Source organism: Puntigrus tetrazona, chromosome 6 (assembly GCF_018831695.1).
Source record: "Puntigrus tetrazona isolate hp1 chromosome 6, ASM1883169v1, whole genome shotgun sequence".
Taxonomy (NCBI): domain Eukaryota; kingdom Metazoa; phylum Chordata; class Actinopteri; order Cypriniformes; family Cyprinidae; genus Puntigrus; species Puntigrus tetrazona.
In genome coordinates, this window is record NC_056704.1 from 27046869 (window position 1) to 27118957 (window position 72089).

The following is a 72089-nucleotide window of genomic DNA, read 5'->3' on the forward strand; positions in this document are numbered from 1 at the left end:
AGGGAAATATATTTTGTTAAGGTTCAATCAAAAATAAATTATTTTCACAACTTTTTTACAGTATATATATATATATATATATATATATATATATATATATATATATATATATATATATATATATATATATATATATATATATATATATACTGTAAAAAATGACTGTGATTTTAACAGTGCTACAATAAAAACCTGTTAAATGGTTAACAGTAAATTCCTGTAAAATGAATTATTTAAAGCTGCTTTGTGATGAGCTTTGGTTCATTACATGACTTTCTTATCAGTGTACACCAAAGATACAAAACAGATTTCGGTACTTTATTTGTCGGTATATTAACATTATATCAGTTAATGAAATTACGATATTTAACCGTAAATTTAAGTTAAACCCATAAACCTAAAATGTTGTTACCGCTTTTTTTACGGTACAATTCCAACAACCACAGCTGTTTTTCATCGTAAAGATTGCCATTTTTTTTACAGTGTATATATTTTTACATACAAATAATAATAATAATGCAAACACATGGATAGAGAGAGACTACAAACATTATGACCGACCAACCAACGATTAAAGAGGTGCTCAGATGGATCACACAAACGTTTATGCGAGCGCCCTCTTAAGGCAGCAAGGCAGCTTACTAGGTTTTGGAACAAAACCACGGTTTCATTTGTCCAAGATACCACAGTAAACACAGCAAAGCGTGAGCGCGACACACGACATCTAATCCACACGGACGTTCTCGACGCCCTCCATGTTCATCCGTCTGGCAAACAGTGCGGAGACTTTCCCTCTCTGTCTGAGAGCTGAATGTGGAAAAGCTCATTGATATGCAGGAGCACGCGGCTCAGACAGGGAGTGCTGTTATTATTGGGGTGCGTGGAGAGGAGGCCTGGCACGGTCTTCTACACACCAGAGGCTCTGCGCATGTCCACGACCCTCACACACACACACACACACACACACACACGCCTCGGCCGCAGGTATGTCCCCGGCCCGGTGGGTAACCCCTGCCCGGCCAAAGAGCTGTCAGAAGCCCTCTGCTCTCCCGTCAGACTAACTAGAGTGGAAAAGGCCTGAGCGGCCGTCGAGGCGCGGGGGGTTGAACGGCTCTGCGTTTCAGGCTTCAGGCGGCCTTTATTAGCCGATTACAGATACGCCACTGCAGTGGAAAGAGCGCTTTTGAATTACGATTTCGTCTTGATGAGGGAAAATTGGTGCGGGCGTGCATCATCCGCTCGGGTATCGTATTTGATGGAAATGTCTGCTGTTGGTTTTCCCGTTTTGGGGATACAAAATGGTCTGGAAAGCTTTAGCGACTGGACTACGTTACCCACAATGCACCGAGATCCAGAGGACGGCGATGCTTCGCAAGCGCGCATTTCTAGTTGAGATGACGTACGTTTTGACTAATGAGGATTTAGAGAAAGCAGGAACTAAGAAAGAGGGCAAAATGATGTTTGACGTCTCTTTTCCAACCCTCTGTTTCAAATTTTGGAAACTTAGAGAAATGTGCGCTAATGTGCTGTCGAATGATTAACAGCAATCAATCGCGTCCAAAACAAAAGATTTTGTTTTACTCAATACAAAAAAAACAACAACTATCAAATGTGTGTGTATTGTGTATATTTATTATGTATATATAAGTACACAGTCATACAGTATATATTTAGGAAAGATTTACACGCATATATTTAAGATTTATATAATTTATATTACATATAAATAGATTTAACATACAGATATAATATTTTCAAAAGTGTATACAAGCATGTGTATGTATTTATATATATGCAATAAATATGAACAGTACATACACATATATTATGCAAATTAAAACTTTTATGTAGGATATGATTTTTCTTTTGAGAGCACTACTATATTATACACTGAATAAAAAAAAATTAAAAAAAAAAAAAAAAAAAAATATATATATATATATATATATATATATATATATATATATATATATATAAACTAAATATATAAAACTAAATATTTCAACAAAATAAGTCAACAACATGAAACATGAACTTTATTCAATTTACAGCTTTCTGTTCTGGAAATGTTTGCCTATTAAATTATGTAGAGGCTCATTTGCATATACCGCAGTTAAACTAAAATATGTAGGAAACGCAATATTGGAAAAGGAAGAATAATTAAAGAATACGTTTCCACATGAAGAAACTACAGCTGATATATTTCTAAAATATATTTATACGCACAGTACTATATTTTATCACACGTGAATATAACATTTAAAGGCATTGTGATGTAAAAGTAAATATACTGTCACATGTCAATTTCTTTTGTGCAGTATTATTCAATTTATTGCAATATAATAAAGCAGTATATTATAATGTATATTTTCAATATCTAATATACTGATCGTTGACATACACCAGTGACGTTCTGGTCAAATATGATACATATGTCTTTTTAGTAGTCTGTGGGGGTTTTGTCTATTATTATGTCGTAAACATTAGTAAGAATTAAGTATTAATTGCAAATGAGAAATGGAAACTGAGTCTGTAGTAATGAGTGCATTCTGGAGCAAATAACTGTGGTTTAATGACCACAAATATGTTAAAATTTGCCATAATAACGGACAAATTGGCTCTGCACTTGAGTGATCCAGGTGCATTCAGAGGAAATAAGGCGCAGAAAGCCTCTGGTTTTCAAAGCGTCTGCTGTGAAATGCACATGGCCCTCTATATTTTGATGGACTGCTTCTTGAAACCTAATCAAGATATGCTTTCCCCTCCCCGAACGCACTACGAGGCTTATTATTTTAACCCCGAATGCGCTGTATGATGTCTGTACCGTATCTGCCGGCCAAGATTTCTCAGCTTCCTGCTTAAGCTTTGAAAAAAAAAATCGACATTCCTCTGGGCTCCCGATTTTGGGCTGAAGAGTCAGGATGGGACACGGCCAGTACAAACACCACGATGCCTGGCCAATTAGACATGCTAAATGCGTTTGATTCAGCGTCCTGTGAACCCTGATGTGTTCAGTTAAACACGCCTCATCTCAGCCAGCCCGTTCGAGCTGATTAAGCCCAACGCTTCGATGGGTTCTCCTGAAAGTCGTTTTCGCTTGATGATATGGCGTTTTAGGCTCACTCACATGAGGTTTTCTTGTATAATTTGACACATATGAGAGTGAAACAGGACGATCATCGAGCCCGAACTCCATTTTATCTGCTTAGCTTTTAACTTGTAGCCGCTGCTGATGAATACAATCATTTAGTGCTAAAAATTATTTCTATATTTGCAGCTACATTCACCCAAAGCCCTGAATTTTGATTAAATAACTTCTTTTTTTTTTTGCATGCAACATGTAAGTCACGTCAATGTTGTTATATTGCAGTAGTTGTTTCAAAGCCGTTTTTGCACGGTGATAGCAATTAAAGTCTTCAATTAAAGTCAATCAATGCTTTTGAAAGAAGTTCCTTGTGTTCAACAAAAAAAAACACAGTAAAAACAGTAACATTGGGAAACTTTCAAATGCTTTCTGTTTGAATGTATTGCAACTTCTTTGATGCAAAGCTGGATTTTCAGCATCATTGCTTCAGTCTTCAGTGTCAAGCGAGCTATAATTTACTACCTACTTACTTTTAGCCTGCTTGGCGTCTTTATATTATAGATGTTTCATGTTTTGCAAATAGGTCTGATATCGTGGTGCATTACATTTCAGGTAATTGTGTAAAAAAAATGCCATTGAGATTAACTGGGAAGTTCTTTAAAGGTATATTAAACTTCAATAGAAAAGTGAAATCATAAAAGGTGTTTTATCTCTGGAACAACACGCGCGGCAGGACCAGGAACATGCCTGAGAAAGCGCACGAGGTCAGTTTCGGTTTCGTGTTGACTTCGAGCTAAACTCGATTTGAAGGGCAAATGTAGTGGCGATTAAATTGAGATAAATGGCTGTACTTTTTCTGAGCGTGTGCTCAGACGCGGGTCTAAGAGAGTGAAATTGTTTATTACGGCTTGAGAGCGCGAGAGGACGCGTATGGATCCGCGCCACTGTGTTGAAAGACACTTTAAAGTATTTGAAAGAGTGTACTAACAGATTAGAGCACTCCTTGATCTAATGAAAATCCATATTGCAAAACATTTAGCCATGAGAGAGGCATGCGTAATCTAATAAGACACGTAACGCGATTTCTGAATTACTGGTAGAGCAAATAGATAATGGAGATGAACTATGTGGGCCTTATTTGATAATGTCAAATATAATGAAAAATTCACCCATGCATATTCGCATATATATTATCGTATTAGAAATATAAACACGCACTGGCGTTGGCACTGACTTGGGTTTTAGAGCGTGGCATGCACTGTAATAAATTACACAGCCACAGTCGTACTTTACATACCGCTGCACAAACTAATGGTCGCTCAGATGTGCACGTCAATGTTAAACCAATCAGTCGTTCCTGAAGGCACAGGAAATAGACTTTATTAGCACTCACCTCCTCTCCTAAGACAACTTTTAGCTCTCATCCACACAATTAGACTAAGTGGCCTGTCACTGACCATTTCGATTCATATTCATTGTCCGAAAACGCCTGCGTTTGGCTCTGCGTTTATCATTAACCGCTCCTAAAAGATGGCAGTCAGACGAAACACACAACTTAACGCGCATGAAACGTATTTTTAAGCTGGCCCTTTTGAAGAATACAGCACATGGCGAGGCATGTTTTGACGCTGGGATGCTGGTTTGAGCTGGTCTACGCTGGTTCTTGTTGAACCAGACCAGCTTAAACCAGCTCAAGCCAGTTTCAAAACCTACCTAGACAGCATACGCTGGCTTTAGCACAGGTCTCTTACAAAAGGTACTGTGGTAGCGATGGGCCTATATCGAAAGCTGCTCATTTTATTAGCCTGCATGCTCATTAAACATGGTATCGCCACCATACCTAGGTGCACAATGCAGAAAAAGTAAGATTTTGTGAATTTTTTTGTGTGCAAAAAACGTTCTGCTAAAGCATTCAAAATTGAGGGAACGTTCAAACATGATGGGAATTGCTTTTGAATTCTCTAAAACATCTTTGAGGACAGTCTTACTAAAGCATTTCTATAAAAAGCTTCCATGAACAATATATAAATACAGCTTTAGCGCTAACGTTGTGAGGCTATTATTAAAGTCCAGATGGACGTTCTGCGTTATCTAGGCTGGTAGCGTGCTCTTCTTGGTATATTTGGTATTCCTTTCAAATAACCATGCATTTTATTTTATCGTTTTTCTTAGTGTGTCGGGATGTATAACTAAAGCACTAAAAATGCTGTTTGTCTAATTTAAGTTTAGCTCCAAATGTGGTCGTTTAACCGTTTGTTAAAACGCAGTATGAGTCGCCATCTAGTGGTCACTGTCCGGAACAGCATCTCACCGAGGTGTAATGTTTAAGCCTCCCTCTAGGCGGCGGTATATAAAAAACAAACGCTAACTTCCCGCTGACGCTCTTCGCTCAAGCTCCTCGATTGTTTATAGTGTCGCGATTTAGCTTCAGCTCAAGTTCTGTCAGTAAAACCGTTTGAATCGTATTTTCAGTATGGGATGCGACGGGGGAACCATTCCTAAAAGACACGAGCTGGTTAAAGGACCGAAAAAGGTTGAAAAGGTGAAGGCATTGCGCTAAAAACGCGGTTTTTGTCATACATTTGTATGGAATTAGCATGTAGCGTCTTAGCATGTAAACGGCTAGCGAGTTTCTGTTTTGTTGAACGTGTCTTAAATACAACTTTATTTTCTGGACATAAACATGCTGTAGTACTGAAACTCACGAACCATAGTAGATTACTACAGTGGTGTTTAAATCATGGCACACGGATTTCAGAGTATCACAGTATTACCAACTTTACGCTTTAGTACTATGGTGTTTCTCGAAGTTACGTTATATTTATTACAGTATTAGCGTGAGAGATAACGAAACAGCACCACCCTAAATATCAAACTGCTACTAGGATTTCTCTATTTTCGCATTTTATGGATATACAAATAGTAAACACGATATAAATGTTACGAGCTTACACGCAAAAAGAATAATGCACGCCACTACATTAGTGTTGAATATTTTAACGATCAATTACAATATTTAAAGTGTTCAATTTTAACCTAGTATCTTTAACATAGGGAATTGAATTCTGTAAACTTTCGAGCTTTTTTTTTTTTTTTAGCTCACGAGCTTCAGGACAGTCCTTATCGATGGCTTTTTGTAAAAGGAGCTGATGTTTTTCTCAGCAGCAATTATTTGAACGCATTCAGTATTTTACGTAGGTCCCTCGTGAACCAGACATTCATCGTTAAGGTTCATAATTCTTAACTTTATTGTTCTGCAGGTCGATAAAATCGCGGAACTTGCTGCCAAATGGAAGCACTGTGCGTTGAGTCAGGAGAAGCTGAAGAGACCCATAGTCGCCTGTGAGCTGGGCAGGTACTTCGCTAAATAATGTTTATGTTTTTGCTTAGAAACGTGATGTATAGCGAGCTAAAGCAGTTGTTGTTCATTTATTTAATAGGTGAGCATATGATAAGCAGGATCGGTGCAATATAAATACAGTCAGGTGGTCATTATCACAGAATCAAAGCCTTCGGGCTGAAATGGGACGATAATGACTTTCTGTCTCACGTAACCTCTATTCGTAACAACCAACCATAACTGAAATGGTGGTGTGACAAAGTGTTGACCCCCATGTTTGTCACACTTTAATCATCAAGCAAATTTAAATATTAATCAAAGGTAACGCAAGTAAACACAACATGCGGTTTTATTATTATTAAGGGCAAACTAAATCCTTAAATAAGACCTGCCTGATCCTCAAAAGCCGAACGTTATGCTGAGATCCAGTGAAAGTCAAAGACGAATTAGAAAGAAAGCAATTGAGATCTGTAAGCCGTTTCCCGGCGAACCACAGCGAGAGCCGTTATCGACAAACGGCGAAAACATGGACACACTTTCCCAGGTGTGGCCGACTGAGCGAAATCAACCCAAGCAGCGACGACTCATCCAAGAGGTCTTAAAAGACCCCTCAACAGCATCCAAAGAGCTACAAGCCTCACCTGCCTCAGTTAAGGACAGTGTTCATGACCCCACTAATAAGAGACCGGGCAGAAATGGCCTGAGTTTAAGATGAAAACCGCTGCAAAATAAAACAAAAACAAAAGCTCGTCTTCCAAGAATCTTTGACGATCACCAAGACTTTCGGGAAAATACTCTGTGGACTGATGAGACAAAAGTTGATGTTTTGGAAGGTGTGTGTCTTATTACATCCGGCGTAAAAGTAACATAAAAAGAACATTATACCGACATAAAAATATGGTGGAGGTGGTAGTGTGATGGTCTGGGGCTGTTTTGCTGCTTTAGGACCTGGAAGACTTGCTGTGATAAATGGAGCCACGAATTCTGCCAAAAAATCCTGAAGGACAATGTCCAGCCGTCTTGTCTTGACCTCAAGCTAAAGCAAACTTGGACAGTGATTCGAAACACACCAGCAAGTGGCCTGACCTGAATCCTGTTGAGATGCTGGGACATGACCTTTAAAGGCGGTTCATGCAAAAAAAAACCTCTAATGTGGTTGAATCGCACCGATTTGTTGCTGCTAAGGGCAGACTAAGCAGTTATTAGGTTTAGGGAGCAGGCACTTCTTCACACAGGGCCATGTGGGTTTCAATGTAGTTCTCCTTCATAATACAAATTCAATAACTGCGTGTTTAATGTTTAAATTTGTTTGATGATAACGTTAGTGTGGACCGACACTTTTTCACACCACTGTAAGATCAGACTAAGCACCATGCATGGAAAAAGCTCAAGGTTTTAATACAATATTAATATCAATGACCATATTTAGTATGTGTCTGCAATATTTCTGCCAAAGCGATGATACTATAGGGTTAATATTTAGTGAAGCTGTGGTGAATTTTGCAGCATCTGCTCAATTGTCTTTTTTCTTCCACCAGACTGTATAATAAAGATGCGATCATTGAGTACTTGTTGGATAAATCAGCAGAGAGGCCGAATACCGAGGTTGTTGCACACATCCGTAGCATCAAGGTCAGTAGACACTGACAGCATCTGGTTATATGCTTGCATATGATGTTTAAACTGTATCACTATTTAATTATTGACTACGTTTACATGCGATGCAGGTTTATGTGATTTTTGGCAAAATTGCAATTAAGCTTTATTTTTTTATTTTTTTAATCTTTAGATGTCATTTTTGTCATTTTAAATGTGCAGTGTTTAATATTTTCTGGTCAACAAATAATGACAATCATATATAGTTACAGTAATTATGGAAGGAACACGCTAAAATGTAATGCAATGTAACAGTATTTTCTGTTCAATATATTCTATTAAGGATCTCCATGAAGCCCATAAAGCTAATTAATTGTAATTTTAATCATCACAGATCTTTGCCACTATCATTCAGAACACATTTGTCAGCAAAAAGTCAACAAATATTGAATAATTATATTTTTATTAACTTTAATTTTTTACCTATGTGTATATATACTAGTTAAATATAATACTAAATGATATATGTATGTATGTAGATATATATATATATATATATATATATATATATATATATATATATATATATATATATATATATATATATATATATAATATTTTGTCAGCAAAAAGTCATTAAAATGTAATAATGCAAAGTGATTATTTATATGATAGAATTTTATTTTACCCATATTTTGAAACATTAAAGTACACATTTTACTTGCATTTAATATGGTTTATTTGCATATTTAATAACGCAGAAGATCTTGTCTTTGACCCACATGTAGTTTTTATTAGTTTGTTTCAGTTTTAGCTATTGCAGTACACCCCAAATGTTGCCTTGACAACTAGATAAATATTGATTTTGCATAATTTTTTACCAAAAATATTTTTTGAGCAAGTGCATAAGCGGCCAGTGTTTGCAACTGTGTCTTTAGTTTATCCCAGTTCACATGGTTGAAATAATGTTTAAGAAGCATAATTAGCTCTTCAGGTTAAAATAATTTCTTAGTATGAAATTCTAATGGCGTAAGAATTTGCAGGGTTTGATGTCATATGAGTTAACCATTGCTAGCACGATTTATTGTAATGCTTTTTCCCCTCAGTTGGTCAGAACAAAAATGGCAGACTCGTTACTTTTTGGTCAGATGACAGTGTATGCAAGCAAGTCTTAGTTTTTTAGTTAAATCTGAAGCCTGGTGTGTTTGACAGGACGTGAAGGAGCTTCACCTGACGGATAACCCAGCGTGGGAGGGTGAGAGGCGCAACATTAAAGGGGACTGCTATGAAGATGTGCACTGCGCCATGTTCATCTGTCCTGTGGTTGGACTGGAGATGAACGGAAAACACAAGTAAGACCACATGTCGTTCAGCTCATGCAGCACCTTCAACCACAGCACAAATGAATCATACAAGCAAAGGTCGTGGGTAAAGAAAAAGCATGTCTTCTTGCCATGCATTCCTCCATCTCAATGTAATGAATCAGCTTCAAGAAAGCTAATCGTTGGTGGATTCTTCTTCTTCTTCTAAAAAAAAAAAAGAGTACTCTATACTATGTCACTATACATTTCAGTGATGTAGAAATATCACCCAACCAGGATAAACATATCATAACACACTTCTACTACTTCTGTTTTTACTTTTAGTTCTACTAGTTTTCTTTTATTTTTCTCTATTTTCATTTTTCCTCACGTTTTTCTTTCAAATCAAGCCAGTTTGCTTGCTCTTCCAATTAGTATTTGGACTGCTAGAATAATAATTGCAGTAAAAATATTGTTTATTGTCATAAAAAAAATGCTGTTCTACTGGAGCTTTTCCTCTAAACCTACTTGATGACATTTTGCACAGTTTGTTCAAGGCATAGTTCAACCAAAAATGAACATTGTGTCTTCATGTACTCCGCCCCGAATAGTTCCAAACCTGTATGAATTTCTTTGTTCTGACGAATATGTGGAAAGATATTTTGAAAAACGTCTGTTTTGGTCACCGCTGACTTCCATAGAAGGGGAAAAAAATATATATTCTATAGAAGGGATTGGTGACCCAAATCTGCCTGATTACAAACTTTATTCAAAATATCTTCTTTTGTGTTTGGTGGACAAAGAAATTCATACAGGTCTGGAACAGCTTGATGGCAATTTTCATTTTTGAGTAACTATTCCTTTAATAGTAGTTGACTAATTTATGCTAAATCATAAATTAACAAATGTGAATGCGTGTGTGTGTGTGTATATATATATATATATATATATATATATATATATATATATATATATATATATATATATATATATATATATATATATATATATATATATATATATATATAATACTAAATGTTTTATAAATATATGTATATGTGTGTATTTGTGTGTATATGTATGTACATATGTGTGTGTGTGTAATTGTTTATCTAATCTAAAAATTTATCTAATAACTTTTTAAGATGTGATTAACATAGCTGCTGTATTTTGCTGGAAATGGATTTTCCCTTCATACTACCAAGTGGAAAATATGCATTAATTTTTCCACAAAGTTGCTCTTGATTATTTTTGCTCTTTGCATGAGGTTCCTGTGGTTGTAATCACGGCTCTTTTCTCCTAAGGTTTCTGTACCTGCAAACCTGTGGCTGCGTTTTCTCCGAACGAGCTCTCCGAGAGGTGAAGACTGAAATCTGCCACAAGGTAGGGGAAACCTGAATCATTCACGTTTCTGTGGTCTGTTATCAATCACTTCACTTTTAGTCTTTGCACAGGTGTTTATTATAGCAGGTGTATGTTAATAATGTTCCTGAAACCTTAGACCATAAATGAACAAAGGCATAATGTAGTTCATTGTTTACTTTATGAAAATCCTAGTTAAATGTCGATCAAAGGTCAGAGATAAAGGTTTTCAATAGCTCTTAATGTGTCTTAATTTAACCTTCAGTTTTGCATAAATCATTTTTGATATATATCTGTCCTGCTATGCAGTGTTCATTTTTTGGTAGAGTTTTTGTCTGTAATATGTTTATGCCAATGCACATTTACAGCCTAAACAAACCTTAAAAAATATATAATATTTCTAATTTGCAGCACAGAAATAAGTTACATTGTAGAATAATTTACAGTACAAAGCAGCTATTTTAGCAGTTTTACTGTATATGTGATTTAAATTACAATAAAACAAGTAAACAAATGTAAAAGCCTAATTGAGTGGTATATTAATGGATCAAAAGTTTAACAAACGATCAGATTTCTATATTCAAGTTACAGTTTCTGTTTGGGAGTGTTATCAAAATACAGTATACACACTTTCAGGTGCTTTATTAGTAACACTTAATACAATAAGGTTTATTGGTTAACATAAGTTGAACTAATGAATACTTCTTCAGCATTTATTAATGTAAATGCATTTAATGCATTATTTTGTGGTTGTTAACATTAGTTAAATGCACCATGATCTAACATGAACTAACCAGGAGCGATTGTATTTGTATTAACTAACCTAAGTACTGCAATAAATGTATTCTTCGTTGTTTATGTTAGATAATACCTTAACTAATGTTAACAAATGACAGCTTATTATAAAGTGTTACCTCTTTATTTCTGAAAGGTTGGTGTTGTAGTCTGGCACATATCTGGTTTGACTAAAGTGCAGGTGTAGATGAGAAGTCATTATCGCGGGTGAAGTTAAGTGCTGAGTTGAGCAGTCAGCTGCTCTGGTTGTGTTTTTCTTTGTCCAGGTGATTTGTCACCTTTCTCGTAATGCGTGCTCTTTCTGCTGTGTTTACGCTTGTGATTGGACGGAGTTGGGCCGTGGCTAATGAGCTCGACTTGTCTTTCACTCTCAGTAGTGAATCATTAACCTCCCGGTCCCTTGCCTCGGTCTAATTGGTTTCAGGCTCTGCTAGCTGCTGTTTCTCTGTGGCATTTGTCTCAATTAATCCGAGCATTAAGGTGGAAATAGGCTAACTGCATCCCTGCAGTCCGTCTTCTCTAAACAGGCATACACGTCGGTGGTCGGTGCATGGCGTGCTGTGCCTCGACAAGCGTTCAGCTGGATTTGAATATAGAATATAAACCTCCGAGGGTTATCCATTTGCAAGCAAATTTTTAACTATTCTCGGTGCAGTTAATCATAACCTGTGGTTATGTATTGCGTTACATGTGTCTGGTTTTGAATAGGCATTTGTCATCGTCTTTAACAAGGCTTCAACCTTTTATTATTTATTTTAGTTTTTAGCAGAGCTCATTTGAGGATCGAGGTCAAAAAAAAAAAAGTTAAAATGCATGTATCTTTCACATGCATTCATATTAAGTTAAATTAGAATTACTAGTGGCATGTTTTTTCACCAAAATTTTATTTCTGATTTCACATGCTTTTATGAATATGACTTACAACCTTTTAATGTATATAATAGCGTTTATGCAAGTACAGACTTTTACGTTTGAGTAGTTGAGTACTTGGTCACCTGCTTTCTGTGAAAATGATCATAAAGTCAGAATGTTTAATAAAATATTAGCACATCTCTTCTGAAGAAACACAAACTGAGACATCATTTATAAATAATGCATGGTAGTATATACCATCAGCTGTAGTACCACTTTGTGGCGATTATGCGTCTATTAGTGGTCATGATGTAAGTGTTTATGGCTATATGTTCTTTTGTCAGCATCCAAAAAAAAAAAAGACATTGTTAGAAGATAATTTTTTTTCTTATCCAAATTGCTAAATAGGCACATTTGTGAAGGACAATGGAAATGAAAGCGCTTGATTTGTTTGGGTGGGGTTTTTATCAGTTCAATGCAGTATTAAAAACAAAAATGACTAGCAGATGTTCATGTGTACATAATTTGCATGAACATTTACATATTGAAAATATATGGCTTACATTATGAAAGCATTACAGTGGCATGCCATAATGATGCTCGCTAAATTAAACTAATGATGGGCTCGGTGACAATATCTGTCAATTACGGTGTACATCACAGTACAGTGCCTGTAGTATAGTGTAGTATTTGTTGTATCTCAGATTTCGCCGAGGATTTCAATGCCTTTATTCTTTAGGTATTCACTTCATACAGTGCATTATGCAGCAGTTAATAAATAAAAATAAATATAAATTACGATTACTATTAAAAGCACAACGGTTATTACTCATTACATAACAATGAGTGTTCACAGGTTTTCAACGATTATACATCACGAGCTGCATTTGAATATTGACACACAAAAATTGCACCGTAAAGCAGAAAATATTCCAGCGAGATTTCTTCCTTCATGTCTACTGTGTCCTTGTGAGATGGTACTTTGACGTCAAGAGAAAACGGTGTTTTCTCCAATATATATATATATATATATATATATATATATATATGTCTTGAGTGCATGCAGAAGTTGAAAAGCCCGTACATGGTGTGAATTTCACTTCCTTTGTGGCTTTTCGTGGAAGCTTGTTTAGAAACATTCCCCTGGTTTTAAAACGAGCGTGCTGTTGATGATTTCGATCTCTGTGGTTAGACGCCACGATGCTTGTATAGGAACCATAGCGTGCTGGAGAACTTTATGCCGGTGCCACAGTTCTAGACAATCCAGGGCTTCCGGGAAGTTTGCAGTCTCAAATTTATTCGCAAACATGCTCTCTTTTTCGATGAGCCACGGTAAGTCGCCAATGCCGTAAACGCAGATATCCCTGATGTATTGTCCTGTACAAACAAACAAACAATGCTTTTGGTATCCATAGACACAAGACTGTAGTGCTATGTTTACATGAAAACACAGATTGTCTCTGGGAAGATCTAATGACTGTGTAAAGGCTTTAATTGGCTCAGACTTAAATAAATGCAATATCAAGCTTTCTAATAACAGGGTCTCTTGGGACTTTAAAAAACCCTAATTCTCCCTCTTAATCAGAGCAGAAAAATGTAAATGCAAAGTCGTTCTATTAAATTTTACATGCACAGTATTTTTGTTTTATTTTCCAGAACGAACATGTCAAGTCTTTAAATCAAGATACATTCACTTTGAGATGTAAACTGAACATATTCGGTCTTGTTTTCTGAGAAATTGAGAGTTTATACTTAAAACAAGGAGAGACACCCACACAGCCCTGTCAGTGGGGTATGAAACTTTTCTTATGTCATTAGCAGATTGTTATTCTTGTTTTGTTTTATATTGGTCATTTTCTATAAATAAATTTTATATATATATATATATACACTAAGCAATGCTAATTCAAGACATTTACCTTTGTAGAATATATAAATGTATAAGAATATATAAATTGTTCCATTCAATTTTCTTTACTTGTGTGTGTATATGTATATTAGGGATGCACCGATACCACTTTTTTGGAATCGAATAGTACTTGCATTTCAGTACTCGCCGATACCGATGCAGTACTTAATAAAAACATGATTTAAATTTACAGGTAACAGCTTTAGTCATATAATTTAACAAAAAAACAAGGGACTAGTTTGAAATTAAGAACATTTATTTAAAATGAAAAGCATGTTGTATGCAACATATTACAGAATAAATAATTGTCAAAATGTAAACAGTGACAGTGCAACTCAAGTATTTTTTCAGTTTGTTGTAAACTCTGCCGCTTTGGACAACACAAGGGCATTAATAAACATCTTTGCTATTTAGTGCACAATATTTGAATAAACTAACAACATCCACCAACATAGAACTGTGGCAGTCAGTGCAACTGAGGTAGGAATTAATATATGTACATGTACAACATGTACTGATGTTTTAGGTATACCCCATGTCTGGAGCATTTCCTCAAACACATGAGCTATAGCCTGGCTGGTGTGCGAGCAGCATGAATTGTTTCGCATGTAATATGGCTCGTTATGGCGTGAAACTCTCGTCTATCCACTGAGAGGTTAGGCTAATTAGCGACACGGGCTAACACTGCTTGTCCAAATATCCGTGGTGAAACTAAACGCAGAGGAGGTTTGCAGTAGGCTGTGGATATGTTTTTTTTCACGGAGTCGTGTAGTTTAGGCAGCTCCGTGTCAGTCATGTAGCGGCGGCTCCAGAACATGAAGGAGACGCAGGAATCCCACATTTTCTACCTCCGAGAGTGGCTGGTCACTCAGTGCAATGTACTCGATAATTGTTATATGCGCTACCTTTTGAGCCTCCTCTGGACAATTTCGCTGAGCACAATTTGCAGTCCGCCTTTGTTTTGTCGCCTTCATTCACTTTGAAATAGTTCCACACGGCTGACATGTTTCGCCGCTTCTACCCGCTCTGAGCTGGGGCGGGGCACTCGGCGCTCTGATTAACATACACGCCGCTCAAACATAGACAATTCTCAGACTGCGTGTATCGGTCCCGGTATCGGGGACTTTTAACGAGTGAGTACTTTAGAAAATGTGGTATCGAGGGCGATACCAGATGTATCGGTATCGGTGCATCCCTTTAATGTATATATATATATATATATATATATATATATATATGTGTATATATTCATGCATATCAATATATTAACAATATAAAAGATTGATGATGATAATCATACAAAAATAAAGTTGTATCTATTTGTGAAATAAATGCTGAATTTAAATGTTTTTGTATATACATTATAGATAAACCTATTTAAACCCCACATTTTTTTTTAATGTGATTAGTCATTTGCCATTTAATGATTAGTCATTTAATCTACAGGCACCATGGATAAACATGGCATTTTATATTATAAATATTGCTGATTCTGTGGCAAATAGCTTTGGAAGAAACCGTACCTTTACAGCCCTGATGTGCTGTTCCTTCTTGGTCCCTCCATTTGATTGCACGAACGTTACCTTCCCATTCGCCTTCTATGTGACTTCCAGGTGCTTCTGAGTACACATGCAAGAGCATTTTCAGGATTAGGCGATCGCATGTTTCCGAGCAGTTTTATATCATCAATATTTCTGTTATCGACATTCTGAGTCAACATTGCATTTTAAAGCAAACATAGACTTGATCATTGTGTTCTGACTTACCCTCCATGCGGTTCAGCGTCACCCAGTAGTGCTCATCTGGGCTGAAGGTGTCTCTAGACCACTCCAGCAAGTCTTTGGCCACCTTGTCATTGAGGATGAACTCCACAAACGGTCTCGTTAAGGAGTAATAAGCAGTCCCGAAGTAAATTGTCAAGTTGTGAGGAGGTGGTCCTTTCTTTTGGCTCCTGCCTTTTGGTGCCACGTGTGTGCCCTTTACCTCCTCGTACTGAAACTCAGTCCTGTGTTTCATAGTGGGCGGCTGCTTGATTCCCGGCGTCATGTTCCTGTCTTTCCATTCGGGTCCTTGCATGTACCGGACCAGCTCCAGGTTGGTCTGGATTGGAAAATCCTGGCCGCACAGATTTATAACTCTCTTCCATTTTGTTGGAGACTTCACCAGGTCCTTCATGCAGTTGATGTCAGCCTGCAGACGGGAAAAGCCGGCGTACGTGACTTTTTCATTAACGGACGCCACAAAGATGTTCGGGAAGCACTCGACAAGGTTTCGGACGCTCGACTTGTATTCCTCCGGCGCTTTAGCGTCTATGTGAATGCAGTACACGTTCTGTGGTGCATAAACGGCTCTCAGAAGCCGCACAAACGTCTCCAACTCTTTGTGTATGGTGATTATAAAAGCCAAAGGAAAGTCGTTTTCTTCTTTGCTCAGCGGCGTCGTAATAAAGTGCAGATCAGACTTCAACACAGTGCAGTTTGCGTTCGATTTGGTCTCGTAGCTGATTTTCTTACAGGCTTTTCGCTGCCATGTAAACCCAGGAGTTGCGGATGGAAGAATGTCGCATGATTTGAGTGCCGGCGTGGATTGGCTGCTCAAGCCACTTCGTTCAACTGACGTGTTGGGTATTTTGGCTTTCAGGTAGATGGCAGAACATATTAGGATGCAGATTCCAAGGCAGAAGAGAAAACTGCACTTGGTGTTCTCAAGCTGGACCATAATAGTCCAGCATCTGAAAAGCAGCTACAGACCTCCTGAAACAGAGCAGGAGAGGAAAATAGTAAGAGAGGAAATAGTCACAACATGGGGAAGTGCTCGTTTACACACCCCTTTCTGTTAATCATTAAAATAAACACAGAACCAAGCTTCTTAGTCATTAATCATTGTTATTTAAAAAAAAAAAAAAAAAAAAAAAAAGAAAAAGTGAAAGTGTCTTCTCATTCAGTCTGCATTTATTTGATTAAAAATACTGTGAAAAAGACAGTTTTGCTCAATATTATCATTCGAAACCAACGTTTCCTTTGTGTGTTAAATGTAATTTATTTCTGTAGTAAAAGCATCATTACTCCAGTCTTCGCCATAGAGAGTCTAGTCATAGAGAGCAGCTTTTTTTAACAGCACTTATTCATCTAGGGTGACATTTATGCTTATTCATTATTGTATCGTGTTCATTCAAAATGCATTGTATAAGTATATGTATATGTGTGTGTATATATATATGCATTTCTTTTTTTTGATTAGTGACATTAGGGTGACTCGCTACTAATCTCACTACAGAGGAGTTTGAGAGCACATGTTTTGGGTGGCTTCATCTCAGCCGTGTTGTGAGGTCATGGACAGAATTGATCATATCATTACATACAGCGACAAACATATTTTTGAATGGGTGGCTCCATTATTCAAGAGCGTTTGTTGACTCTCATAATGACGCATAATGGTGTGGTCCCAATCATTCCCTTTGACAGTGACTCCGGTTGCCTTCACGTCTCTATGAGGGTACAAGTCTTTTCCCACCTGGATGTAACACTGTTTTGTCAATCTTTTCTAAGCGCAGCGACCCTTGGGTTTCCTTTTAATAGCACCCCAGAGAGCCGCGTTCACTGCTGGAGGTCCCAGTTGCTGGACGCACATGAGTTTTGGATATCGGTTTTGTCAAGTTGTTTAATGAACCCTCGGGGGTTTATAAAACACACTGACATTGTCTATTGTCACCTTAAACAATGAAGTGCACAGCGTTCAATCAACATCACGTAGGGCGTGCAGTCAGAGACCTGTTACACTTGAGCTTGAGTTTAAGAAATGACTGTCAAACCGATTCTAGTTTAAAGGCTTTCAGAAGATTGTAAAAAAAAAAAAACAGCTTAAAAAGTTTAAACATTACCTAATAGATGACAGTACTGTGTGACAATGTTTTTTAGAAGGCGTGACATAAGTGTTAACTAATGGTAACGGTTAGTGTTTCACTAAAGATCTAGTCATTTGGGATTTTAATGTGGTTGGCTTAAAGTTCTGTTTCAAAAAGAATAAATAATAAGTGTATTTAATATATTAGTGAAATGTATTGAGAAAACGGTTCAAAACTTATTTTGCTAAGTATGTTTATGCTTTTAAGAGCATTATACAGCATCACCCCAGTATTATTTTGCCGTTTTAATAAAATTTGTTATTTTTTTTATTTTAGTGTGTTTTTGGCATTTATTTTCTCCGTTGGTCTAACAGATATTTCGTACTGGATGAAGGACCATCCAGTTAGGCACAAAACCAGCGCTGGCTCTGCACCGCTTTACATAAACGCATTACTTCATACTTATGTGCCCTCTAGGCACTTGTGCTCTGAAAGTGAACGTAATGTCTATTGTGGCATCGCAAAGAGGCACAAAATCATTTTCAAACCTTTTAAATGAAAGCCCCGTTTACACCAGTGCGTTTTAGTTTTAAACCGCGTCTTAGAATGAAACCGTCCCGCGTTTCCGCTGCGCTTCAGAAACGATCTCCTTTTACACTGCACGACCTAAAATGCTTGTCACGTGACCATTTGTAGATACGTGTATGTAGGCGCCCCGTTATTTAAATCGCGTTGGAACGATTGAAAGGGGAATCTACCAACGCACATCTACGGGTACAACAAGAAAGCGGCAGGGTTTTGTAAACGATAGGCTTAACCGTAGCAGTTTTAAACCTGAAATGCTACAGTATGAACGGGCCGCAGAGTGCCCTCCTGAAGGAATGACACATGCCCTCAGTCCGAGGAGCATCCTCAAGAATGCTAAAAACACATCTCTTCCATCTTCGTCTGACCCTCGAACTCTAGCGCTGTTTATTCGAAATCTGTTCTTAAAAAAACCTTCTTGCACTCATTTACTACTCGTTTTCTTATATACGATTATTTTTATGCATCTATTCTTTCTCGTTTTCTTTATTATACTATTTTTAAAAAACGCGTTACGCTAACTGAGAACCGTTATATCACTTGCATATCACTTCTATCTTGTTGATTTTAAATGCTTCCGTTGTCCTCATTTGTAAGTCACTTTGGATAAAAGCGTTAGCTAAATGACTAAACGTCATGTAATGTTTTTTTCCCATCAGTTCTTTGGTTACATGCGATAGGGGCATTGCACGTTCTGCAGAAAATAGATCAATACGGCAGGATGTTGCGGTTTTGCTTAATGCTTCGAGGTTGGAAAGAAAATGTATTTCTGCTGAAACGAAACCGCAGCGTTCTACTTAAGACATATAATTGTTAAAACGAGAACACCACGAGTTGTAATCATTTTGCATTATTAAAGTCCTCTACAATTCTCTTCCTGAACAAATAGTTTTTGGGGTAACACGGCGGTGAGCGGTGACTGTATTGCTATATTGTATTATACTGACTGTCATTGTTCTTTCGTACAGAGCGGTGAAGCGAAATAATCCAACCTGACGCCTTGTGTGCTCACCGTTTAGTGAACATGGTTAGGGTGAATTGTAAGAAAAGAGAAATTGCGCAGCTTCTACTTCAGTTGAAACTTACACCAAGCGAAAACTGAACGGTCAGTTGAAATTAAGTGTAGAGCAAGTAAAGTCATGACCATTCGTTGATTAAGGAAGTTCTTAAAGAGCACATAAACTTGAACTTTAAACTCATTCCAGTGACGTTAAGTATTAATCGCAATGCTATATATTAATCCCTCCTGAACTTTAGTATATATGCTTTTATACGATCTCCGTTACGTTTTGCTTTTAAACTACAAATAGCAAAAGATGATTGTTTTCTCTGTACTTATTAGATAAAGCAGACGCTAAGTGTACCATCAGACCTCATTTAAACCTCTTTAGAGTCTCTCTCCTACACGTGTTTTGGTTTTTCTAAAGCATAAACATCAAGTGCATTAGACATGGGCCGATAAATCCATGAGTCAAAGCGTGCTTACCTTTCAGCTCAAGACGTTTCCACTCCTTTCGACAGGAAACGGGATTAAACATTCACAAACGCGCTAACGTCGGCACGAGCTCTGTCTAAAAGGCTCCTCCGTGAGCTGAAATCCCTGCGAGTAAAACAGCCGGTTGTTGCTGTTGTGGTGTCCTCCCGTGACTGTGGGGTTTGGCTGCTCAGTAACACTCCCCATGAGAGGGCTGGAGGAGGAGCGTGAGCAGGTGAAAAACGGTTGGCCTAGCCCTCGCTTTAATTTGCACCTCTTTTGCTTTTTGACACTCTTATCTCGTGAGAGTCGTGTTGTCGTCAAGCGCGGCGCTTTATCTCTAACGCAGCGACTAACCAGTTCCGTAACCTGTTGTGTTCAGCAGAACTGGTTCGAGGTTTTACGTAGTTTCAGGTTTACCATCAACTAAAGTGGTTTTATTGGTCCCTTAAATAGATTCAAATTTATTTGAACTTTTACTGTCGGCAATTTGCAGTTGTGAAAAAGGTCAAAAAAACTACTTTAGCAGTCCTTATTTAGTAGCTTTGTGTATCATTTACGTGGTTTTTCAGACATTTTTATGGCGGAAATGCTTTTTAAATTAAGAATAATATGCACTGAGGAAATTGTGCATGCTAAGATAATTCAGTTTTAAACTAATTGTTGTTGTCAATATTCTGTTGTCATCATTTATTCATGTTTTTAATTTGAATAAGTTAATAACTTTTCTAAAAAAAAATGTATTGCATAAACGCTTGTGAAAAATTATGCACTTTATTTTGATCACTTTTTGCGCTTTGAATGTGAACAAAGATGGTAAAGCTTCAAATATAACAAACTCATATGTTAGCATATGTATATTTTTATAGCAAAAACGCTTTTTATATTTGCAGTAATGTGCTTTGAGGATGTTGGGCACAATCTGATCAGAAAGTGAATCGAAAGTCAGTTTTGATTTTCATAATGACTTGATAACATTTTTAAACAAATATTTGCTGTCGTTCGTCAAAATGTACTTTTTGTCGCCATTTGTGAAAAGGGAAATTTAGAATAATTTGCATTGAGGAAATTGTGCACAATAAGATCATGAATGTGAATTAAAAAAAATATTTTAATTACAATCATGCATAAAAATAACATTCTGTCATTTTGATTATTTCGATTATTCACGTAAAAACAAAAATAATTCTATACTGAATTTTCTAGCAAAAATAATGAAATGGAATTGTGCACAATAAAATTAAGAATGTGCATTAAGAAAATACCCGAGTTGGTTTTAATTACTGTCATGCATAAAAATAAATGTCTGTCATCATTTAGACGTTTATTTTGATCACTTCTATTTTAAGTGTGAGCAGGGACTATCAATATTCAAAAATAATACAAGGGAATTGTGCACAATAAGATCTGTGATATGAATGGTTACAGTTAGTGATTTTGTATGGTTTCAGCTTCATTGTTGACAAAAGCAGTTATGATGATCTAAATAAAAGACTGGCTTTCATACACAGAAGTAAGGCGCAGTGGAGAATTAGTTTGACTTCAATTAATTTTTTATGAATTCTTGAAATAGAAATTCTGTAATCATTTAATTTAGTCATTTGCATTTTAAATGTAAAGCTTCAAAAAGAGCTACTTTAGAAAAAAAGTTTCGTTTGTATTGCAAATATGTTTTTTGTTTAATCTGCAATAATGCGCGTTGAGGAAACTCTGCACGGGAAAATCAGGAATGTGTATTAGGGAAGTAAATGTTGTCTGTTTAGATTTTCATGTAGACACTTTCAAGCATCGACCTGATTTAGTTTAGTTTGTTTAGTAGATTTGTTTCTCTCTCCAGCTTTACCTTCATAATCTTCATCTCTGTTTGCTCTCTCCACCTCTCGTTCTTTTCTTCAGACGCTTGCTTTGCAGATACGTATGATTCCAGATACATTAGCTCCTCGTTTTTTTTCCCCGAGCGGAGTGCTGCTGACCTGTAGCGAGCCCGAGGGCTGGTGGCCCAGGCGTTTGCTGATGAGTGAGAGAGATTAGTGCTCTTGTGTGTTTCAGCGCTGCTCGTGTGCAAGACAAAGGCCCCTGCTGAATGCCTGTGTCATTGTGTGTGCGTTTGGCTTTCGGTTAACTCGGTGTAACATTTTTCTGCTTTTCAGGCAAAGCCGTCATACCTGCTTTATGACCTGTTTAGTGACATATTAGCAGTTCTCCGGTTTTTGCGCTTTGCTTTCAGAGAGTTTTCAATCATAGACTTCACTACACTTAATAATTTTTTTTTTTTTTTTTTAAAGTTGCGAATAATGACTATAGGAGTGTGTTTTAAGAAAATGCTGTTTTCAGATATTATTCATAAAAATTTTACATTCAGTTTGTAATTTTTTTTGTTTGTTTTTATTGCCTATTCCTTTTTTTATTTTACATTTTTTAATTCATTTTTATTTAATTAGATTTTTTTGGTGCCAAAGTCTGTTGTTTTTCCGGAATTAACATTTTTGCGCAATTTTAATATTCCCTTTTTTTTGTTTGTTTTTTAATAGTGCGGTGATCCTTTCCAAGAAGACGATCTCGTGATGCTGAATGGGTCTAAAGAAGAGGTGGAGAAGCTGCAGAAGGCTATGGAGGAGCGCCGGCTGAAGGCTAAAACCGCGAAAGTAAATTGATTGAGCCTTGCTGACATAGACTCGCCGTCTTTGGGATGTTCTTCCCGGAAGATACGATTAAAAAAATTGCCATTTAAAAGAAAATTTGTAAGAGATGAGACGATGAAAACGCACCCTGAATGTACCGAATAAGCAAAAAACATTTTTGCTTCCTTTCTTTTCACTTCCATATTTTTTAATAAGCTAACACTTATGTCAGGCGTTCTTTATCTTTTTTCTATCCAGAAATCAAAGAAGAGCAAGGATGCTAAAGCCTCCAAGTCGTCGGATTCAACAGGTACAGTAGCGCATGACGAATCGGATGAAACTCTCTGATCAGTGTGAAGAATTTCTTCTACAGGTGATCAGCAAGGCAGTAGCTGACCCAGAAATGAAAATCATTTACTCACCCTGATGATGTCAAACCCTTTTTCAATTCTCTCTTTACAAACGAAATGGCAGTTTTGAGGTTGCGTTTCCTGTGAAAAAAAACACGTCATGAACACACTTCATCGTCGGCTGATAATCATCAGTGCTTCACCAAAGCTGTCAAACTGTTTTTTTATGCTGCATGTCACAATCAGTCATATGATGATGATTCAGTGCCGCTGTCTTTCATGTAAAATGTTGAGCAATGCAATATTGAGCAATGCAGCGTTGCATTTAAACGTTTTACTGCTATTATAGCTTTTATGTACAATGTATCAGATTTTACATTTTTGAGCTGCGTTTATGTGATTCATTTGTTTGTCATATGAGCTACTTTTAAGCTACTAGTTTCCATCCGCTTCAGTTCTGCTTTAAATCATAGTTTGAGCCGCTGAGTTTTTGAGATTAGGAGTGAGATTAAGAGACCTTTCTAGGTAGAAGAATGTTCCCGTGTAATAATTCCTGTGGGTGGATTTTTCTGAATGTAAACAGTCCTCGTCCTTCTACGCACATTGTGTGAGAGTTGTACCTGGTTTACTGGCTTTACCGGCGTTGCGTCATCGAGAGAGCTTTGTTGAAAGATTGAGAGTTTAAAAGAATGAGCTCAGTAAGAAATTCATTCACACTAGTCTCATGTTAACACCTGCAATGGCACAGTAGGGCTTTCTCAGTGCTCTCCCTCTAAGGGCATTGATTTTTATACCCAACAGCGTTAGATTATAATTAACCCAAAGTAACTGCAAATGCGCGCTGAACCGATATCAAGCTTTTGGTGAAAGTCTGATGGCTAAACGCAATGACACGCATGCAAAAATGGGAAATGAACTGCAATCGTAACATTTTATAGATGCATTCAGCGACCTTTAGTCATATGTAAATTTCTTACATCAGCAGCGTTCGTTCGTTTTCAGTTGTCGGCTACATTATGGATTTTTCCGGTGTTTGATGCGGCGACGTGTTCCTCTAAACGCAGCCAGACGTCAAAACTCAAAGCCTCTTTGTTTGCTCCGCTGAAATGGGGAAGTCACACTGACTGCATTTATTGCACTTCATAAATGCACCGAGCCACGGTTCATGTTTGCAATGTGATTGTACATTAACTTATGAGCTGTTACACTTTACGAGATATGATCTGGGCTGTCAGTAAGGTTTCCTTAATTCGTTTGAGATGAGACCGTCCTTTGCTTTCAGGGATGAAGAGAGATGTTGTATGTTGTTTTCTCTGCTGGGATGACTGTATGAGGGTAGATTGAGCATAACATACCTGTGAGGTTTTTTTATTAACATCAAGATGCTAGAGTAAACAAATTTAGTTGGAAATGGTTGTGCGTTGTGGCAAATAATTTTTTTTTTTTTTTTTTTTTTTTTTTTTTTTTTTTTTTTTTTAGTTTTAGAGTGTAACTTCATATTGGGACTTCACACTATTTATTTTTATTTATTATTAATATATAATATATTTATTTTAATATTTTTGCTGTAATGTTAGTGATCAGCTTAACCTCTTATCTCATGTTCTCAGAGAGAATAATATATATATATATATATATATATATATATATATTGTGTGTGTGTGTGTGTGTATACATATGAAAGTAAATATTGTAAAAAAATAGATATAAATTAAAATCAAATTTTCAACAAATTTTATAGACATTAAAAACTTGAAATTGAAAAATTAAAGGAAAAATGCAATGTATGAATACATAATAAAAAGGCTAATATCTCAGTGATACTTAAATATGCTTCAAAATATATAAATGAAAGTACTCCCCAATAGTGTTTAAACAACTAATTATTTATTAAATTGGTACATCCACTAAATCTTGTTCTTCTCTCTTGTAATGGCAGGAAGCTGTGACGCCTCAGAGACCAAATCTTCATCCCTGAGTGGAGAAGGCAGCAGTGACTCAGGTATCCCAGCATGCCCGGGCACAGAAGGGATAGATTTGCACGTACATTACAATAGAAATATGTGTTGGTTTGACAAACGCGGAGTCTGTAGACGTATTTTATCACTTTAAAACCTGATGCGATTTCAGGCTTTAATGTTAGCAGTGAATGAAAGGTTTTTAGTTCAGTTAATAGACCTTTTTGTTGGAGTATATAAAAAAAAATAATTCTGAAGTCTTGTACGATTACCAAAATCAAAAATACAGGTGAAATCAGTAACCTTTCTTAAACATGATGATTCGCTGCTCAAGAAACATTCATATTTTCTTTCAGGATTCTTAAAAAACTTGATCCTATTTTTGTAACGCATACGTACCGTCTATTTTGATCTAAATGTTCCTGCATCCTGCTGGTAGTACGCCACGCTTTTAAGTACGCGTCAAACACATGTGAACGTATAAGACTCTCTAGATTTCAAAGCTAATGGAAAATATAACAACACAAAACATCTTACTAGCCATCATTTTCTCAAAGAGTGGTGTCCTCACACGGGTTAATCACAAACAAATGAATTACCCCTTCCATGCAAATAAAGCGGTCGTGTCATTTAGGGACAGGCTTCTCTTCTCAAAAAGACTTCACTATTTGCTGAAAAAACGTTTCGGAGAAATGCAGCGTTCCGTCTTTTGCTAACCAGCGGCGAATGGGTGCCGTCCGAGCGGCTGATGATCCACATGGAGGAGCCAGAAGAGTCCATAATGACATTTCCTCCAGTGATGAAATCAACTTCATCGACATGCTTTTTTTTTTTTTTGATTCTTTCGTCTAGTAAACGGATTTTGAGTTTTCAGCAAAAAGCATTATCATTGCAATAATGTTATTAGCGTTGGATTGGTCATTGAGTAACATGCAGCTTTGCGCTTCTCGAGACGTTTGGTTGGGGATCATTGTGATGTTTTTTGATCATCTCTCGTTCGCCGCAGAGCTGAGAAAGTGACGAAATGCTGCGATTCTTCCAATAAAGAAGCAAAGCAGGGTTTTTTTTGGGTTGAGCTAGAATCGCTTCGTCCCGCCAGAAGTCGTGCACTCACTGAAGCTGTGGCGTGTCTTGTCTTTTTCTCAGCTCCGGGGCCGTCCGCGTCCGGCGAGTGCTCCAAGACGATAAAGGCCCCCGCGGGCCCCGTCGCTGGCAGTAAGAGATCGATCCAGGACATGAAGGACAAGTCGGAGGCCTACAAGTCGCTCTTCACCTCCCACAGCTCTGCCAAGCGTACCAAAGACCAGATCTCTAACTGGGTCACACACACGCCTTACCACTTCTGAGTGTTCTTCTTCTTCTTAGCCAAGCTCGCTCTCTAGTGGTCAGGCTTCGTAGGAGCGCACCGACGCTTCGTTTTTAATCTTTATTTACCTTTTATAAGATTATCTTAATTCAGTTGCATGCTTAAGCGTTTATTAATGTCTTTTCGTGATTTATTTTATGACTGGATTGTGCTTTGCAGCAGCAGCATCTTGCTTTAAGCCGCTTTCTTCGGGTTTCAACATGGACTGCATTGCATTTAAGAAAACATAAGCAAAAAGGCAAAGGAAGATAACATTGTTTTCCTCTTCGGGAGCAGACACGTGGTCCTGTTTAATGTCACGGTGTCACAGAAACAACCTACTCGTTACAGTAGATACGTAGTGTACTTTTAAACATGCATCACTTGTGAACACAATAAAGGTCCTCTCTCGGAGAAGTCTCGCGCTGTTGCTTTCTATATTTCTGACTGAAGTCCCTCAGCGTTTCTTTTGGCCACTGGGTGGCAGCAGACGTCCAGAAAGAAGCGCAGCCGTCTGCTTCTCGGCTTTTTGCAGTTCCCCAAAATGCAATCGTTTATGTTCATCTGACAGGTGCGTGAATAAAATCCGAGCTCTCATTTTTTTTTTTTTTTCTTCAGGTATGCGTCTTGGTTCCCGTGTGCGTGAGAAAGCTCGAGAAGCGGCTAGCCTGCGTGCTTGAAATGTCAGACTAAAAAATGAAACGTGTTACCCACCCTTGCAGAATTGCATGCGACGTGAAATGCCAGCCGAGGAAGCCGTCCCTTTTAAAGCCTGATTATTTTGCTCGGAAGCGTTAAAATGCACGAGAAAGTCTTGCAGGCGAAATGAAACCTCCAGGCTTTTTTTCGTGTAGAATTTTCACTCAATGCAGGCCTATTCCCACAGTCATCGAAAATATTACAATATTTGGTAACACAATTTCAAATATAGGTTATACATTCACACAGATTTGTCGGCTCTAAAATATTTTAATTGGTTAAAACGCACCAGTGCGTGTGAATTCTTTAGGTCGTCTTGACTTGTCTCGATGTTTAATTGCCGTTTCTTTAATTAAAGCGCCGTTGTGCAATAGCGCGCGAAGCGGTGACTAATCATCCTCATCGATCGGAATGCCGCGGCCGTCGCTCAGGTGTTCCGCGCATGCGCGCCGCGCGCCCAGGTGTATGAGCGGCGCGAGCGCGGCTGATGAGGGCATTCGCTGCTTCACAGCGGGACCGAACAGCTGAAGCAGATGTCGCTGCTGGAGAGGCTGGACTGGCGGGTACGTTTCCATTGCAGCCTTCTTGCTATTAATGCCAATTGGGGAAAAAAATTGTTTTCGGTAATATCGACGTATTTTTTTGCTGCTGCGTTTATTCGTATTTCGTGCAAACCGGCGCCTGGGCTTTTGCACGCGTTTGTAGAACGCGCAGCTTAAAGGAGGCGTATCATTAAAAGGACGGCAGCTTATTAATAATAATGCTAATAATAAAGCGATAGGAAATAATTGGCAAATTGCGGTGCCTTTTGTTTTTTTCGGGTGTGAAACCTAACACCTGTCTGAACGTTTTAGAATTAGCAGATTTATTAGGTTTTACGAATTTAGCGGACGCCTTTTTGAATAAAAAAACGCTTTATCGCTGAAATGTACAGCAATAGGAGAGAATCATTGGGAGTATTGTAACACCCAGCTATTTAACCAATTAAAACGAGCTGCTGTAATACGTGAGCATCACGTGTCTGTAAAATCATACAGCATTTTCAGGATCAATTAATAAATACGTTGAAAAAAGCATTTTTTTGTTTTGCGCGTCTCATTCAGCAGATTCTCTTTAATTTAATTTATTCAACTTCCACCTAAAATAAGAAAATGTAATGTTTGATCAAACGATGGTTCCAGTGTTTTTGTGTTGGTTACACCTTTGTTTAGTAATTTTTTTAGTGTGTGTGTGTGTGTGTGTGTTCGCAAACACATTTTTTGCTCGTTGGCCTGTTTCTGTGTTATGCAACTGATCTTTTCTTTATAATATTTCCCGTGCATTTTTATTAATTGCGTTGCTTTGCAAACGGTCCGGGTTAAGATGCTCGTTAAGAAATAATTCTGATGTCAGTTTAATGCAATAATTCATGCACAAAATTAAAAAACACTCTTTTTTTTTTCCCTCAGTGTTACAAACGGCATTGTTACTATTAGGCTGTAACAACAGCGCTCAATTAATGACATTAATTTACAGTTTTAGAGTCGTATGTTTTTAAAATTACTTATATTGTGCATTCATTTTATATAAATGTGATGATATATATATATATATACACACACACAAGATATGACGGGGAAAAACATTTAGATAGAATCCTCAAAGCGAAGACTTAAAATAGACTCCGGTTTTCAGTAACAATGATAATATAATAATAAAAATAATAATAAAAAACATAACAAGCACACTATTGTTAACCTGTTTATTAAAGAAATTATTAAACACAGCATTTTATCTTTAAAATGTCTTTTTCTGTGCTTTAGGCCGTGTGGTGTCCGCGTGATCACGGACTGCTCCTCAGACTATTTATATTTATTTACTTCTTTATTTTTAACGAAACTAAATAATCCGTCTAACTGTTACGATTTTTACTAACCTGTTTATTATTATTATTATTATTATTATTCTTAAGACTAAATCAATGAGTTATCGCGTCCCGTCGCGCTATACTCTCTCTGATCCCGTTCACTCGTTTCAGAAAGACGAGTTCGAGTTGAAATAAAACTCGGTGAATGATTACAATTAATATCTCGCGCTGATGGGTTATCGTTTCTGATTCCGTTTTGCACAATCGACGCGAAACGAGAGTACGGTGTCTTTCGGTTGGGCCTATAGGTGGGCTAGATGATGATGATGATAATAATAATAATAATTATTATTATTATTATTATTATTATTGCCTTGTGCGACGATCGGAATCCTTGCATCATCTTCTCGCCCGGGTGGGTGTTTTGCTCGGGATCTGAGCAGGTTACATAAGCAGATGTTTCTCCCTCGGGCTTACAGTAGAGTCCGCGCGACAGTAACTTCATTCAGACTTCCTTTCTCTCAGTCCAGCTCTGACCCACGACGCGTTTCATTCACCTGCATTAAGAGACGGACCAGTCTAAGCCGGGATTAAGCCTTGCTTTCCTTGTTTTTCTTCTCTTGCTATCTTTTTGTTTACGGATTCCCAAATCTCTAATGCCGACATTATCCCCTTTTTAGAATAATTTGCATTTTATCGTGCCTACCATTATTATTGCAGTTGTTGTTATTATTATTATTTTATTGTTATTGTATTCCATTTTTAATGCGTTTTATATTCTAACTCGAGCGAAAAAAGTAAAATCTTGAAAATACACAATTATATAAAACATACAGTCGATCTGTGAAGTATCATCAGTGAAAAACTTATTTCGCTGTTATTATTATATTTATTAATTCATTTTTGATTTAATCTATTATTTTGCTGTTGTTGCTTTTTCACCTTGATTTACTGTTTTTTTTCTTTGTATATAATCAGCGTTAAAATTAAAACCAAAATATAACATATCTTTTTCTTTGTTCAATTTTTGCACTCCAATTAACATCCATCTATCCATCTATCTATCCATCTGTCTTGTTCCTTCTAGTTACTGTAATCGCCTAAGTGCCATTTAAAGTTAATTAAAACTGTACATATCCCACGCTTCGTTTAAAGACCCTTTTTTTCCCAGTAAATAGCAAAGCTTCGCAACTTTCGGTCCGGGATTAATTTGCCCTCTGAACAGACGGACAGTTTCGCGATTGGTCCGCCGTGCCGACAGCAGCCAATCAGCGGCAGGCCCTTCTCTGTGACGTACCCAGCGCGCAGCGTGTCTCCGCCCACCGCCGGCTCGCGCGAATATAGTAGTGAGAGTCCGAAGCGAGTCAGTGAGTCGAGCCCGAGCCGCTCAGTTGTATCCGTCAGAGGGAGTCGAGTGCTTTCTGTTCAGCGCGTTTGTTTGGACCGGAACTCTCCGATTCGTTTCTCGCGAAGAAGTTTCTCTCCCTTCGTCCTCCTCCTCCGACGCTGAGTTGATGCTTCACTCCTGCGCGGCGCGCGCCGGACTCTCTGGATTATATTCTAGACCGCGATCGAGCATCAGCGCAGACGCACGCTTCTGAGATCCCGCGCGACAGAGACAAAAATGTTGTGGAAATTAGCAGATAACGTCAAGTATGAAGACGACTGCGAGGTAAGGCGAGCGCGGGAGTCTGTCCGAGGCGCAGGTTTTATTGCATAATTATCTGTTTGTGATTTTAAAATATCGAAATTCGGCGTTGATCTGTTTCCAAAGAGTGCGCGAAGTTGACTGGACGCGCGAGCTTTCATTCTCACCGTGCAAAATATGCCTTTAAGCTGTTTTCAGTTTTTTTATGACATATTTTACATTTGATCTTTTCGCAAATAAATAAAACCACACGCGACGACCGAATTGCGTTCGTTTAAATTATAGACGTGATTTTTTTTCCTTAATTAAATTCTCGAATTTACTATATTTTTTAAACCGTAGCCTATAATAACAATTATGTTACAAATGACACATTACGCTAATAAAATAATTAGTGGGCCAGTGGCGATAATAATAAAAGCATGAACGCAGTTTTAATTCAAGACGCAATTATTGCGCGTTTTACGCAGAGCTCATTTTCACGCGGAGTGAATCTTTAAAATGTGATTTAAAAAAATAATAATAATAAATTAGGCGCAGTAGCCTATTCTTCGATAGCGTTTCAAATATCGGTTTTCAGTATGAATATGAGAGAAAACTCCGAAGTGCGCTCTCAATTAAGCTGTCTAGAAATGGCCCGTCGCTCATTGTCATTCATGCGTCTCTGGTGACAGTAACTATCCAAGCAACTTCTAGGACAATAGGAGTCATGAATGCACACTATACAGTCCACTAAGAGCCGAAAAAGACAAGCAGTTGATGCTGAATTAGAAAGAGAACAAATGGCTTGTAAAAATGTTTGGTTTGGTAACCTTACACATGCGATGAAGTCTAAACCGAACAGGCCGAAAGCGACCGACATGAGCACAAAGGTCTATTTCTGCCCGATTAAACTGCATTTTAGGGATGCGTTTAATTTGGCACGATAAGCTAAAGAACACGCAAAGCTCACTTTTTTTGATTTGCGTGAGAATGCTTGCCATCTGTGGGAATTGCAGAGTGATTTTTTTTTAAAAAATGATGATTTAACTCTAATCTAAAGCATTTCCCCGGGTTTTGAGCATTTGCGCCCATGCACGTTTTCTCCAGATGTGGCGGGACCCAAATGCACGTTGTCAATGTGACGCACTCTCTGTTGCAGCAGGAAAGGCACGATGTCAGCAGCAACGGAAACCCCCGTTTACCTCACATCCCCGCGGTGAGCCAGCACCTCTACAGCCCGCCGCCGTCCCTCTCGCATTCGGCCAGCTCGGACTTCCAGCCGCCGTATTTCCCTCCCCCCTACCAGCCCCTGCCGTACACCCAACCCAACGACCATTACGGCCACCTGGGCGACCCGTTCACCATCAACTCCATACACCAGTCCGCGGCGTCCAATCAGCAGCAGTCATGGCCCGGGCGGCAAGGTCAAGAGGCCATCGGCTCCCACGGCCGCGGAGGACTCGGCAGCCCCATCCTGGGCCTGGAAGGGGGCTCGTCCGGGATGCAGCGGGACAGGTTTAGGAGACCCGAGCTTCTGCCTCCGCACATTCATGGAATCGATTCCCTAGGAGACGGCATCGGTTTGCACGACATAGGCCACGGACTGGACGACGTTCAGGTGAGTTGACGCGATTTGAGGATATCGTAATTGCATATTTGGGATTGCGCGGATACTGACACACGTCCTGGTTCTTTCTTGCAGCAAGAAGGCGATCACAGTATTGTGATTCCCGATCACACAGTCATCAAAAAAGGTTTGGTCGCATTTTATTTTCTGTGTTTTTCTTTAGGCGCACATTTTTAACGGGAAAATGCATTAGGAGCGAATTGTTTAATGATAGCAATATATCATCGAACATGTGTTTGTTTTTGCGGTATGTTCAATGATGGCCACAATAAAAAAACATATTATTTTATGGTAATGTCAAAAACGGCATTAAAGTTGATTGTAAAAACGTGAATGGAAAGAGTTTTTTCTTTTTGTAAAACTCTATGATTTGAGTTATTTATTACTAAAAAGTCCATTTTTAATATATATGTATATATATATATATATATATATATATATATATATATATATATATATATATATGTGTGTGTGTATATATATACATATATATATATATATATATATATATATATATATATATATATATATATATATATAATATTTTTTATTTATTTATTTTATTCTTATTTTAGTCACCTTTTAAACTAAATGTTCCTCATGATTAATAACAATCACAAAATGCTATATAAAGCAACTTTAGCATTTCAGGACTTTTCAAATTGAGTTAACCTTCTATAATTTTGTGAAGCGTGTTTAGAATAAAAAGAGATGGTGTTCTACAACTCTTTCAGGCTGAATCGTTTCACATGAGACCTATGCCGCTTGTGGTAATAACTTTATATCGGTCCAGATCTTTAGAAGGAATCGATCATCTTAAGCCACGTTAAAGACTAAAATCTTGCGGTTTATGTGGAAAAAAACAAAGTCAGGCTCCAGATTTCGGGCTCGTCCGAGCCAACGGTTCAGGTGGGCGGAGTTGAGGTGGTGCTGGTTCATGCATATATCGCTAATCCTTTTCGGTCATGTGGTCCATTTAGCTAATCTGGCATTGATCCGCGGTGCATTCTGCCACTCTTTCAGCATGAATGGAAAGCCAAAGAAAGGATTCCTTCTCAAAATGGCAGACTTGCCAAAGTTGTAGATGTTGGGCAATCCTTAAAATGGTGTGTTTGCTCAGAGAGAGGAGGCCTAGGCCTGCTTTTTAGTCTTTTGAAACGGCACTGTCAGAACGCAATTCTGCTCTGCTACACACACACACACACACACACACACACACACACACACAAACACACACACACACACGAGGAGACAAGAATCAACTGTAGTTGGGGTGTGGCCGCTTTTAAACATGCATGGGTATTTTGTTCAGTTCTGTGCTGTGACACGAAATCGTCTTAAATAAGCAAAACCTAAAGACAGTTTTGAACGTCTGTTTGTTTTGTGTGATCACTAGCTGTTGAAATGAATGCTTCGTATCGGTGATTCTCAACAGCTTTTGCTTTAGGACCCTTCAGGAAGTTACATCAACCTAATTCAACACTAAAACTGTGTAGCATGCAAAAGTAAACAAGAACGTCTTTACATTTATATATATAGTTTTGTTTATGCTTTTTGTGGTTGAATGCATGCATTTTGATATAGCTTCTGCCAAGTTACAAATTTAATTGAGTTGGACATTTCCATTAATAAAAAATGAAAAGGAAAAGCAGTTCTCCAACCTTTAAAAAGTTGATTTGCATTTGTTTTGCTGTGATGCATGATCACATATTTAGTTGCATTTAATAATTTTACAATAAGCATGTATCAGAACCCATGAGTTGAGAACCACTGGCTAATTAACTTTAGCTTTGCTCTTTTTTTTAAAGATTTAAAGCGTTCAACAACAAAAAAAAAAAAAATAAATAAATAATATATATATATATATATTAGAGTATAGTTGAAGATGCACTAAAGCTCACAAGCAACAGGTTTTAGTGAAAAAAAAAAATCAATTTCAGTCTTCTATTTGGTGGTCTTTAGCATTTTCTGCAGTATAATGAGGTGTGTTCGTTTGCAGTGTCTGTATGTTGTGGCCAGGAGCTGACTGACAGATTCTGGCATTTATTTTAGTCAGTCAGTAATTTAGATTTTCTTTCGAGTCACCAAAGTGACTTGCTAAATCAATGTCTATGCCAATATTTTAGTCGACATGATTATAGCATGGATGACTGCGCCGTCCAATTCTGGATCATATCAACATTTATGTCACATGTTTGGCTCGAATTTATCTATACCGGCTTCTGCTTCTACTTTGCGAATGCTTCTGAAAATGCGAATGCTTCACTCTTTTTTTTAAACAAAATGGTAAAGTTTGGGCCTCGTGATTTCTCCTTGCATTAAGTTCAGATTCCTTGTTAAAAAAATAGCCTGCAATCAGAACTTGCTTAACTGAACCGTTTCTCCAAGTGTTATGCTTTCATAGCTCTTTAGCGTTAATGAATACAATTCATCTCTGTTTTAATATATTTTAATAGATAAAGTTGGTGCGCAGTTGTTTTGGAACAGAAGTTTTACTTAAGAAGCTACCTTTCCTGTATTTCTGGAGCTGTTTGACTGACTGATATATTCCTCATCTCCAGGTCCGGTGTCTCTGCCGAAGGGAAGCCCATTTGGGATTCCCTTTCAGAAAGAGCCCCTGCTGGGAATGGTGTCAAATCCCACTGAGGTCTTCTGTTCAGTACCCGGTCGACTCTCTCTTCTCAGCTCCACTTCCAAGTACAAAGTAACTGTGGCAGAAGTTCAGAGACGCTTGTCCCCACCGGAGTGTCTAAACGCTTCCCTCCTCGGAGGAGTATTACGCAGGTGAGCAGCGATTGCATGTCCACATTCGAAAATATGTTAATATGGTAATATAAATGCACTGAAAAAAAAAATACAAATCATTTATGTTGCTAGTAAATTTAAATAATATATATATATATATATATATATATATATATATATATATATATATATATATATATATATATATATATATATTTTTTTTTTTTTTTTTTTATTTTTTTAAATGCATAAAACATACTCCAATAATCTGTATTGTATTTGCAACTGCAAAAAAAAAAAATATATATATATATATATATATATATATATATATATGCAGTGTACTATTAAAATGTGATACTTCAAACAATATCTAAAGCCTATTTTAAATAGCATATAAAAATACTACTGTGACATAATGTTCAAAAGTTACACACATTTTCACCACAAATTTTCATTATCGTAATGTAAAAATAATTATATACAATAGTCTAAATGTTACTTTTAAGTTATCTTGATTTTTATTTATTTGTCGTTTTACTGCAGAGCGCTGAAAAAATCGTCAGTGCAAGAAAAATAACGAATAACAATCTCGTTTGAAAATAATGAGAATGGAAAAAATACTAAGTATATCAAAAGTATTCACTGGAAATTTTGGCACAATGCAAAAAAAATCTGCATGGTGTTGAACAGCTTGCTTTTTGTTTCAGCAAAAATTTTTACTTTTAATTTTGGTTTAAAATGAATGTTTTTGGTTAATGTTCATGTGAGATTCATTTAGCAATCAGCTATGCAGGTTCATGAGGTTGCATCGAGCTCCATTTGCGTGCGAATTGATGAGAGGATGCTGATATTAGTTCGACCCTTTGACCCATATGCCAACATGTGCATTGTTTAGGGGGGGTGATGTCATCGAACACAGTCTAATCTCATTGCCCCTTATTACTGGGAATATTTTTCTGTTCCCATGTGTCTGACGCAAACACACTATTCGTTAAGTAGGTCATATAGCACAAGCGCTGAGAGGGGGAGGTGTCGGACGGAAAAAGGGGGCACTTACTCATGCCTCCTGCTAACAATCCCTTACCCCACATGTGAAGGGTGATGCCAGGCCACAACTCTAGTCATGCATATCACAGAGGCCCAAACAGCAAGCGGGGTTTTTGTCTGCTCTTGTATGCGTTTTTGTTGCGATACATTTCAAACACTTGAGCTGTGACATCATTTTATTTCATGAGCCTGTTTATCCATGTGAATCTGGGCCCTAAACCTCTTTCCATATTGGCCTCTAAGTCGTATAACACAAACAAAACAAATAAAATCCATGTGTTTCACCTGCAACAATTAAGCCTCCGCTAAGCTATGCTCTCCAGGTTACCGGTGATTGATCAGAACATGTTGTTGGAATTAACTAGAGGTTTCAGTAAAAAGTGTAATTTCCTGAAAATGTGCTCATGCTAAATTTGGAAGATCTTTGGAAAATGTTTTTTCTAGGAAACGTACTATAGCTTGTCTGACGATGTGACTCATGGCAAGCATTGCTTACCTAGTATTGGCAGGTTTAGCAAAAGGTCACTAATGACACTCATTGTTAATTTTATTATAAAGGGCAAAGTCAAAGAACGGCGGCCGATCCTTGAGGGAAAAACTGGATAAAATTGGACTGAATTTGCCCGCGGGTCGCAGAAAGGCCGCTAACGTCACCTTACTAACTGCTCTGGTGGAAGGTAAGCACCTTATGCCAATTATCTTTCCACTATTGTTATTGTAAAACTAGTTTTAGCATAAATGCTAAGTGAATTTTTGCTTTTACAGCGACAAAATCTGTCGAGGTTATCATGAAATTCTAGAATGAAAACCCCCCCATTTGCAGTCAAGTCAATGGTAGATGCCTGAAAGATTTAACTTAGAAAACCACTTAGTGTATGACTGTTGCATTAAATTGGTTTAAATGAACCGCGATAACACGGAATGTGCTAAATGCTAAAACAATAGCTTTGGCTTGATTTTTATGAGGTTTGAATGTAGCGAATTTGTTACCAGGCAACTATTTGTACTGTCAAAGTCTTGCGTCTAAATTCCAGCGGAACATCTCGAGAACTAGTCAAAAGCCAAATGATGTCGCGATCACATGCAAAGGTTATCTATGGTAGCTCTACTCGTGTACAATATTGGCAATCTGTAATTTCATGACATTTCATGTTCACCTTTTCGCATCAGTATAGCTAACCAATGAGTCACGGAGACATTAGCGCAAAGATCACGAGTTAACTAGCACCAGGAGCGATGCAGAATACTTTTAGAATTCTCTTTTAATGTCACCATTCTCACCACTAATGGGAGCATGGGTCTGAAGCAAGAACATGACTAGAAGGCGTAGTTATTTACAGACCTTCAAAGCTGAATTAGGGCTTGTTATCACATGTTCGCTAGCCAAGAGGAGAAACTGACCTTAAAGACGTCGACTGTGAATAATGTGCTAGTCTATCAATAAGAGCCTGTTGGGTCTAGGGGACCGTTAGACGCCTTTAGCTACAAAGGCTCATTAAAGACATGCAGTGTGACCACTGCCGTCCGCAAAAGAGAGTCTATTCATCTGAACCCATCTCAGCTTAGAGAGGAAACGATTCTTTACGTGATGCCATTTTGAGTCATTTCCAAGCCGATGGAACTGATGTTGACTCATATTTGCGGTGCAGTCATATGCTGCTTGAGTCACCTGGTTCTCATCTGATCCTGTCTGCAGGTGAGGCCGTACACCTGGCGAGAGATTTTGGGTACGTCTGTGAGACGGAGTTTCCCGCCAAGGCCATCGCAGAGTACCTCGGCCGACCGCACGTGGAGCGCAATGAGATCAACTCTCGCAAAACCATGCTCTTGGCAGCCAAGTGAGTAACCATCCCATTTCACATAAATCCCAATCCCATTAAGGTTAGGGAGGGCCAAGCCCATTTTGATGGAGCCATTTAGCAGTCATCAGTCTGGAAACGAGTCCCCCTGCTTTTCCGAGGGTGTCTCCACCTGAGCAGAACAGGCTTCTGAAATCTCTGCTTTATGGTTTAATACTTTAACTGGTCATCTAATCTTTCAGGCAAATCTGTAAGGAGTTCACCGACTTGCTGACTCAGGACAGATCTCCTCTGGGAAACTCTAGGCCGGCTCCCATTCTCGAGCCAGGGATTCAGAGCTGCCTGACTCACTTCAGCCTCATCACCCACGGCTTCGGCTCTCCGGCCATCTGCGCGGCTATGACCTCGCTGCAAAACTACCTCAACGAGGCGCTCAAGCAGGTGGACAAAATGTACGTGAGTTCGACCGGAGACTCCTCGCAGGCCTCTTCCGACGGCTCCAACAAAGTAGACAAGATGGACAAGCACAGAAAGTGAGGCTGAGGTCGAACTCGATCGGACCGTTTGAACGCAACAGCCGCTTTTGTAGCGGAGTGACGTTTTTCCAGACCTGACTCCTCCTCTTCGTCGTAGTTTCCGTTCTGCTTTGTTCTCCCACATCAAGATTAAGCTTAAACCCGAAGCCCTCCTGGTTCGCGTCTTGGTCTTCCAGCACTTTCTCCTCCACAAACACATTTCAAAGCTTAGCCTCAGTCGAGACAGTTCTTTATCGAGCGACGAGTCATCAGGAAGTTATCTATCAGAGGGGAACTGCAAAGAGGAAGTTGTTGAGTTTCCCAAAGACACCATTTCAAGAGTTGACGTGGATTTAAACTGTTTTCTTTTCGCTACCAATCTGGGAGGAGGAAGTTTGGTTTCTCTGTGTCCTCCTCCTTGGTGCTGACCTCCCAATGGACCAAGGATGTGACCATGTATGAGACATTATAACTTGTTCTATGCTTGACTTCATTGGACGCAGTGTTATTGTTTTTCTGTTCTTTGTGGGAGTGTTGTTGGCATGAGTGACTGTTTTGTGCGCATGGGTGTACATGATTTCCAAACGACCCTTTGTGCTGATCAGTGGATTCCTCTAAACGAGAAACGCTCAAGATGTATTTGGCTTAAATTTCCACTGAGAACAATTAAAGGACCTTTTTAATTAAGTTGCCGTGATCAAATCAAGTATCATACGGATGGGTGTGTGTGCATGTTTGGATTCGTATGAGCGTACAACCTTGTTGTTCATCTTTTTGATGCCTTTTACGTCAGACTAGAAGTTAAATGTTCCATTTGTCTTTCCCCAAATGTAAATATTTTCTAATTTATGTTGTAATTTAATGGGATTTGTAAATATTGGTACAATTATGGTGTTTGGTTCCACTTTTTAAAAAAAAGATGTGTTAAGCTTTTATAAAGGGGTTTGTTTTTTTTTATCATATAGTGGTTAGGCTACGGGGTCGATATTCTTTATAGAAATGTGTAATATTGGTTTAAAGCTGTAGGAATAAAAACTCAACACTCTTGATTTGCGTCTTCCAAGACTCCCCGTTTATGACGCCGAGTTGTACACTTCACTACACACATGCCCTGCCAGCGAGGCATGTCGAACACGGCCAACTCATGTGTATAAAGATTCCTTTTTAAAATAAATGTCAGCAATGCTCACAGAAAGAAGAGTAGTGGTCGTCATTGCACAAAGCAGGTCAAACGAAGGCTTCTTTTCCTCGGAAAAGAAGAGCGAGCTGAACATCTGTCTTATACCTGGATTGCTCTTCGAATGTTTGCGTTACTCATTTGCTCGAAACGGACAGTTCCCCTCTTTTCATAGCCACGCTTATCTCGCAAATTGGCGTGACAGGACAACAGTCAATGTGTGTGAAATTTCCGCATCGCTCTTTTCATATTTAAATGCTCTACTGTGTGGTTTCGAATGAAGTGACGGGGCTGTTGAGAGGAGATAAACAAAGCCATGAGAGAATATCGACCTGATGCTTTTCTGTTTTATTTACAGTGCCGCTTTGTTATGAACGCACCATGTGGCTGGTTGCGAACCGGTTTATTCATCGCCCTTTTTGTTTGTAAAGTTAGCCTGTACATCTCACTCTGTTTAATCCTCGAGATTCAGATGGCTGATACCGCGCTATACAGATGCAACTATCGCATCTCCTTATCAAAACTAACCCCTATCTTGTCTCGTTCTCACAGCAAACGCTCCCAATTTCTCGTATGCAATGAAATCGCAGGTGTGTGTGAGCAAGTGTGCGTGTCTGTCTCCGTTGAGTGACTGACTCATGCAACTGAACTGACAGTAGAGCAAGTGTGAGCTTCTCCCTCAGAACCTGTTGGACCAGATGTGCGGCTTTGCCGCGCGCCCACAGTTGGCTGTATAACCGCCTCCACTTACTCGGATTCTTTTCCTGCACAAGGTTGTAAGTTGAGACACAGCAACTTTGATGGACCTGCTTTGATGGTCGGCTGTAGGTGTTGGTGGCAGAACTTCCTCTTGTACCTGAAAGGTGTTGATCTGTGTGAAATGCGGACGCCGAAAGACACACACCCTGATCAACACACACGCAAACACACACACTTCGAGTGTCCCGTGATGACATGCCTACACGGAAGAGCTGGAAAAACATTGCATCTCTTTAAGATGCTTTGTCCTGAGGATGCATCGTGCTTGTTTATACAGGCAGCAAGCCAAATCTGAAAATGGCAACTGATATAATTAAAAACATACAAAGATGAACTCGAGACCCACATTCTGATACAGCTCTGCTCTGTTTAATAATTACATTATTTGTCTTCATATTAAGTTCTTTACAGATTATAGTTTGTCCAATGCAAAATTTGCCGCAAAAATGCTTGCTGACTGGGATAAGATGAAAACGAGATGTTTTTACTTACCTTCGTGTTGTTCTAAACTTCATTTCTTTCTTCTGTGGAAAAATGCACAAGATTTTTTTCTTCTCATACATTAAAAGTCAATGGTATCCAATGTTGGTTTGCTCCCCCCGTGACTTTCAGTGCATGAACAAAACCAGTTAAAATATTCTTCAAAACCTCAGGGTTTTGTTTTAATAGAAATTTTCACTAACGTGTGTGCAATTAAATCAGTCCTCGCTCTTAAAGGAAATAGTTTGTCTCAAGTTGTTTTAAACCTGTGTGGATTTCTTTCAACTGTTGAACTCAAAAGAAGATATTTTGTAGAGTTCACTGACATCCGTAGTATGTAAAAAAATAAATAATGGCTTCCCGTCAAACGTTTGGTAACCAACATTCTTCAGAATATCTTCTTTTGTGTTTAGCAGAAGAAAGAAGCTCAAATGTCTGTAGGGTGAGTAAGATGACAGATGCTTCTTTTAATGGCCTAGGTTTAATAATCTCTTAACCCTGATATTATTTATCAAATCAATACATGAATAGAGTGAAATTTAATTAGCCAAATAGCCAAAGGCATTGGACCTCTCTAAGAAGCTGTGTTGCTATGCTGAGCTAACATTAACAGCATTTAATGTGCTCTGGTTTTGCATAAATTATTCTTAATGTATGCGAATATCCTCATTAAGCTTTAAGGCCAAATCTAGGTTTCTTGCAACCCTTGATTCGATGACCTGTGCTAACGTAGGTCAAAGGCAATAGCAAAAAATACGCTTCCGGATGACTGCAGAGCTTTTATGTAAAGAAAACAAATCTATTCTCAAACTAAAACTCAAACACTAAAGTGTTGACTTGCCAGCGCTACATTAGTTGTCTGTGTTTGCCGTCATGCTTTTGTTTCTTGAATCCTGATGCTATTTATATACTTCAGAGAATCTCTTCTAATAGTAACCTACATGGCTTTATAACACATTTCCGTATTTGCATTTCTGCGAAGACATGCATCTCGAGACGTGTCGCAGTCTGGCTTGCGTTAGCGGTCATTAGCAGTGACACTGATGGAAATAGAAATGCCAAACCACTGCAACCGCTCTTTAAGACACTGGCTTCAAGTGGGGTTTGTAATTCCAGCGCCTGGATGTTTTCGCGTACTCATTCAGAAAGATGTTTCAGAACAAGCCCTTGCGTTCGGAACATTAGCAGCACATGCTTGACTTGGATGTCGTCGTGCAGATGGTTTCGCGAGAGCCAAGCCGAGGGGTTTCTTGCTGGTATGAGGAAGCCAAATAATGGGAACATAAAAGTCGTCGGAGGGAGGGATGTGTGCTTGTGTGCGTTTAACGGGGGGCAGGGACAACAAAGAATTCCTGCAGAAAATGCTGGGAATGAATTTAAATTACAGACGAGGAGGAATTCTTCTGCATGTTTGGGTGAAGCAGGAGCTTCCAGGAAGAAACGCAGACACCGACGGGGCTCGCTCTCAGTCCCAGGCTTGCCAGATTTTACTTTCTTGAAACTTTTGCATTCGTGTTTTGGAAGGGAATCTCTGTTTGGTGACCAGAGGAAGACTAACGAGAACTACGGATAACGTTACTGACCCTAGGCCAAACCCTAAAGCAAGACTTAAACGTTTTTTGTTTTTGGGTAAAAAACATAATGAATAACAGAAAACGCATGAAAGATTTAGAACTGTTCGTTAAAATATTGATCATGAATTTTATTATTTAGTTTTTACATATTTAAAATGTATATGTATGAAAAAAGTTTTTACAGTTATTAGAAATTTGTAGTAATTCATAGCTGATAAAACATGTAAATTATGTAAATTGTTAGCATCACTCTTGGTGTGTGTGGAAATTCATGAAGCGTTGAAAATAATTTAACACATAATTTTTTCAAATAATTTACATTTTTAAAATTAATTATAATAATATAATTCATCCATTAATTGCTTTAAAGTCCAGTGGGTAAATACAAATAATTTTTTATTGTTAATTTCATTAGTAATCAGTAGATATTTTATTAGTTTATTAGTACACAATGGTTTCTGTTACTGTGTAAATTCTGGTATACTTGTGTGGTGTGCGTGCTTATTTAAAGACGAAACGAAAACAGAAAATTAAATAATGTTAATGCATGAAGCATTTTAAATTTAAGAAAATAATGTAATAAAATAATAAAAAAAAATGTACATACTTTTTTACTTCTTTTTTAAACAAATAATCTACTTTTCCCAGATTGTTAATTACATTAGTAGTAAGTAATAAAAGTCACAGTGACCCATGTTATATGGACGGTGTAAGCTATCGTGAACTGATTCTTCTTTCTTTGACTGTTCTGTGGGAATGCGATGGTCTGCCTGCGTCACCCAAACACCCCTCCCTGTCTCCATCGCAGCACAATTAGCCTGCGCTATGGCTAACGAAGCCGCGGCCTCCTCACCCCTCCGCGGCAGACAGCAGATGTCCGTGTTTCTGCGGGAAGCGTCCGCTCCGCCACACCGACGGAGACGGCGAGATGGCTCTGGCTTTCTCAGAAACGGCCATTACCTACTTTCCTGCGCAAGAAATTACTCCACGGCTCACAAGACATATCCAGCTTAATTAAAAGCATCTGTCCCTCCTAACAATACGCGGCTAGTCCTGTTTATTCTCCTATAATGCACTAAACAGCGCTAATCAAAACAACCTGGCTGAATTCCCTGGCCAGCCTTGAAGCCATTATCAGATGCAAGGGATTTCTAAGAGTACTTTGTTCGTTCTTTCCTACAAAAACCCTCTCTTGTTGTATGGAATCATCTCTAATTGTCTTTAATTTGATGCCATGAGGGTGTATGCACAGAACGCCTGTTTAAATACTTTCAACAAACTATGTTTTGTCCGACTCATGCATTTTCTCTGTTTTATCAGTTGAGCTATTGACATGAAGTCTTGTTGAAAAGCAGTCAGACTGTATTGATTGGACGGTTGATGCTAATCCAGCATTGTTAGCTCCACCATATGGTTGATTCTCATGGTGCTGGGACGCTTATTTAAGCCGGGATGCTTATGATGTGACGGACAGGACGATGTGAATGACTGTTAGCAAACCACCTGTCATTGATGACGCGTGTTGAAACTTTATTTTGATCATCACTTTGACTCCCATTTAGTGTGCTTTATGAATAACGATTCATTGAGTCCAGTTAGTTAAAGAAATAGATTTATTGTTGCCGCCTTATATTATAGGTGGCCTTAACTACTACTGTGTGCTTACATTTAAATGAATAATTTGGTACGATTTGTCCCTGACCTTACCCGTATCCCACCTCAATAGCAGCAGAAGTGTTTTGAAGTAGAATATAAGTGCAATAAGTCCATCCGTTTTAGCGAGGACCGGTTAAGTTGATCAAAAGTGGCAGTAAAGATATTTAAAGTGCTTCAAATAAGTGCTTTTGAACCTTCTATTCATCCAAGAACCCTATGTTATATACATAAAACAGTAGGATACTGTATTTGGTAATTACAGTAGTAGTCCTGTAAAAAGACAGTAAGTGGCTGGCAACCCAGCTGCCAGTATTTTACTGTACTGTAAGTTTACAACAAAAAGTTTTACAGTGCAGCAATGTTTCTTGAGCAACAAATCAGCATTTCAGAATGATTTCTGAAGGGTCACGCGACACCGAAGACTGGAGAAATGATGCTGAAAATTCAGATTTCTTCACTCGAATAATTGTTGTTTTAATGTATATTCCAATAGAAAACAATTATTTAAAATTTTTCCACAATATTTCAGTTTTATTGTATTTTCAGTCCTTTTCAGTGTAATATATTAACACTAGTGCATATATTAGCTAAAGAGTCTATAGAGTCTTTCGCAATCCGAGTTGAGCAATACCATTTTGTGTGTGTGTGTGTGTGGATAAAGCTTTATGCAAAACTGGTCTATATTTAGCAGCTATTTACATATTCCTTCTAGAAAACCAGCAAATGTTGTAGAATTTTTTTTTTCAAATATATATTTTTAAAATCCTATTGCATTTATATATATATATATATATATATATATATATATATATATATATATATATATATATATAAATTATTTTCACTTTTTTACACAAGTGATCCAAAAAGAAGCATCTCCGGCTTATAATTTGGTTTCCTCTTACAGCAAACACTTCAGGATCATCCCTGTTGTTGTCTGATTTGTACTCCGACTGCTTTGGTTGCTGTAATGTTGTTTAAAAACGCTGTTACAATGTTCCGTGTTTAAAGCCCCTCCCTCTCAGCTCTGTTTCGACTTCCTGTGGGTGGAATCAGGTTTTAAATAGGACGTCCAGAGCCGCCCAAACCCTCCCGAACACACCCTGCTCGTCCCCGCATGGGACGCTCTATTTGACCCGCCGTGACTCAGATAACACGACACCTCTCATTATCTCACCATCTCTAAAACCAATCTCATTTTCCACACGAGTTTGAAGAGGATTCGAGGAACCAAACCGAACGGGTTGTTAAAGACCATAATTGCACCACCATCAACATTATTTTTCAGCATCATCAATCAGAGTTGCACATGCTAGTAAACTCTGGGCTGTGTCGGATGAGCCTTTGTGCCGTGTATTCATGGCAGACTGATTTGATTTCTCAGGTTGCTCTTTTAAAGCTCAGAAGACTCATTTTAGAAGTTATTAAGAGTCCTTATGATGAATTAAAAAGACATTCTGTGGGCCCTCGTGAAGGCACGAAGTCAAACTGATAACAAGAGACGAGTAATGTGAAAATGCATCCATCTCTGTGCGTCTAGTTCGGTTAAATTTTGCTTTGCATTTCACCAGAACGCTCTTTCTTGGCAGAAAGCATATGGCAAAGCTCCCAGGCGAGAGATACAGGTGTAAGTTGGTTTGTGTTGCGCTGGAAAAACACTTTGCGGTTTATTTACAATAACAGTAACAGATGTGAAACTGCAACTGCTAAAAGTGTCTTCTTTTTGATCGTTATGAATAATGAAACGCTAATTAATAATCCTGGCTGAGTGTGCAGTGACATGGAAATTCCCATATTTAAGGGAGTTACTTGGCTCTGACCGGCGGAGCTCTGCCGTCGTGAAAAAAACCGTCACATCTGCACCGTTTGGCTTTTATTTAGACTTTGAAGATTATTAACTGAAACACAATCACTCTCGCTGGCGCGTATCCAAGGTGAACGATGGCGGATACTTAATATAATCCGATCCGTGCGAGATGAGGTGAGGAAATATTGGCATGCATTAAAAAAAAAGTTTGCTTTGGGAATATTTTTGCCAATCCTTAGTTTCTTTTTTGTGAGTGTAGGTTGATGAAGTTATTTCCAGCGTGCCACGTGCACCAGGCCTTCGTTTAGGTAATTATCTTTAACCATTAAAGGAATGGTTCACCTCAAAACGAAACGTTTCTGCTGATGTAGGTGAGTTTGTTTCTTCATCAGAGCAGATTTGGATAAATAGCACTCCATCGGTTTAGAGCTGTTCTGGTTTGTAAACGGTGCACGGATTTCCCTCCTGATTCAGACCAGATTACTTCATTGGTAGAAAAAGCAATAAAAAACGTCCTAATGATGGATTCGTTCCTTAATATGTTTCTTTTGGCTTCACACGCTACCTGATGGACTGGAGTGGTTTGATTGTGGATTATTGTAATGTTTTCATCCTCTCCTTCTGACGGCACCCATTCACCGCACTGATCAACCGACGCAGTGCTGCATTTCTTCAGACCTAATAGCTCTAATCTACATCCTGAATAGCCTAAAGGTGAGGACATTTTCTGAAGGATCTGAGTTATAGATGTACGAGCCAGACGTTCAGGTTTCGTGAAACAGTTAGAAATCTAGATGTGTGTCAAGTTGACCCGGAGATTACTGAGCTAACTCACTAAGCCAGGTACAAGGAACGAGATCCCGCTGTAAGCACCGTGTGGAAGGCTGCGTTGGAAACTGTGAGAGAGAGAAAGAGAGAGATTAAGAAAGACAAAGAGAGTGAGGCACAGCGCCTAAAGGCGTAGACCAGTCTTTATGGTTCAGCGAAAGGTAAGACTCATTACTCGTTCTGCCATCTTCAACCAGCTGTCTAACTTGGCTAAAAAAAGGTCTCAAGGCCTTCCGCCTTCATGCTGATAACACCCAGATTCGGAGCTAGTTTGATGCAAAGCAGAATAGGCTAAATTAGCACGCGAGGAATTGCTTACAGATAGATCTGAATGTCTTGACGTGAATAAATGTAGGTTTACCCAGAAAGGTTTCCAGACGACGACGTTGTGGCTTTTATCGTTTTTATTTCACTGCTCACTTTTTTTTTTTTTTTTTTTTCAGTAAATGAGATTTTTTTACTTTTTAAGCTAGAAAATGCTCTCTGTTTTCAAACTTCAAAATTTCACATTTTATTCAATGTGTTATTTCTTTATTTTTTAAACATTTTTGAGAAGCAATATATGGATGGAATAGGTCAACGCCATTTTTTGTAACTTTAACTGTAAAAAAAAAAAATAAATAAAAAAAATAGAAGAAACACTAAAAAGAGACAGTAAAAGATGTAGATAGATTTGGTGAATTTAATAGAAGAAAGATAAAATAATGTGTGTGTGTGTGTGTGTGTGTGTGTGTGTGTGTGTGTGTGTGTGTGTGTGTGTGTATCAGATAAATAGATAAGTAAATAGATAAATAATTTTTTTAAGTTGAACCACTGCAAAATTTCATGTCTGTGTCAATGTTATTTGCTGTTAGCATTATATATAAAAAACGTATTACTATTATTGTTATTATTATTTTTATTATATTTGATATAAAATATATACTTTTAAAATGAAATAATTAAAGCTTTGCAAAAATTGGAGTTGCAATCTTATCTCAAACACAGCATAATCTAGTCCTGTCCATGTAATGTTATCAGTGTCTACATGCATGTTTTATGAAATATTCTGTCATTCTGTTTTGTTTTCTCTCCAAATCTTTCAGTTCTCATTCATCGACGTCAGAGCAAAAATCCTTCACTTCTCCTCTTTCTAACGGGAAGCGTCGAAGTTTCCTTCGAGGACGGCGCACTTTAAATGCGCTCATGTGAACACCGAAATTAGCAGTGACTTAAATGCGGGGCTCTTTCCTTCAAGCTCTCACAATAAACAAAACAACAAATAACCGCTAAAAAATGTCATCTGGTGCAGTAAACATGCCACACTTTGTCTAAAACCTGGAATGAATCTCACAGACATTAAGTGTTTCCAGTCTAGGGTGAATCATGGCTCAACCACACTCATTTCCTGTATGTGTTTATCTGGGGGGTGTGTTAGCTGTCCGGGCTTGTTTTTAGCGCAAAACTGGATGGAAAGAAGCAGGATGACTAGCTGGAGTATCACGTTTGTTTGTTTGTTTGTTCGTTTAAAATATTCGATTTAAAAATTCGAAGTTACGCCAGGCGGCGTTTAACGGAATGTTGGTGTCTCATGGGCTGCAGTGTTCCAAAAACTCTCGAATGTATCTCTTTCGAGGTTTTATTTCGAAGGCGACCTGTAATAAAACCGTGACTCGCCGCCGTCCGGCACCAGGCTAGGAGGATTCTCCTGAAATGCGACCGACATTTCCGTTCAGGTTCAGCAGGGTCCCTGTAGGCCGATGGCGGTGAAGATAGACAGTGAAAACACAATGTGAAACAAGTAAATGCGATGTATATTTACAGGCATGGAAGATAAATACGTAAATGCATTCGGCATGACAAGATGATGCCTATAAACGTGAACTATATGTTTATTCTGTCTTTTGTTTAGGTGCTGGTCGACGTTGCATCAGGCCACATTCCTGGGGAAAGATTTCTGGCAGAAGGAGCTGAACGCTGTTGAAATCTGTCTATGCCACCTTGTCAGAAAGTTCCCGTCTTTAAATAACAATGAGAACGAAGGGAAAGAGAGTTGATCCTTTAGTCCGTCCTGTCTGAGCGGATGAGGGCAGGACCGCTGTTTCATTTTTAAAGGAATATCCCGCCCCGAAAGAAAAGTGTCATCATCACGTCATGACTTTCTCTGCAGCGTGAAACTCCAATCAAGATATTCTGAGGTATCTCTAAATTCTTGTTTTCTAGAAGGAATGATAATGAATGAAAGGATGAATAGATAAATGTTGTATTTTTTTATCATAAAACAAAAGCTAAATATTTCGAAGAATCTATAAAAGGTCATTTTCTTCATAGCATAATAATAATAATAATAATAATAATAATAATATATTATAATGAAATAGATATATAAATAAATATATACATTTTAATAAATATTTAAATGAAATAATAAATAAATATAAAATAAAATGAAATGTTTTTATCATAAAACAATCTCTAAAAGGTAATTTTCTTCATATAGCATAATAATAATAATAATAATAATAAAATATACCATAATTAAATACATGAATAGAGAGATATATAAATAAATATATACATTTAAATAATTGTTTAAATGAAATAATGAATAAATATGAAATAAATATGAAATAAAATAAATAAAATGAAATAAATAAAATACATGTTTTTATCATAAAACAAAAAAACATGAATAGACAGATATATAAATAAATATATACATGTAAATAATTATTTGAAGGAAATCATAAATATAAAATAAAATAAATAAAAATGAAATATGTAAATGAGTGTTTTTTATAAAACAAAAGCTAAATATTTTGAAGAATCTCTAAAAAGTAATTTTCTTCATAGCATAATAATAATAATAATAATAATAATAATAATAATAATAATAATAATAATAATAATAATAATAATAATAATAATAAAATATATTATAATTAAATACATGAATAGACAGATGTATAAATAAATATATACATGTAAATAATAAACAGCATTATAACATTAATAATAATAATAATTATTATTATAAAATATATTGTAAATAAATACATAAAAAAACAAACAGTCATTTGTGCACTGTATTCCAAGTCATTATCATCCTATCACATTTCTTCTTTTTTCCACATTAGGAAGAAAAGTATAAAGGAAGGACGTAAGGGCAAGTAAACGATGGCTTAATTTTCATTCTTGGGTGAACTAGTCCTTTAAAACAAATGCATTGCCGAGCGAATAGACTAAACATCTAGGAAGCCAGTGTTTGTGGTTCACTGACATTCTGAATGTTTTGAAATTCAACTCCCTATAAAATCCGCTGGAATGTGATGCGGACTCGGACGCAGGCTCGATCTCTCTCTCGTTTGTGCCTCAGCCAGCATGCACCTGTCCCGTCGAACAAGCGTGTCTGCTGACACAAACACTTCTGCGGATAGACAAACAAACAGAGATGAGTGAGAAAGAGATGAGCAGATTGTAGAGAGAATATAAACCGAGTCTTCATCTCTCATCGAAATGCACGCATTATTAATGTATCAGGCCCGAGCGATATGATTCAGTGGTGTCATATTTGCACCACACGAGTTTTACAATCTTTACTTGCTAAATAATAACCGATAATATATTTTTTCTTTCGTTTATCGTCCAAATAATACGACAATGTAACACAACAGTATTGTAAGAATCACTAATGCCAAAGAAACCATCACTCAATCAATCAATCAATCAATTAATGAAAAAAGGTCACGGGGTCAGGTAGTTACATATTTTTGTATCATTATGATTGTTATAAGTGTCTTTTATTACAGCAAAGCTAAATAAATGGCTTTAATCGCGGTTAATCGTGTAGACTTTCACCTAACGGGTTCGTGAATCTTTTCACTGACTCGGTTAAACGAAGCGGTTCAGAGAGTCATTTGTTCGCGAATCTCACGTCGTGGATCGCGCTGCTCTGCTGCCGCTCGCTCAGGACTGTCCGTCGAAATATCTTTCTCTATTCGCGACGATCGCTGCGAGCTTTAACTCGCGACATTTCGGCCGCCGCTTCGAAGCTCTGACTCGTCTGAAGCATCCGAGGCCTGCTCCTTCAACTAACGAAAAGCCGACGGGAGTCTACAAATCGCTTTCCTCGTTTGGTGGAATGATAAAAAGCAGCTCAGACGCTCTTCTTTTGGCTCTCACGGAAGCAGAAGGGCCGGATCGAGCCCGAACGATGCCAAAGCTGTCGCTTTTCGGCGAATTATCGCGTCTGCAAATGTGTTGAAAGGATTTCTGGTTCCCCTCGTTGAGCAATGCGAGCGCGCATCAGCTGTCAGACAAATCATCCTCTCCTTTTGTGTGTCACTGTCACAGCAGCTCGGCTTGATCTTTAAGACAGTTACTATGAATATAACAGCTACCGCGGCGGAGGAGACCGGAAAATCCGGTTTTCGCAAAAAGTCCCTCCCAATGCATCTTTCACAGGTATGCGTGTGTGTGTGTGTGTGTGTGTGTGTGTGTGTGTGTGTGCGCGCGCTTTCTCTTCATCGCAGATGAATTAGAACTCGACTCCTTTCATGTTGTGGTGGTTTGTCATTGTCTAGGGTGTGAGAAACAAATCCAACTGTACAGATGCAATGACTCACTCATTCAAGGCATCATGGGCTGGGAAGCGCGCAGAAGGACAAGGTGTGCTGGTTTTTTGGCAGATGTTTTCGGAGCAGGGAGCAGATCAGCTATTGGGAAATCACATTTCTGGGTGGTGGTGACAAACACTGCGAGGAAAGACGTGTTATTGTTTATGATTTCCAGTGAACGGTTGCAGACGCCGTATTCCGCTATTGCTTATATGGGAAATTTTAGCTTGCCTTGTTTTATGGTGAACGAAGGGGTCCTACGGAAGCTGTTCCAGAAATGTGGACAACACATCATTATCTTTACTACTAAATATTTTTAATAATAATAAAAAAATCATAAAAATTAAAGCCAGTTTATAGAAAAGGCAATTGCAATCTGATGAGCTTATGCATTTTTTTAAAAAAGTGGAAGAAGCAAGCAATATTTTTAAATATATACATACAAAAATGGTTTAACCCAAAATATTACGGCCAAGCTTCACTATTATGAAAAATGATGAATACGTTATTGAAATAACCGTTAATATGCATTTTTTTTTGCACGGTTGTTAACTAAAACTAAAACTATAACATTTTTCGTTACTTAACATGATTAAAAACAAATAACGAAATAAAATAACTGAAATATTTTCTTTTGATTTCTAATTTTATATTTATTAAATAATGATATGTTATTTAGGTGAAATTAATTATTTAATTAATTATTACACAAAAAGGCCAAAAAAACGAATATGGCTAAAACGTTCAAATTAAAATGAAGAAAAAATATTTTATTAAATATTTTAAAAAAGTAACACAGTGATACTAAAATACCGGGGGCTTGTTAGGTGCGTGATTTGTGCCTCAAATCTCATTTTTCTAAGAAGTGCCTGATTTTCTTAAAATTTTCGGTGGATGATAAAGCAGACGGTGAACGCCCTGGCAGCCTCCCGCCACCTCTCACGTTTTCACCAGAAAACATGCTCTAGTTCTCACATTATTACGCTCAGTGTTTCGTGCGGCGTCCTCAACAGCGGCAGAAGTATGCGGCCCGTGAGAGAGTTCAGGTCTGAACGTGTCAAGCCGCGACATGTTTTGCTGAATTTGCACAGTACGTTTAATAAGGCCAGATGCGTAACCCTTTACAGGCGGCATGAGAGAGACAAAGCCCTTAATTCCTCTTAATCGACCGAAAGGATTTGCAGAACCGGAGAATACAAATGTTACGGGATGTTTCCAAAATGCGTGGCGTTAGGTGAGGTGTTAATCAAGGACAGCCTCGGAAAACCTTTACGATTCCCCCCTCGTTCGTTCTTGTGCATCCCGTCTCGGTCTGTGGTATTTATTCACGGTTGGTAGGGAAGTAAAGGCTCTTTTGGTGAATCTAAGCGCACTCACTGACCTCTCGGTGACGGCCTTCTCAACAAAACCGGAAGTTATTACCGCGAGAGAAGCTGACTTTCGATTAGAGCAAGAGAACGAATTAGACTAAACTTAGTAATGATTCAGCCCAGATTGCTGGGATCGGTTTCATCTGGACAGTATCTTTTTCGGAGCCCTTATCTATATTCCCAAGACGTCCCTGAAGGATATTGAAACAATATTCTGCAACGCTTCATGTCACATTGCTCTGTATTCTGTAGTTGCCGGTAGGCGTTTTCTTACAGCTGGATAGTCTAATGTTACTGGTGGGATGCCGACTAACCCTATCTTTGCTACTTTGCACACTTCAACTGGATTTCAACTTTTAGTTTTTTCCTCTTTGGTTAGGATCACAAAGCGATACATCGTCGTTCATTTTTTGCCATTTGGTGAAGTCACAAATCAATAACAATAACAATAATGAATTAATAAAATATTCAAATGGACGTTTCTCTTCTATTAAGACAAATAATAATAAAAAGCAATATTTAAAAAAAAATAAATAAAGTTTTTAAAATGTGGATCTACGACAAATAGGACAACGACGGTATTGATAATATTCAGAATTTTGTGGTGGGTTTACAGATTGTAAAATTTTACTGTAAAAAGTAATTGCTGATCTAAAACCAAATTAAAGCTATAATAATAACAAGACCGAAATGAAGGGTGTATATATATATATATATATATATATATATATATATATATATATATATATATATATATATATGTACACACACATTTTTATATTATTATTATTATTTCATTTGTATTATTATGCTACTCCTATTTAGATAGTTAATATAAAATATAAAAAAATTGTTATTTAAAAAAAATATATATATATATATAGATATATATATATATATATATATATATTTGATATATATATATATATATATATATCTCAAAATAAGAGTGAAATATCCATAAACTATTTGAATATTTTATTGGAATAAATTGATGATTTCTATAAATCTTTTTTTAATTCACATTTAGTCTGTTCCTCTGTTGTGGCGTCACCGTCTCCACAACCAACAATTTTGCCCCAAGTAATGATTTATGCTAGTGTACTTGTTTACCGAGGAGACGTCAGTGCCAGCGAAGAGCTAGAGATGAAATATGAGACATGTGATGTGGGACGAAGACAAAAGACAAATACAAAAAGTAAATATCCCTTTGTGAACGGAATAGAATTATCGTGCGTAATTTCCAGTCAAGCTGTAGTTTGTGAAACGATGCCGTAAAAACAGCGTGGGTTTAGGACGCGTAAAAAGCCGGCTGTAAAATCACAGAATGCGTAAAATTAAACCTTTTTCAGCAGCAGCCTCCCTTTTTTTATGTTTGCGCAAAAAATGATGCTTTCCAGATGCACAGACGTTGATCTAAAAATGATCAAATACCTGCCCGCTTTTATTTCCACTCCGTTTTTTTTGAGACAGTATCATCGCGTTTGTCTTTTTTTCTCTTCTCAGAGATTTCTGCGTGTTATGCTAGGCTAGACCGCACGCTATGCTAACTGACAGAGCCTGTTTTGTGCACTTGGCCTACAGGGTGAGGTCACGCAAATCTGGGGCAAGACAAGGAGGTCAGAGGCAGTTGAACCGAAAGCGTGTGAAGGTGATCTGCCCGATACACGCTGCCCTGTGTTTGTCTGTGTGTGTCTGGGGGGCTGAAGCCAAGGAAGTGGATGAAAGAGGCAAAGCCAGGCCGAGGGTGGGAGGGGAGCCGCGTGTAAACATCCTGCGGGCAACGGGACTCGTCCTGGGAAATATTTGTCTTAGCTGGTAACGCAGAGAGGCAGCCAAAGCCTTCATCTGGCCCTCAGCTATTTTCTCAGAAAATCTGGAGGGACGAAGGGCGGAGAGGAGATGGACAGAGAGAGAGCACAGTGATGAGTAAATAGCAAAGACGTCATTTACAGTGGGAACATGGGCGATTTTTGTCACCGCACGATTCGGGGGGAAAAAAGTGTTTTTTGGCGTATTTTGTGTAGGACATAAACGTAAGCTCAATCATTAATCAGTCATCGTTTGGAGTCAGATTAGCTTATGTTTTTGAACTTCTGCTCACTGAGGATGCATTTATTTGATCAAGCATACGGAGAAAGACGTAAAATGCATGTATTGAATATATTGTGAGATGTTATTTATGCGAACTTTTTCTTCGTCACACGATCCTCCAGAAATCATCCTAATATTCTGATTTGCTGCTCAAAAATTCTGATTATTTTCAGTGTTGAAATCAGTTGTTTTGTGGAAACCATAATGTATTTATTTATTTTTTAAAATAAAATGTTTATTTATTTTATCGGGATATTTAAAGAATTTTTGAGTTTAGAGAACAGCATTTCTTTTATCAGTTTAATTTGTCATTAATAAAATTAATAAGCACGAATTTCTGTCGAGAAGAAAAGAAAAGAATAAACACAAAATTTTCTGTCCACTTGTTTGCTCAAGTTTGCAACCAGGCTGGTTTGGTCACCATTGACTTCTATAGCAGGAAAAAAAATGCTATGGAAGTCAATGGTGACCCAAAACGGCCTGATTACAAACTTTCTTCAAAATATCTTCCTTTGCGTTCAGCAGATCAAAGAAATTCACACAGATTGGGAGCTACCCTAGGGTGAGCAAATTCAATTTTCATTTTTGGGTGAACTACTCCTTTTAAATTTTCATTTATCCAAAGCGACTTACAAATGAGGACAATGGAAGCAGCCGAAATCAACGAAAGAGCGAAGATAGGCAAGCGGGTCTCAAGCTAGTCGAACACAATAATGCACGTTTTTAAGTATAGAATTAGAATAGAGTTTGCAAGAGTTAGAGGATCGAATAAAGATGGAAGATGGCTAAGAAAGTACACGTTTACTGGGTTGTTAGCTTTTCAAAAGGTACATATTTGTACCTAAAGAGTCCATTTTGGTACCTTAATGGTACATATTAGTACTTAAAGTGTACATATTTAAACCTAATAGGTACAAAAATGTACCTTTTGAAAACGTACCATCCCAGTGACGGCTTTTGTACCTTTATGTCTGAGATATAAAATATATGCAAATATTTTATACTACCATTTTAAGCATTTTCAGCCGATTCATTCCCGGACCCGTTCATCACATAACATCACAATATTGTTAAATAATTGAGCTGCATGTCTAATATTAGACAAGTTAGGTAAAACTAAATAAAGCATGTAAAATTTCAACTATAGCAAATATCCTTTTCATAATAGTTACGATATGCGGCATATTAATTTACACCCCGTTCTCCCACGCCATTTTTTTGGAGAGAAAGCGCCGCCTTTGGCAAGCGTCTGTGGTCGTAGACCGAACTGAGAGGGCAAGAGGAGGAGAGGAAGATGGATGCAGACAGGCGATGCAGGCGTCGTGTCCCGAGGGCCGGAGCTCAGGCGCGGGGGACGACGGGCATCGCGGGGCCCCCGAGGGCGGGTGTTCGGGGCCTCTGGAGGTGGAGGAAGCGACCGAAGAGCTTCGCCAGGCGGATGCACTCAAACGCAGAAGGAAACGGTCCCATCTTGTAGCTCTCGCAAACGGTACGCGCTTTACACGCGGTCACACGAGTGGACAAGCAGATAGATCACACGCACAAGATCCTCGCGGTTTAATGAAACGCGACGCGGAGGAGCGTGCATTTGTTTCTCATGCATGTCTGGAGGCCGGAGCCCCGTGGCGTAGCATTTCCTTACACTGATGAAATGACACAACGCATTCCTATTAAACCCTGCAAGATCGTCTTAGAATATATGGATAATGACGCTCATGTTTGATGGTATTCATGTTGGTATATGCTTAGTAAATATGTCGTCGATTTATAGAGGTGTAACGCAGATCAAATTCAATGGTAGGCCATTAGACGGAAAAATATTTATATTTATTATTATTAAATAATTTACACTATCCGTTAAAAGCTTAGTATCTATTTATTATTTATTAGAAAAAGTGTTTAGCAATATTTCGAGTTATCCCGTATTTTTCATATTTTTAAATAACATTTTTATTAATTTTATTTTAATTCATTTTTGTAATTGTACTACTTCTTTAATATTTCTTATTGACTTCATTTTTATTTCAGGTTTTACATTGTCCATTAAAAGCTTAGTATTTATTTATTATTTATTAGAAAAGTGTTTAGCAATATTTCGAGTTATCCGTATTTTTCATATTTTTAAATAACATTTTTATTAATTTTATTTTAATTCATTTTTGTAATTGTACTACTTCTTTAATATTTCTTATTGACTTTATTTTTATTTCAGGTTTTACATTATCCGTTAAAAGCTTAGTATTTATTATTTATTAGAAAAAGTGTTTAGCAATATTTCGAGAGTTATCCGTATTTTTCATATTTTTAAATAACATTTTTATTAATTTTATTTTAATTCATTTTTGTAATTGTACTACTTCTTTAATATTTCTTATTGACTTCATTTTTATTTCAGGTTTGATTTTACTCAGCCAGCGTTTCGTGTCAATTTTATTTATTTATTTTTCATCTTGTCAATGTGAAACAAAACAAAAACAATCTGAAAAATATGCAAAATATATTTCAGCGTGACAGAAACCGGAAAGGGTTTATTTACTCAAAAGTACTTGGGATAAGAAAACACGTAAATGCTTAATTAAATAAATAATAATAAAAACTGGTCAAAGTAAAGCAAATTGTGTTTTTTCTTTACAAAAGTTTTTGATCGTTTACTCTTCGTTCAAAATATCTCAGCGATGGCACAGCAATGCCCTGCCGGGGACGAATATCGCTCACTTTTTCCTAGAAGTTGATGCAGAAATCTAGATGTAGCCTCTGTGTTGTACTGAGCCATTTTGAGACGATGCTAAGCCGCAGAGAGACGTGTTTAAACACGCAGGCTTTTCACTGGAGGAAAAGTGACAGGATGGAAGAAATTAACACGCACACGCACGCGCTTGCATGAGTAAGCCGGCCAGTTTTTATTTGCAGGGTTTATTGCAACAAGTCTTTTTTGCGCTGCGACTAATTTTGAATATTTTCGCTTTCTCATAATATCATCTTAACATATGCGTCTTTCGCCCGAGCGTGAGTCGCAGTTCAAGGAAGCCAACCAAGCCAATTTATCACAATTTGTCTCTTCTAATCATTCTCATCTGGAGCTCGGCAGCACTTTTCGCAATAGCGCATGCCATGACATCGTCCCTGACTCATTTTCTGTGAGGAAATGTCATAGGACTGAATCTCGGAGCCAGAAACAGAGTAGAAACTGAAGTCTCGGCGCGAGCTGGGTGTTAAATAACACAAGTAACACAAATCCACTACTGTTACAGACACGGCATGTGCAACAGCTTGTATTTGCATTATGATTTTCTCGTTTGTCGTATCAATATTGATATTAGGCTTTGAGTTCAGGCTTAAAGGAAATGAAAAATGAAAATTTGCAGAAAGTGTACTCGCCCCTGGGGCCACCCGGGACGCAGGTGAGCTTGTTTCTGAATTCGGATTCTGAGAAATGCAGCATTTCGTCACTCGCTCGCCGACGGATGCTCTGCAGTGAATGGGTGCCGTCAGAACGAGAGCCCGAACAGCTGATAAAAACATCACAGTATTTCGCTTTTCACCACTAATGTGTAGCGAAAAGTTAACTGATAAACTGCAGTCGTGTGCATTGTCCTCTTTTTTTTATCAGATATTTGGACTTTCATTTCACGGCACCCATTCACTGCAGAGCATTCGTTGCTGAGCAAGCAATGCAAGGATGCATTTCTCAAAAGAAAAAGAAGAAACAAGCTCATCTACTTCTTTCATGGCCTGGTGGCGAATTTTTTGGGGTGAGCTTTTCTGTTAAATATGAATAATATTTTCTGATTTTGCACTTAGTTTGTACAGGTAATGATTTTGGTGCACTATTCATTTCAATGATTGCCGGAACAGACTGTATCTCTGTGTTGTTTTAAATGTACAGCTACCACGTCCGACATAAAAGCCCTTTTATGCTCCACGAGTGGAAGGGGGGCATATTATGCAAGAGCCTGTGGTGTTGGAAGGGCAAATTACATCGCTGTCTCTTCCAGTGAGCGTCACATTGTCACACACACTGCTGTCCTTCCCCAGAGCTCAGTGTAACCCTGAAGAACACCCACCCACCACACACACACACACACACACACACACACACACTACTTATCGGCACAGAGCAGTCATTGCACACCATAAAACACTATTTCTGGTAAAGTGTAATGGAGTAAGACAGGCTGGTTGCACTCTTGGAGGACTAACATGATGAAGAACTTTACCACCAGAGTAGTTTGGATGTCACAGAACCTTATTGCCACTAAGGCTTAAAAAGAAAACAATCCACCAAATCAGAACAATCTGGACCAAAACCTAGTGCGCTGCCTTGCTTTGTACTTCCTACATAGGCAGTTACCTTCTAAGGCAGCATTCTAGCTCAAATCTCTTTAGTGAGGTTCTAGGATTTGGAATGCCATTGTGATAAAAAATAAATAAATCAGAAAAACAATATTTAGATAAAATATTAGAAATAAAAATATAGTTTTAGTTATTCAGATTTTAGAATATTTTAAGATTTTTCTATTATTTTTCATTTTAATTTTTGTTAAAAAGTTTTAGTTTTGTGTGTGTTTTTGTCATATTTTTATTTTTAAAAACCAATTAAATTTTTTTTTTAAATATACGTAGTCTAGTTTTTAGTTTGTATTCATTTCTAATTCATTTTTAGTTTTAGTTGATTTAATGCATCAAACTACATTAAAAACATGCTTTATTTCAGATAAAAAAAAAAAAAAAAATATATATATATATATATATATATATATATATATATATATATATATATATATATAAGTTTAATAAGTTTAATAACCCATTTTTTATATTAATTATATATTATATTAATTTTATATTAATTTTATAAAATTTTATATTAATTAATTGTTTGCTGTTTGGATTTTTTTATTGCTATTATTATTATTATTATTATTATTATTATTATTATTATTATTATTATTATTATCTGTATTACTGTTATCAAGATATATTGGTCTGTTTGCAATCTTGAATTTCATGATGCAAAACTAACAACATAATACATTAAACACAAACATACAATTTTAGGCAGTTCTTTTTTGAAGTAGATAACTGTTTTGCTTTTTTTCATTATAAATGAAATACATTCATAATCAACATTTAGACCGCATTATAATTTGACTGAACTGACTTGAGAGGCAGCGTAAAGTTTTCGCTCAGTTCTTATGGTTCCATGAAATGCTGTCTAGGTAGGCCGCTAACCAGGATTTGAACCGCAGCCGTGCACGGAAGGTCAAAATCTTCCAATGAAACAGAAAACAGTTCATTTTTTATTATCTCTCTCTCTATCCATCTTTCCGTTTCCCCTTTGGCCATGCAGATGAGTCTTGTGAAGATTAATTAGTAAATTAACTGAGCCTCCCTCGGGACTTTAGCCACGCCTCCTGCCGTAGGAGGTGCACTCAATTAGATCTAAACAGAAGCTTTCTCAAGTTCCTGTGGGGAGGGGGACCTTTTAATTGAATTATCATTACGCCCTGTCCTGATTATTCTCTTTGCATTGTCCTCCATCGTGTTAGACGTCCTGCCTTCAGCGACAGCTCGTGAGTTTAATGAGAGTAGAAAGGGAAACACACAGACATGCATGTAACCCTTCTTCAGCTGCATGACCTCAGAAATATACAGTATGGCACTGTGTGAATACGCAATTGTATGTAATGCAAATGCTAAGTAATATGGATATTTGTCTACTTTTCAGCACCAATGTTTTGATTATTCATATATATATATTTTTTTTCATATCAAATTTACATAAATATGTAAAATATTTTATATCGTATTTATGTTTAATGAGAAGTGCACTGAGTGTTAATAAAAATGCATGAGCACACATTCAAATATATTTGGTGACGGCACATCCAAGTTGCAATGAGTTTGACATTCAGATGCCTTCATAACTTTGCAAATTGCATTTTTGTGGATCTCCTGCTTTCGCTCAACACGGAGCGTGTTATCATTTCTTACATGTAAGCGTATGACACATGCACACAGATGCAGGCTGAGGCACGCTCTGGCTCCTGTGTAGAGTCGGTGTGCTGCTGATTGACAGGGGATGATATACTGCGGGGGTCTGTGTAGCACGTGAACTCAGAAAACTGTTCCCTACGATTTTTTAAAATGGAAGTTTCAATCAAGATATTTCTACAGTCTGATGGGTTTTTAAAAAAGGAATAGTTCTCCCAAAACGTTTTCTGAAAATGTGTTCAGCCCCAGGTCTTACAAGATGTAGATGAGTGTCTTCATCAGAAATGTAGCATTCCATCACTTGGATCCTCTGCAGTGAATGGGTGCCGTCTGAACAAGAGCGTAAACGGCTGATAAAAACGTCACAGTAATCCACAAGTACTCCAAACCACTCCAGTCCATCAATTAACATCTATGGAGACCGAAAGCTGAGTCTGAAATGCTCAAATTCATCATTAAGTCAATTCATCGTTCATTTTAAAACAGTTATGCATCTTAATGCTTCCCCCAGTAGAAAAGTCAATATATGGATTTATGGATATACAGATTTTAAGTTTAAATTCTGTCATCGTTTACTCACCCTGAAGTAGTTCCAGACCTGTATGATTTTTTTGGAACTTGGTCACCATTAAGCTCCATAGTAAAAAAAAAAAAATACTATGGAAGTCAGTGTTGACTCAAACAACCTGGTTACAAACTTTCTTTAAACCATCTTCTTTTGTGTTCGACAGAACAAAGAAATTCATACAGGTTTGGAACTACTTGAGGGTTTCATGCTTCTTTTTAATGGATTATTTGTGATTCATTGGTGGGGGATGGGTTGTTTTTATCAGCTGTTTGGACTCTCATTCTGACGGCACCCATCCGCTGCAGAGGAACCTTTGGAGAGCTCCAAAGCTCCCAGCGTTCTAAATCAGAACTTAACTGGAGTCGTCATGGTTACCAAATAGATGCCATTCTGAGTTCCGAGGCATTTCACTGTACAACTTTCTCCAGGGAACCGTGTAACCAACGAGAAAACCCCAAACAGTGCTCGATAAGAAGAAGAAGAACCATCGGCTCTCCAACTGTCCTGTGGCAGACAGCCCTGTGTAAATTTAGATGTTTGTTCCTCTCTGTGGTGATCCGCGGGGCTCCTTCTGCGATGGCCGACAGTGTGTCTGCTTTCAGTCCCTCTACATCTGCAACTGATCTCCAGCAGACCAAAGATTCTCAGAGAGCGAGAGAGAAAAAGCAAAAGGGAGTAAAAGAAAAAAGGGGAAAAAAGCAGTTTACAGCGCATTGGTACATCCTGTCTTAATGAGAACCCCCATCTGTCCCCAGCAGGACGGAGAAAGGGCCGGTTCTGTGGAGAGAGAGGACAAATAAAGGAGGAGAAACCGAGGAGCCGAGGAAGGGGGCCCCGCGGTGACCCCTGCGCATAGACGCTTCTCATTAGCTTAAGCCGGGGAAGCTTGTTAACCTCGCTAATCGCAGAAGGAGCTCGCAGAAAGAGCTGGAATTTACTGCCAGTTTTTTCCTCATCAAAGGACAGCATGTTGCGGAGAAGCGAGGGGGGCGACTGTGTGTTTAGGGAAGGTGTGGGGTTGCGTTTGACGAGAGCGTCCCGTGATGGGAAGGAGCGTTTCAGGCAGGTGTGACAGTTTGGTTTGCTCGCGTGAGCGCCAGAAAGCGTTCGCTTATGGTTCGCAGAGGAGAATGAAGAATCAAGCGTCGCCGGAAAATGGCTAGAAACCCCAAAAAATATCTGATATTTTAAGACATTTTAGCACGTTGCTCCGCGGTTGTTTTGAGAGCGTTGAGGGGCCGTGATTGGATTTTCAATTGCGAATCAGATTTTTATTTGAAGTCCACGTATGCACAGATGTGATTTTAGACTTTGAGTTTTTTACGTGAACTAAAATGCAATTCTGCAAAAGTGACATTTCTAACATTTACAAAGAATTTTCTTATTTAGGTAAATGCTTTTGTCAACTTCTTCAAAGAACCCTAGAAGTGAAAATGCGTGACGGTTTGCAGAAAAAGATCGAGCGGCACAGCTGTCGTCATCATTGATAATAATCAGAAATGTTGATTGAGCGTCAAATCAGCATATCAGAGTGATTTCTGAAGTAGTCATGCTGAAAATTTCAGCTTTGATCCCAGAAATTTCCTCTATTTTAGACTGCAGTCATGTTTAGCAATTTGACTGTATTTTAAATACGCAACAACACTTACAACCAGAAGTTTGTTTTAAACGGATAACGAGTTTTAAACACATGAGAAAAAGTAAAGGCATGTAGAAAAGCGAGCATCAGGAAACCTGTTTGTCGGGCGACAGAATGAAGCAACCAAAAGCCAATGAATCAAGCCGTTAAATTTTTACGAGCGCAGCTCAACAGACGGGACGGCTTGCGTGTTTTTTTTGTGTTTTTCTCTCATCGCAGTAAAAGACTTTCTAAAACGGCTCGCCGGCCAAGTCGAACTCAACACATTTTCTTAGCAAAATACACAAACCGCAGGTTAGTAAGTGCGGCTAAACTTTATCGAGCGGAGCTCCGGCGTTAATAGTGAAGTGTTTCGCTCCTGTCATGCATGAACATCTTCAAGCCTGCAGCGACTTGTCTTGTTTACCGCAGGCTTCAGGAACGCTGCTTCCAGGAGACTTTCCGCCGCTCACCTTTCGCATACCTCTCACGGTGCGTCACTCGCAGCGCCGCTCACAGAACGCTTTTAATTTGGATTCTGAAATATATGCCCATCGCGCATCGCTCGTTCAAGACCAGATTCACGGTTCAGCGACTGGGTTTCGGTGCATTGTGGGAAATGTTGTCAGCGGGGATGTGTGCAGAGGGCGGCTTTTGTCGCCTTTGTAAACTCTGAAATCCCGAGGCGAAGACAGAAGTGCGCTCAGAGGACGTGTAATCCATATGCTGAATCTTATCTGTTGCTTCTTGAAATCCGGCCTGTCAGTTTTGGGGAGGTTGTTGTTTCACCGCGTTCAGCGCAGGTAGAAACTCACCTTAATGAAGCAAGAGAGCGGGATGAAAAAACCCCAAAAACACATGCGTGTGCAAACACACTGCATGAATATACGTGCATGTTTGTATAAAATGATAATCAACCTTTTAGAATCTGCGCCATCTATTCTTATTTTTCAGAGTGACTCACAGTTATTGGAAATGGATGAAAAGAGGTTAGCCTCGCGTAACGAAAAGAGCATTATTATCTTATTCACATACAAATAAAAATAAGCAGAAACGCGTAAATAAATAAAAAGATAAACGAGTCAATAAATGCATGAGTGAATGATAAAATTAAAAAAAAAAACATGCTAAATGATCCATTCTGCCATCATTCTGTCTGGAATCTCGTGTATGTTCAGGAAAGAGGTGCAGAGAGATGTTTAGCCCATGATATGGCTCTCAATTCCCACTTCCTTTGAGATTCCGGTGTTGTTTACACTCATGATTTAATTATGTTCCTCCTCTTTGCGCTTATCGCTTGTTTTCGTCATCGCATAAAACATGAAATAAATAACTGGCATCTCTTTGTGTCAGCATGAGATGATAGATAGGTTACGCTCAACAAATAAAAGCAGATTTAGTGGAACCATCACACAGTAATGTAATATATATATATATATATATATATATATATATATATATATATATATATATATATATATATATGTGTAGAATTTGTAATGGTGTTACTATGAAGGCCCTCAAACAAAATTACTGCAAATTATTCTGCTCTGTTCATTTATTGAGATGTTATTCTTATTGTCAGCTGTCTATTAAGCAATTGGAGCAGCTCAGTTTTGACAGTTCTCCGTCCAGACACACTGCCTGAGCGTCTCTGAGGGGCCCCGAGGGCCACTGTCTCTCTCTGACCGTCTGATGCCACCAGCACCACGCGTCTGTCAGAGCTGTCAATCACATCACGAACACAACATTCCTTTGACCGTGACAGCGCGAGAAAGACGCTAGCAGAGCGGATCCTGATGCTCGGTTTCAAATAACTGAAATCACGATCGAGCTGTGGATTTAGCTTTTCACGTTAAAACGAAATGCACACTATTTGGAAACGCAAGCCCTCCATGCTACACATTTACCATAATGCAGTTTTAATCTTCTATTGCTTTTATAACTTTTTTTAAACGATAATAATTATGTATAGAAATTGTTAGCCATGTATTTTAAAAATATATAGATATATAATGCACTTTATCATTGCCATAAGGTTAGACTTTAGAATAGGTAACACTTTTGAATTATTAACTATGACTTTTTTTTTAATAAGGGGTTTCACTTTTTCCTGGTCCCTTTAACACGTTCTGCTGAATAGTAGTAGACTGATAGAGTTACCTTACCATAATGTTCAGCGTAATATCATAATATTTCATCAACAGAAAGCATGGTTGTGTCATTTTGCAGTTTGATAAATAAATAAATGTTAAAAAATGCAGCAAACTAATTTATTTAGATAAAAATGCTTTTATTAATTGATTAATTAATTTATTTAAAAACATAAATATCCATTTGGGTTAAGTAAATGCATGACAAAATTGTCATTTTTGGGTAAACTATCGTTTACTCTCATTTCCTTGTAACCCGTATTACATTTTCATATTTTTTTCATATATATATATATATATATATATATATATATAAATATATATATATATATATACACACTTATTTTCATAAGGGTAAATATATGCATGACAAAATGGTAATTTTTGGATGAACTTTTATCTACCCTCACTGTAAACTTGTACTACATTTGATTTATTTGGATTCCATACAGTTTTTTTTCTCTTTTTTTTTTTTTTTTTTTGCATAAAATGACTATAATTACAATATGTTTTCCACACAAGAAAAAAGAAAGTAGGAAAGAAACAGAGATGAAAGTCCGGCAGTCATGAGAGAGTAAATGCATGTCAAATTTTTAATTTTTGGGTGCACTTCCCCTTTAACATTTCTTCCTTTGAAGGTGATATAAACTGTAGAGTTTGCGTGTGGACTCTTTTGAGGAGGGTTGTTCGAGGACAGGGAAAATGAGTGCTGTGTGTGTTTGGAGCCAGGGATAATCATGGAATTACTCTGGAAATGTCAGTTTCATCTGGATTTGGTTATGGAGCGCATCCTCACGTGTGCCACTGCTCTAAACGCTGGAGACAATATCTCAGAGTGTGCTTTAATCAAATCTGCCAATAACATAAATAAACAAATAAATAATTAGAACGAAAAAAAGGCATATGAAAAGACTACATTATGATCACGGTGCAAAAAAGCGATGCTTTTCCTTTTTTGTTTTGTTTGATACAATTGTCTAATTCTTAAATCCAGATGCATTTCCTTTAGAATCAAAGTTATGAAAGATATCTAGTTTTTTGTGAGTGAAAATGAACATGCTTAAAAAAAAAAACTCCCAATGCGCTCTTTTAAAATTAGCTTAATTAGCAGTTTAATCACCACATATATATTATGTAATATATAATATAATATTTCTTCTCGTTTTAAGCATTAACTCACTTAATCTACACTTTTTTTTCCCCCCAGAAAACAAGTCATCTGCATTTTGATTCTTTAAGTACGTATAAAGAAAAAATGCTGAGGAAGATTTTTTCCAATGCATGCGATATTTAATGCATTTTTTGGCCTTTTGTGATTATAATGCATCTAATTCTGTGCATAAGCAGTTCACAGAAAACATGGCAAAAAAGTATGTCAGTGCAAATATTTTTTACATTTATAAGGGAAGAGTTGGACCATATTTATTTTATTTTTTGCAGTTCACTTAAATAGCTCTGCATTGTAACGAATTTTTGGGGGATCAAACAAATTTATTGCACGCAACATGCTTTGAATACCAGATTGCAATCTTGTAAAAAAGAATGAAAAGAAAAAAGAAAGAAAATAAAGAACAAGCTGTCAGCGCACTTGTCACTTCTAGCTTGTCATGTTATAAAGGAAGCGTATGTAAGCCTCGGGCACTTTGACCTTTAGGAATCCAAAGCAAAGATTTGCTAATTAACCAAGAGCTTTCTCTCTCTCTCTCTCTTGCACACACACACACACACACACACACACACTTTCTGTCTTGTTCATTAGCGAGACATGCAGATTAGAAGATTAATCTGCATAAATGCAAATGACATCGGGATTAGGTTTGCTCAGCTCTTGGAGGAAGCACATTTAAACGTCAAACGTCATTGACTCCTTGTTTTTATGGCCTGAACTCGTTTGGTGAGAAAGCAACTTGTCATAACGTCATTGCAGTTATTCTCACGAATATTAAAATCGTAGCACTTGGTCGCTTTGTCTCCTGCTGCAATATTTGCTCAAATCTGACACTAATTAGTCGGACGCAAAGTGTGTCTTAATTAAAACATAGTGAACTTGAATACATTAAAACAAATGAACCTTATGCATTGTGTCTGATTTTCTCACGTTGCACGAGAGCAGTGAATCTGGTTCTTCTCAAGACGCAAGATTACGCTCAGCACGCTAAAATAATATGAAACAGGCCGTGCCATTAGCTTCTATTTATTTGTGCACATTTATACACAAAACACACTAATTCAAAACGTTCGTAGCAGTTACTTCTGTTATTACGAATAAAAAAAAGGCTATGCTCTTGATCTTATAATTAATTCTGCTGTTAATGATAACTGAGAATGATGTTTCACATAACCGCACTGCATCATTTTGTTCACATGTACATCGATGTGCAGATGTTGTTTTAATTAAATGCTGTTGTGTTAATTCAGTTATAATAATTTTTTACTTACTGTATATTATGCATATTTGATTATAAGCATCAGCAGATTTATTATTTATAGATTAAATAAATTTTAGGGTCAGTAAGATTTTTTTTAAAGAAACTAAATTATACTCGCCAAACCTGCATTTCTTTGATTACAGTTAAAACTCTAAAAATGTGAAATATTATTACAAATTAAAATAGCCTTTTTGCTAAGCGAAGGCATTATGAATTGTAATTTATTTCTGCGATACAGTGCTGATTGTTCTGCATCATTATTCTAGTAGTGTCACTTGATCCTTTTGAATACGATGATATGCTTAAGAAACATTTATTATAATTATTAATGTTAAAAACAGTTGCGCTGCTTTTTTTTTTGTAGATTATGATACATTTCTGTTTTAAATACTACAAAGTGCAAAAACATATATCTGAAACAAAAAGTCTTTTGTGACGTTTACTGTCTGATTTATTAGCAGTAACATTATAATTGACAATTTTGCCAATATACAATCATTATTTTCACAAAAATGACTGTTAAAGGAATAAATGTTAATGCTAGTTTTTAAATAATGTTTAATTTGTTCCTTTTTGTGAGGCATTGCGACCTAAGGAGAATGGAAGGAGAGTTAAATTGGAGGCCTGACAGAGAAGAGGGGTGTATTTCAGTCCAGTTCTAAAGGAATGTTAAATAAACACTGTGCTTTTGTGTCCTGGCACCGCTGGTGCTCCAATAACGCCATGTGAAAAGGTGGAGTGAGGACGGAGCGTTTACAACGCCCGGTGGAGGGTGTGAATGGGGTAAGAAGGAGAATTGGGTGCTTGTGTTCATTAGCTCTCTCTGTGTGTGTGTGTGTGTGAGTGTGTGTGTGTTTGAGGGTCCTGAGAAGCATTTGATCTCCTACCGAGGGCCCACTGAGATGCACTGGCTAATTATCATGATCTAATGGCTGCTCCGCATGGACGGAGCCAAACCTGGGCTCACACTGTGAGCCTTAATACACACACGCACACACACACACACACCCTCTTTACACCCAGGCTGTGATACACACACCAGCAAAATGACTGAATAGAGCTGAGGTCAGGTTCAAAGAGACAGAAACGGGCTGTGTGCTGCCTAAATAGACAGCTGCCTTCTAAGGGAACATCAGTGTTGAAGATGCTGCTATGAAACCGTCAGTCTACTCTCCTCTACTATTAAAGTAGTCACTACCTAGAAAAAATTGCTAACCACACTGAATCTATTTCAGTAAACATAATATCTCTTAAATATTTGTGTTCAAAATTTAATACAGTTAATGTAGTAAATTATATTAATAAATCATATTTTCATAGACATTGCTTTAAATTATAAGTAGATATAATATTAAAGTATAGCAGTGCACTAAAAACCACCCTGGGCATCTTAACATCTCCTTAGCAACAACTGAGAACAACCACATAGAAACATACTAAAAAATCTCAGAAAAGCTTAGCACCACGTAGCAGCAAAACGGCTTAGAAACAACCTGGCAACCATGTCGCAAAATACTAAAACATTTAGATCATCTTAGAAACTGCAGAGCAACACCCTGGCAACCGCATAGCAACATGCTAAATGTTCTTACAACAGCTTAGCAACAGCATAGCATAAAGTGACTACTTTTAGTTTTTGACTTTAGTTGAATTGTAGTTGAGATCGAGTAAAAAAAACACCCTGGACTAAAAAAACACCCTGGACATCTTCAAGAACTGAGAACACCATGGCAACCACACATACTAAAAACTCTCAGAACCACTTAGCACCACGTAGCAGCAAAACTGCTTAAACACACCCTGGCAACCGCATAGCAAGATATTAAAAACATTCAGAACATCTTAACAAGTGCATGGTAAAACCCTGGCAACCGCATAGCAAGATATTAAAAACATTCAGAACATCATAGCAAGTGCATGGCAACACCCTGGCAACCGCATAGCAAGATATTAAAAACATTCAGAACATCATAGCAAGTGCATGGCAACACCCTGGCAACCGCATAGCAACATGCTAAAAAAACTCTTAGAAACAACCACTTAGAATCATACTAAAACACTCAAAACACAGTAACACCCTGGCAGCAGCACAGCAACAAAACTGCTTAGAAACGACCTGGAAACCACATGGCAATATACTAAAAACATTTAGAACCGCATAGAAGCACCCTGGCTACCACCTACTAAATCATAGTAGCACATTTACTCATAATTGACTCATAATGGTAAAATGTAAAGGCCGGGTTGTAGCGGCTCGCGCTAATTTACTGGTAGCTGTGGCGGTTTTTCTCGTTCTCGTCACGTAACTGGAGTTGGCAGCAGGCGTGTGTGGGACGCCAGAGCAGGAGTCCAGAGCCTCCAGGTACATTAGCGTCTGTGTGTGTGTGTGTTTGTGTTTCCATGACTTGTGAAAAGTGCCGTGCGTGGGATCGTAAGCGAGAGGGACAGTCGTCAGAGCGGCGGGTGTGTGCACCAATGACACCTGTCACCACAGCTTACTGTGAGGACCTGCTGCTCAACACCTCCAGCGCTAGCTTCACTAGCCTCGCGCCGCAGCTGGGCCGAAGGGAGGCGGGGCTGGGTTTACCCGGCCCCCGAGCGCGGTTTAAGGGCCCCGGACCGGAGAGGAAGGCATGGGATGGTGGAAAGAAACACGCCGCGTCCTTCAAAACAACGTGCCCTCGAGAACAAACACTAGAGACGGAGAGCTCAGCAGAGAGAGTATTCATTTGAACTTTGCAACATCGTAATAGACGGAGGGAATTAACAATTCCGGAGTTGTTTGTAAATACTCCTGGAGAACAGTTGCTTTTTTTCCCTGCAGTTCCGTTGAAGCCTTAAAAAACGGATTCAGGCGCGTCAGTGTACGTCTGATGAGAAATGTTTGAGTTCAGATGAGACCTCTGAGCTCCGATCGCAGACTTTGGCAAGTCTGAGCACAGTTGTTGAGATCTGGTCCGAAGCTGTTTAGAAGATGGCTGGGGTTTCAGGAGAACAATCAGCAGCGATGACTCACATGTTATCTCACTGCTGTCTAGAAAAATTAGACAGTATATTAAAGGGATGCCATTTGCGCTCTTTTCTAAGTTTTGTTTTATTTCAGCATTGCGTTTCTCTTTAAGTATTCATTTTCTCTTAAAATTCAGTTGGAGACATTAATAAAGAGTTGTTGTTGTCTGCTAAGAGAAATGTTTGAGTTCGGATGAGATTATTGAGCTTTGATTAGAGGCAAATCTTAACACAGTTGTTGAGATCTGTTTTAAAACTTCAGGAGAGTTGACTTGGTTTTTATGCGAAAAATCAGCACCCTGTTATCTCACTGCTGTCTAGAAAAAATGTTGAGATATTAAAGAGATGTTACATGACACTCTTTAATAACTCAGAAGTCTTAAGGAGTTCTGTTTTATTTCATATCAGATGTTTTTTTCTAAAATTCAGTTTGAGATACAAAAACAGTCTCGAATAGACCCAGTAGTTGTCATCCAGTAAGAGTACAGAGATGTAAGATGAATTTTGAGCTCAGTTTAAGACATTGTTGAGATCTTGTGAGATTTACTACGGTTTTAGGAGAGCAATCAGCATCTTACATCTTTTCACTGCAGTCCAGAAGAATGAGTTGAGATATCGTTTGTTGTTTCTTGGAGGTTTCTCTTTTGTAGAGCACATAAGATCTAGCTTAGTCTCAGATGTTTATCAAATTCTGTGGGACAATTTAAAGAATGCTTCTGAGGACATCTTGAGACAAATATACAGTCTGTATAAAATAATTTGATGTTTTTAAAAACGCATTGCATTGCGCTAAATACACAAAACAATGTTTGTTTGTTTTTTGCATCGTCATACGTGACCCTGGTCCATAAAAAGTTGTATGACGCACAAGTATATTCATAGCAAAAATGTAGAAGTCATAATTATATTTTTCTTAAGGTCATTTGCAGTGAAGATGTTCTTATTGTGATTCCTGAGAACTTCATTTGGACGACTTTAAAGGCGATTTTCTCAATATTTTTGATTTTTTTTTTTCGGCTCCCTGAGATACCAGATCTTCAAACAGTTTTCAGCCAAATATTGTCCTCTCCTAAAAAAACATGCATCTGAAAGCTTATTTATTAAGTGTTCAGATCATGTATGAAGCTAAATTTCGACTTACAACTGTTTTTGGGCTTTGGGGTCACATACTTTTGTCTCTTTGCGGTTTCCAACTTTGTCTCTCTTAAAATGTGCTCAGAGCTTCCCCTCACAGAAACTTTCTGCGTCAGGAGGAAATCCAGCTTCTACATTTTCTCCTGTTTAATCTCCTTGCTGTCTCAGAAAAGCTATTGAGACATTAATAAGATCTCATTTGTGATTTTTCTTGGCCAAACTACTTCGTAAACATCCATCCCCTGGTTTTATTTGAAAAACCCCTGATGGCTTTCCCCTCATTAACGCAAACACAGTGGCTTATAAATGCGATGTAATATTCTGAGCGTTGTTGTTGGTAATGGCTGTGAATGTTGGTGTCGGGCAGCGCTGGGATGGGGGTGAGAGCGACGAGAGGAGGGGAGGAGAAAAAAAAACAAAAACGCTTGTTTGGTTCAGGAACCATTTAACAACTTCCTCTGGAAATTGAAAAAGGAAATAGTTTGGGGAAGGATTGCAGGAGGGGGGAGACATGAA

At 37.8% G+C, this 72089-nt stretch overlaps 3 protein-coding genes and 1 long non-coding RNA gene across 12 annotated transcripts; 3 read left to right on the forward strand and 1 right to left on the reverse strand.

Annotated features, from left to right (window-relative positions):
- The first annotated feature begins 5457 nt into the window (after window positions 1–5457).
- rtf2 (replication termination factor 2) lies at window positions 5458–26834 on the forward strand. The gene is made up of 9 exons (XM_043242656.1): window positions 5458–5627; window positions 6346–6440; window positions 7964–8057; window positions 9234–9373; window positions 10627–10705; window positions 22675–22788; window positions 23023–23074; window positions 25054–25116; window positions 26219–26834. The coding sequence occupies exons 1-9, from the start codon at window positions 5559–5561 to the stop codon at window positions 26416–26418; spliced, it is 906 nt and encodes a 301-aa protein (XP_043098591.1). The 5' UTR covers window positions 5458–5558; the 3' UTR covers window positions 26419–26834.
- Window positions 12778–24469, reverse strand: gcnt7 (glucosaminyl (N-acetyl) transferase family member 7). 5 transcript variants are annotated; one of them, XM_043242652.1, is made up of 5 exons: window positions 24092–24469; window positions 23187–23255; window positions 16007–16993; window positions 15764–15859; window positions 12778–13708 (listed from the first exon to the last, which is right to left on the reverse strand). In XM_043242652.1, exons 3-5 carry the CDS (start codon window positions 16956–16958, stop codon window positions 13461–13463), a joined length of 1296 nt encoding a protein of 431 aa, XP_043098587.1. In that variant the 5' UTR covers window positions 16959–16993; window positions 23187–23255; window positions 24092–24469; the 3' UTR covers window positions 12778–13460. The 5 variants fall into 5 exon arrangements, with proteins under 5 accessions (XP_043098587.1, XP_043098588.1, XP_043098585.1 ...); XM_043242653.1 differs by having other exon boundaries at window positions 23632–24469; XM_043242650.1 differs by lacking the exons at window positions 23187–23255; window positions 24092–24469 and adding exons at window positions 20156–20357; window positions 21987–22659.
- A 140-nt stretch (window positions 26835–26974) lies between the features above and the next one.
- tfap2c (transcription factor AP-2 gamma (activating enhancer binding protein 2 gamma)) lies at window positions 26975–39523 on the forward strand. Of its 4 annotated transcripts, none has more exons than XM_043242648.1 (7): window positions 26975–27679; window positions 31752–32210; window positions 32295–32346; window positions 34781–35003; window positions 36573–36691; window positions 37711–37852; window positions 38056–39523. In XM_043242648.1, exons 1-7 carry the CDS (start codon window positions 27650–27652, stop codon window positions 38348–38350), a joined length of 1320 nt encoding a protein of 439 aa, XP_043098583.1. In that variant the 5' UTR covers window positions 26975–27649; the 3' UTR covers window positions 38351–39523. The 4 variants fall into 4 exon arrangements, with proteins under 4 accessions (XP_043098583.1, XP_043098584.1, XP_043098582.1 ...); XM_043242649.1 differs by having other exon boundaries at window positions 31755–32210; XM_043242647.1 differs by lacking the exon at window positions 26975–27679 and adding an exon at window positions 29963–30634 and having other exon boundaries at window positions 31755–32210.
- Window positions 39524–48073: 8550 nt separating this feature from the next.
- On the forward strand, window positions 48074–51746 carry LOC122346513. 2 transcript variants are annotated; one of them, XR_006251138.1, is made up of 4 exons: window positions 48074–48389; window positions 48501–48786; window positions 49726–51052; window positions 51172–51746. It is a non-coding gene; the product is annotated as an uncharacterized LOC122346513 (long non-coding RNA). The 2 variants fall into 2 exon arrangements; XR_006251137.1 differs by having other exon boundaries at window positions 49726–51746.
- The last annotated feature ends 20343 nt before the right edge of the window (window positions 51747–72089 follow it).

Coding starts and splice junctions, on each gene's coding strand:
- rtf2 (XM_043242656.1), top strand. CDS start 5,559: ATGGGATGCGACGGGGGAACCATTCCTAAAAGACACGAGCTGGTTAAA. Junction 8,058..9,233: donor CACACATCCGTAGCATCAAG/GTCAGTAGACAC, acceptor TGTGTTTGACAG/GACGTGAAGGAGCTTCACCT. Junction 22,789..23,022: donor TGAAGGCTAAAACCGCGAAA/GTAAATTGATTG, acceptor TTTTCTATCCAG/AAATCAAAGAAGAGCAAGGA.
- gcnt7 (XM_043242652.1), bottom strand. CDS start 16,958: ATGGTCCAGCTTGAGAACACCAAGTGCAGTTTTCTCTTCTGCCTTGGA. Junction 15,860..16,006: donor GACGCTGAACCGCATGGAGG/GTAAGTCAGAAC, acceptor ATGTGTACTCAG/AAGCACCTGGAAGTCACATA. Junction 13,709..15,763: donor AGCACATCAGGGCTGTAAAG/GTACGGTTTCTT, acceptor TTGTTTGTACAG/GACAATACATCAGGGATATC.
- tfap2c (XM_043242646.1), top strand. CDS start 30,587: ATGTTGTGGAAATTAGCAGATAACGTCAAGTATGAAGACGACTGCGAG. Junction 36,692..37,710: donor ACTAACTGCTCTGGTGGAAG/GTAAGCACCTTA, acceptor TCCTGTCTGCAG/GTGAGGCCGTACACCTGGCG. Junction 37,853..38,055: donor ACCATGCTCTTGGCAGCCAA/GTGAGTAACCAT, acceptor CTAATCTTTCAG/GCAAATCTGTAAGGAGTTCA.